Source organism: Xyrauchen texanus, chromosome 13, assembly GCF_025860055.1.
Source record: "Xyrauchen texanus isolate HMW12.3.18 chromosome 13, RBS_HiC_50CHRs, whole genome shotgun sequence".
NCBI classification, from domain to species: Eukaryota; Metazoa; Chordata; class Actinopteri; order Cypriniformes; family Catostomidae; genus Xyrauchen; species Xyrauchen texanus.
This window is the reverse complement of record NC_068288.1, coordinates 34490160-34561206: the sequence shown is the minus strand read 5'-3', so window position 1 is coordinate 34561206 and position 71047 is coordinate 34490160. Positions and strand designations below refer to the sequence as shown.

Genomic DNA, 71047 nt, shown 5'->3' with positions numbered 1-71047 from the left:
TTACCCATAGAAAACAAATATATAAATTAAGCAATATACTCCTAACTATAATGTGCTCAATATTTTAACATCTCCTCTGCTGTTCAAAAATGCCATGGGGTGAATTATTTGTATGTAAAGTAACATGTAGTGGACATACTTGGAAGTACAAAAGTGAAATTAAAGTGAATCTGGAGCGCTTTTAAAATGACGTGCTCAGCACACGGAACTGATTCTAGCACATCTGTTACTCTGAGCACGAGATGGAGTTGTGGAGCACATAACTACTCTGAATACACTGTAATAATGCAAGCGTGTAAGAGCAGCATGCAGAGATTTTGAAGTGAACAGCTTGATTTATCTGTTAATTTAATTAAATAGTCGTAGCCCTTTGCGGTTAAAAAAATCGCACAATGTCATACCAAATTAATTTTTTTGTAATTGTTCAGCTCTAATATATTAAAGTGTGTGTGTGTGTGTGTGTGTGTGTGTTTATATGAATATATACTGTAATGATGACCGCTAAGTACGCTACAGTAATAAAACATTAGAATGTGAATACGCATACACATTAAAAGCCACCACATCACTAAAACCCCATAAGCATGGGATTAGATCCACTACGTCATTGCATGGTAATCTATATCTTCAGAGGCCATATGATAGGTGTGAGTGAGAAACAGATCAATATTTATGTCCTTTTTTACTATAAATTCTCCTCCCTGCCCAGTAGGTGGTGATATGCACAAAGAATGTGAATCGCCAAAAACAAAAAAGAAGGATGTAAAAGTGGAGATTTATTATTAAAAAAAGGACTTAAATATTCATTTGTTTCTCACCGACATCTATCATATTGCTTCTGAAGACATGGATTTAACCACTGGAGTCTTATGGATTACTTTTGAGCTGCATATATGAGCTTTTTTAAAAAAATAAAATTATCCCCTTTTCTCCCAATATGCCCAATTCCCACTAATTAGTAGGTCCTTGTAGTGACACAGTTACGCACATCAATCCGGGTGGTGGAGGACAAGTCTCAGTTGCCTCCGCTTCTGAGACAGTCAATCTGCTCATCTTATCACATGGCTCGCTGTGCATGACACCGCGGAGACTCACAGCATATGGAGGGTCATGCTACTCTACACAATCCATGCACAGCTTATCATGTGCCCCATTGAGAGCGCAAACCCCTAATCGCGACCACAAGGATGTTACCCCATGTGACTCTACCCTACCTAGCAACCAGGCCAATTTGGTTGCTTAGGAGACCTGGCTGGAGTCACTCAGCATGCCCTGGATTGAAACTTGCGACTCCAGGGGTGGTAGACAGCGTAAATACTCGCTGAGCTACCCAGCCCCCCTGTGTGTGTGAGGAACTAAATGTTCTTGTTAAAGTGGGATGTGCAGTACAGACTCCTCACATATGAATCATCATGCTGTATCAGAGATAAGAAGTACAGAATGTGGGAAATCAATTTAAATAAATTTGGTGAACTGTTGTCTAAAATATCTACAATCATATAAATGGGGGGGGGGGAAGGGTTTAAAATACTTACAATTTGGAAATCATATTACCAAATGTAGAAAGTAAACTTTGCCTATATTACAAAGGTAATTAGCATTTACAATCTAAGTAATATAGACTTTACCTGATTTGTTTAGATTGCATGACCCAATAATATGGGGTAATCTTGACTACAATAAACTTAATTACATTTACTCAAAGCAAATGAGTGCAAATTGCTGCCTCAATTTTTGGAGGTAAATTAAATTGTTCAATGTGGTTTTCACAGCCTGAATTTTGAGTTTTGGGTGTGGAATTAATTTAGCTTGTGAATATATTACATCGCCTTTGGAAAATCATGGTACAATGTGAACTGTCTTTATTCACCTGAATCTTCAGATCTGCTCTTGGTGCAGGGTGAGAGAAAAACCAATTATATCCTAAACTTTATACCAGCATCCAATGAAGCTTAAATTATATTGTTAACATCAGGAAAATGTGCAACTTAACAAGAGTGTGCTTCAGTTAGATAGTAACTAAAAACTGCAAGTAGACTTGCATTAACTTGTAAGGCAGAAAAAGATTAGTGTGAACGTTTTCATTAAGTTTAAGGCTGCTCGGTGTTACAGTAAATGAAATACTGAGTCAGCATGACACTCAGCACATGTCTAGTTTTCTATTGGCTGTACACACCAATCAACCAAATTTAATTCAGCTTCTTAAATATATTCAAAGACAAACAAGGCCAGTCACAATTTAGTTTGCAAATATAACATCAACATTCCATTTGAGATTTTTTTTACTTTAACCTTACATTTCAACAAATTATAAAGTTTACAAAAAATAAATAGCCCACTTCAGACTGAAATAATACTTAAAACAAAGTTTGAATGGAGTTGTTTAGGCTGAATTTGGCTTTCATTATAGGGTTAGGTTTTAGAACCTAACATTCAAACCATACATTTCAAACATATTGTAGAACACAGATATTGTAGAACTTATGAGTGTCAGTAAAAAAACAAAACAAAAAAACTCAAATTTTACCTCACCTATAAATATATTTTGATGGTATATGATGTATTAAGTTGCCATTAAATATCTCTCTCTCTCTCTCTCTCTGTCTCGTGTGTGTGTGTGTGTGTGTGTGTGTGTGTGTGTGTGTGTGTGTGTGTGTGTGTGTGTGTGTGTGTGTGTGTGTGTGTGTGTGTGTGTGTGTGTGTGTGTGTGTTCATGGGCGAGGGCGGGTTCATGAAGTCATCAGGAAGTGAAACAGAACATAATGTGCAGTACTAATCTAAGCGAACATTCTGAGTGCTTCTCATTTCTGAAATTGCGCATCCTCTTTTCCTTGCGTTCTAGACACACCCTCTATGAAATGTGGAAAGAAACAAGATCGGAGGAATCAAAGTAAGATGTATTTGTAAAATGTAATGTCCTGCTCTCTCAAGCGTGAGTTCAGAGCACAGTTTTTTGTGAAGCTGCATTACCTCTGAGCGCTTAAAAGATCACAATTCAAATATTCCTATAATAAATCGTAATAAAACTATTGAAGCCTTTGACGTTTATAATTTATTTCAACCGCAAATGTAGCATGTGTATTAAAACTGCTGTGCTATTCCAGATGTGGGGTGTTTGTATATACACTTAAACGCAGAACATAAGCATAAGTGATCATTTATTGTTTGTATGCCATATTTGTTTATAGCTACATCTTATAAGAATGCATATGCATAGAAATGACAAATCCCACAGGCAAACTACGTGCGATATGAGTGAGGTGGATGTAAGCATATGCACACACTACTGACCGCCCAGTGAGACAAAAATAAAGCCTGGCAGCGTAATGCTCTTTATTGGAATATGAGGCATCTGCATTAAGCCTCGCGGTGTTTGTCTAATCCACTCAAGGCAGGGCTGAACTATTGCCCTCAAGTTGTTTAGCGTCTGAGACCCTTTATGACCCGTGTGCTAAACAAAATGATTCACAGATAAGATCAAACCACCAATGTACAACACTTCTAACAAATAACATACAACTCAATTTTTTTTTATTTTAATTATCTTACTTCCAGCTCAGAACATATTACAATAATAATTTGATCAAATAAAATAAATGAACCTTATTCCAGTTTTGAGAAATCTGTTGAGTTTGCCTGAATTGGAAGAGCCTGGGATTAACTGGAAATATTATGCAACAAAAAATATTTATAACTTTGTACGTTTTAGCGCGAGTTTCTTTCTTTTTCGCAGTCAAATAACTACAATTTCTCAGTTATGTGATGGATGTTTAAATAGAAGTCTCTGATATTTAGTCATTTCAGGTGTGAGAACTTTTCTTTTACGTGTGTTGTTGGAGAAACCCAGAAGTCTAGAAGTCCGTTTACCTTTTGTGTGGAACCCTAAAGCTGTCATTTTTGAAAAAAATCAAGTTGTCTTAATTATTACTTGAAATGTCAAGTTTTGGACTCATAACTCAAATATTTGTTAATTCAACTTATTTTTCTTAAAAATACAAAGACTTAAGATTTGAAGTGTTAATAACTCAAACTACTGACTACAAAATAGAGGCAATGGGGAATACCCACAATCCTTTGCTGCTTGAATTATGTTTCCTTGGTCAGAGGGAACAGATTGTGGAATTTAAATAATTGTTATTAAGAATGTATAGATGTTTTATCTCATTTGTTGTATTATTTTTGCTTTGTTGCAAATAGTTGTTTGGTGTAATGTCACCATTATCTGTGTCTCTTTGGTCAAGTTGGACCCTGGTCACACTATGTCAGTTAAGTCTTTTAAGTCTACTTGCATGTAGTTCACTCTACTTGAAAGCCAAGTTAATTTAAATTAAATACTAATAGTTTTGGGAGACCCTACTACTCAATGGAATTGAGGGAACAAGTTTCCTCAATCAAATGAGTGCAATTAACTCAATAGGGTTTTCAATGTAATAGAAAAGAACGTATCAGGAAACTGTATACACTGCGATCAGCTGGAAACAGTCAAGCATGTGCTTCTCTCCTTAAAGCATATGAGGAAAGAATCAAGCTCATACAAAAATTAAAAAACAAGGGCGATCAACCAAGGGTCAGGATTTGGCTGGTTAGCAGGTCCCTGTAAGCCCCTGCTGGTAGATGCTGGAACTACACCACCCGATGGCAAAAAGGATGTTTCTCCATAGGCAGCCATTCAAAAGTAGCTGTGTTTTATGACAAAATAAAAGAAAATCCACGAACCATTTCAATTTAAATTATTTCATTACATTATAAAACATTTTTGACGTGAAATTTGTTTATATATTTCTCAATATTTTACCGATCCTCCACCTAGTCATCTAATTTTAGACGGAGACCTGGAGAGGCCTTCAAGCCACAGTGTCTCACACCCACTGTTAAATTTGGTGGAGGATCAGTGATGATCTGGGGGTGCTTCAGCAAGGCTGGAATCGGGCTGATTTGTCTTTGTGAAGGACGCATGAATCAAGACACGTACAAGGTAATCCTGGAAGAAAACTTGCTTCCTTCTGCTCTGACAATGTTCCTAAACTCTGACGATTGTTTTTTCCAGCAGGACAATGCTCCATGCCACACAGAAAGGTCAATCAATGTGTAGATGGAGGACCACCAGATCAAGGCCCAGTTATAGCTAGCCCAATCTCCAGACCTGAACCCCATTGAAAAGCTCTGGAATGTGATCAAGAGGAAGAAGGATTGCCACGGGCCATCAAACAAACCGAGCTGCTTGAATTTTTGCACCAGGAGGGCATAAAGTCACCCAACAGCAATGTGAAATGACTAGTATAGAGCATGCCAAGACACATGAAAGCTGTAATTGAAAATCAGGATTTTTCCACCAAATATTGATGTCTGAAATCTAAAGTTAAAACATTAGTATTGTGTTGTTTAAAATGAATATGAACTTGTTTTCTTTGCTGAGCCTCAACTGAAACAACAGCAAGAAGTCCAATTTAATTTCTTGAAGTGATAATAAATTACTTTCAGATGTAAAATTAAACGTTGCCCCCAATGTGCAGAGCATACTGAAAAACAACAATAAAAAACTATTTCAAGAACAGTTCACATTGCATTAAAACTATGCAAATATGTGTTTACAGTATGGTGTTGGCCAGATTTAGCATGATCCATGCTCTATCAGTTGAGCAGTTTCAATTATGATGGTAAAAACAATGTTTTGGGTTCCCAGGATGTCAATAGATTGAATGCACTGTAAGCTGTTTTCAGTAAAGCATGTGTCCTTAATCTTTCTTCAAACAAATACTTATAAAAGAACACCAATTATAGGTTTATTTATGTAAAAGACATGATTTCTCTATATTTTCCTCACCCTTATCATGACAACCTCACAGTATGACTGCTGGTGCACTGCAGTCACTATTGCACTGATGGTTGATTGTGCAATTATGACCGCTAGCGTGGGCACTGTTGCACTGGTGGGTGGTTGATTGTGTGTCTCTGACCGCTGGCCTGGGCACTGTTGCACTAGTGGTTGATTGTGTGTCTCTGACTGCTGGCATGGGCACTGTTGCACTGGTGGGTGGTTGATTGTGTGTCTCTGACCGCTGGCCTGGGCACTGTTGCACTAGTGGTTGATTGTGTGTCTCTAACCGCTGGCATGGGCACTATTGTACTGGTGGTTTGTGGCATTTTGGCTGAAGTGGGATGCTATTTATGTTTACAAACATGTTAATGATTTTCAAAATCATATCTCCTTAAAACTGTAGTTGCTTAGTACAGACAGTGGTAATGGAGTGGTGCTCTACAGCCCAAAACACATCTGTGAAAAGTAAATATAAATATTTGTGCTACATATATTGACAAACAACTCAAGATGTTTCTATCTCCATTGACAACTGCCTTGGAGTGACTTTGGAGATGTCATTTTAATTTGAACAGTCTTGTCTGCTTAAACACACTTGCCATGCAAAAAGGGCTAACTTTTTACCTCTCCGAATCATGATATGTCTCTACAAGGGGAAAAATGCACACGCAATGCTCAATTTCAGGAACTTTGACCGATGCAACAAAATACTTACAGCACTCAAGAGTATTAGTAAGCCATAAACTCACAAACCATAGGCCTCAATAAAACAAAACAAAAGGGAACAACCCATATATATTCAGAAATATATAAAAAAAGCTTCAGTGACTTAAAACACAATCCGAAGGGTAATCGAAATGTCCCTAGAAAAATATTTGATTTAATAAAGCATAACAAAAAATTCAAGCTTCAATAAGAATAACAGGAAACACACCTACATTTTCAGTAGTAAACAGATAAAAACTAAGCATTAACCCTTGTGCGACCTTCTGGAAATTTTTGTCTTTTTCATGTAATTTTTTTTAATCATTTTGGCTGTGTTAATGGCATACATTTTGCCAAATGTGTGTATTTTGGGGGGAATTTGATATTTCAACCTCAGTTCCTATAATACATCTATAACACTGTGCACACAAAATAGTTACATTCAGGAACTTCAGGATAAAAATGTTGACATTGAAGCCCATTAAAACTGCAATAATTGATCCCAGTGCCATTAAATCATAAAATCATGAATTATACAATATTATGCTTTCAGTCCAGAGCTCTGGCTTCAAAATAAATATATATATATATTTTCCACCAGATGGCGCCATTTTTCTCGCCAGTATAGCATATGGAGCAAATACATGCTTTTTTCGTATTTTCTGTATTACAGAGCACTGCAGGCCAATTGATGTGTGTGTGTGTGTGTGTGTGTGTGTGTGTGTGTGTGTGTGTGTGTGTGTGTGTGTGTGTGTGTGTGTGTGTGTGTAACATAGTGGCATTATGTAGTTATGATCAGGAATGATGCGGGTTAAAAAAATCTCAGTAAAAGTGGAAAATAATATTAATATATAATATTTTTATGGCAGTTTTAAGATCCTCTGAGTAACTTTTTTTTATTGACGCACAAGGGTTAATATATATATTCATTGTTCACCAAGAAATGATAGATTTAATGAGATATTACAATGACAACAAATGAGTGTTCTCTTCTTCTTAATTTTTTAATACTGTGGTTGCTGTACAACGAAATGCGCATTACCGCCACCTGCTGGTTGGGAGTGTGGGTCGGGATCAATGCGCTGTATACTCCTCCTGACTGACCTATATTCTTTTATTTAACTGTTACTTTCATATATATATATATATATATATATATATATATATATATATATATATATATATATATATATATATATATATATATATATATGTTTTTTTTTGTTTGTTTGTTAATTAATTTTTTTAATTTAATGCTTTTTTCATTTGTAATTTTTTTTATTTGTATTTATTTAATGCTTTTTTCGTTTGGCAATTTATTTTATTTCATACAAATAATTTTGGCGGCATTTTTTCTAAAGTAAAACTAAACAATAATTTAATAGAATTGGGCTGTATGTGATCCAAAAAAAGAAAAAAGCACTGATGCTTTTCTCCTAGTATTGTGTATTTATTTTTATTTAAAACATGTTTGTGTGCAGAAATTATATGTTTTTTTATATTGTGGACTAATTCCGTGAACGCCATCTATTATTTTGAATTGTGCTTGAGATGTTTGTGTTGGCACTCCTGGAAGTGTCATGTTTGCAGCATTGGATCTATATGCCGTAAAGATCAATCCATAATCACGTACAATAGATGGGCTTTCAGTACTGTCGGCATGATTACACAGGCTAACGATTAGGGCAAACTTTGTCATGTGACACTACATTTTTGCGTTAATGCGCATTTTATTGGCAAAAAAGTGTTTCCAAACTAAAAAGTATTTTCAAACATGCGCTAAAACTTTTTTTGCAAACGTAGTTTGTGATAGCATGGTTTAAACTTACGACTAATTGTCGACTTAGAAAATCTTTGGTCTTTGGCAGCCCTAGTAAACTGAGCATGGCTGATGAAACATAGCCTTTGGAACTAAATAATTAAAGGCATGATCGGAGGTTATGAAGGTACGTACGAATGGGAGTTTACATGGAGACAAGAAATACTGCATTGTCACATTCTCGGTAATGAAAGAAGCAGATTTTATTACCGCCTCTTCAATACAACAACACAGCAACAAGTTAATGATTTACTTTTTAACTATAAATGCTGACGTTAAAAGATTATCTGACAATGGCACATAATTCTGCTGTACATTCTGTGGTTGTGTAATAGTTTATAGCCCAGATCACTAACTCTGGTATTATAACCTACTAGTTAATTACACTGCGGTCAATGCAAAAGGAACTTTCTCACATTCGCCGGAAATGCAGCCGGTGCTTACTTCCGCGTTGCTCCACACTCCAGTCCAGATAGTGGCAGTAATGCACCATTAGGTAGTTTGTCAACCGCCAAAAGAAGAAGAAGAAGGCCTTGTTACTATTCACGCGTAAGCAAAGCGTTTAGCAGCAGTAACGTGTTTCCGGCAACGCAAAGCAGGTTTTTGTAAGAAATCCAAACCCCTATAATTGACTAGCCTGTGGTAATTTATTGTATATACAAGAATAAGAATCAAGTTTGTGTATTTATATCGGGTTGGTGTGTTTCTTTTTAAATGATTGCGTTCTTGGATTTATGGTTGTCGTGTGTAGGCCTTGAAACGCTCAAGCGTGTTAGATTAATTGAATTAAATGGTACCTGTCCAAGTTTGTAGTCTGTTTAATTGTAGTAGATTGTGAATGTTAGAAAAGCATTTCGATCAGTTTAATGTATCACTTGCATGTCGGTGACGTTTTAACAAAGTCTGTTTTAGCTAGCTTCATTTTTTTTTTTTTTGAGTAATCCAGTGTTGCATGTTAGCGTAGTCATTGTTTCATTTTTACCTAAAGTTCCAGTCTTTTTAATAACCGTTTGATGCTTATACAATAGTATTTTTTATTTATTTAAATTAGGTACATATTAAATGTTTAAATGCAACAGAATTGGGATATTAGGTTTAACCAATTGTTCACTTCAGTTTGCTGTGCTAAATTTTAATTTGATTCCTTGCAGGGTTTTTTTTAGCTGTGAAGTTTGGATCGGTGTTGAGATGGGAGGCAAGTCCTAATTCCGTTTCTTCCAACAGTCACTTTGTGTTATTGGTCCAGTTTATTCTTTTAGTAATAGTACAATAGATTGTTTAACAATTATAATCCTGAGCTATGAAAATACGCTATTTTCTCCCCATTCCATAGACCCTTCCCTAAGTCGTGACTGCCCACTGGATTGTAAAATATATGTTGGCAATTTGGGCAACAGTGGTAACAAGAATGAGTTGGAGAGAGCATTTGGCTACTATGGACCTTTGAGGAGTGTATGGGTGGCCAGAAATCCTCCTGGCTTTGCTTTTGTGGAGTTTGAGGATCCCAGAGATGCAGCTGATGCGGTGAGGGAGCTGGACGGAAGGTATGCAAATCAATTTAGAATAATTAAAGGAATAGCTCACCCAAAAATTATAAATTTGTCTTCATTAACTCACCTTTATGCTATCTCAAACTCTTATGACTTCTACGGAACACAAATTAAGATATTTTAATGGAAAAATTATGTTGATTATACACGCATTGTATATCCATACAATGCAAGTTAATGGGGACCAACAATTTCATACTCCAAATAGGACATTTAGGCAGCATAAAGGTAATCCATACAACTTAAGTGGTTTAATTCATGTCTTGTGAAGCGATGCGAATGGTTTTGGGTGTATGAGAAAGTGTGATCATACCAAGGAAAATGAACCTGTCAATATTTATAGTGAAAAAGGGGTTACATTTTGGACTCTGTCTCACCCAAAATCGATCGTACAGCTTCAGATGTTATGGATTAAACCGCTTGAGTTGTATGGAATACCTTTATATCCTTTTTGGATATTGAAAGTTTTTGACTCCATTGACATAAAATATACAAACAAAAACCTTAAATCTCTTCATATCAAAATGTCTTTGTGTAGCGCAAAGAAAGTCATAAAAATTTTAAATGGCGTAAAGGTACAATTCTTTTGAGGCCCCTTCAAAGACCATTGTCCTGCAAAAATCTTTTACCACAGATTTCTGCAGATTTGTTGTTAAAGAGAAGCTAAGCATTGCAGAATTCCGTTTTGTGTGTTGAACTTTGGAAAATGTTATGTTCAGTGTAGTCTGCAGTTTCATGTCTGTAGGAATGTGGTTGCTGACTGCCATGCAATTTAAAAAATGTGATGTTCTAACAACAATTAAATGCACATAATTTAATCTTGCTCTGATTGGCCGGTGTATGCTACTGTAAAGACACACACAAAAAACATGCTGTTTCTGCAAAGTAATTTATAACCCGGTTTGTTTTACTGATGCCATTTCAGGACAGTTTGTGGCTGTCGAGTTCGAGTTGAAATGTCTAGTGGTGAAAAACGGTCAAGGTATCGAGGACCACCCCCTTCCTGGAATCGCCGCCCACGTGATGATTCTAGACGTCGCAGCCCACCTCCTAGACGCCGGTACAGCCTCTCTTTCTGTCCTCAAATGGACATTTTAGTGGCATAGATGTCTTGATAATGAGTTTATCTTTGATTAAACCCAATTCATTGCAAGCTAAAAGATGAGCATAGATGTGTGGTTTGACAATCAGTATCTTGTCAAATTTGGCTGACCTTTTCTCTTCCTGCACTCTGTCTGACATGATTTGTTTACAGCCTTTGTTTTAGGGTTGAATAGACAGTGCACTCTTAACCAATGCTTCATTCCCCCTAGCAATGCCTCATGTCCTCTGCTCAAATGGGTGCATTCCATGGTTCGAATTACGTGGGAGCCAGTGGGAGCTGAGCTCCCATAGAGAGAGGATGAGCTCCCATGAAAGCAGTAAAATCATACACCTGTGGGGGTCTCTAAAAATCATCAGCACCATTATTTTAAATTACAAATAAAGCATTTTTTCCTTCAATATATTCCTTCAATGTTTATGTTAACCCTTTTGCACGTATGATCGATCAACACCGGTGTGATTAGAACGGTCAGTGCATCACGTGATCAACTGCTAAATTCAAACGTGCTTTCCCGCTTTGGCTGGCGCTGAGCCAGAGACAGACGCGCTCAGTGCTGCTGTCATGTATCACAACCATAGACAGATCAACTGTTCTGTGTTTTCAACCACATAATGTTTATTTTAGGTTTCAGACATTTAAATACACATAAGTACTAGCAAAAAAATATTTTGAGTTTGTAAAATACACACTGATGTCTAGGGAAGCGGCAATAATAATCCTTTCCATTAACGCTACGCTACAATAAGACACGCTTTCATATCAGATACACATTGTGTAAGTAGCTTTACATTTTACTCTATTCTTCTCCCAGTTCACCGCCACTTACTTTCATGTATTTCGTGAGAAGTTGAGGAATTGACGCGTTGTAAAATAACATGGCGCGTCCATCGCACATACAGCTCAACTAACTTAACGCGATCGTTATAAAGGCGTTTAAACAACAAAACACATCCACTTGCACATATTTGACAATCGGAATATCAGTGTTTCATGTTATAGCTAATACATTTGTGAATATTTTGTATAAAAAGGAAAAATGACATAAAAGCAGATCATCATTCATTCAGCGCTGTGTTGTGGTTGCGCTGTGTAACGTGACAAGCAATGATGCGTCACCATGGAAACATTAAAGTGACAGGTTCTAAATAACGGTCACCTAGAATAACTCACGCTGGGGGATCAGTTAGAATATTTTAGAAATAGTGTAAAGTTCAGAACCAGCAACCATGCCACCAAAAATAAAGACTGCTACCAACATCAGGTACAACTTTGGCAAAATTCGGGTTTATTTAAAAAAAACAAAAAACATCATCAGAGGACAGTCTACTCGTTTCTCTACTCCTGTATTAATAAACATTGAAATCAAAAGAATCAAGTGCAGTGTTAAGCAATTATTTATCACACACACCACGCCTGCTTATAGGCTACTTTTTTTTTTTTTTTTTTAAGAGACCCCCACAAAGATGAAATCATAATTCGAACCCTGGTGCATTCCATATTTGGACAGGAATATTCATAATATTGAATTGTAGCAACAGATTTCCAAAGACATAAATTGGTAGTCTTCGCATTGTTTGGGTTTTGTGTCATTTTTCTATCTATATATTAATGAAGTTGACCACCCCACCCCCCCTTTCAGAGACATCACCAAGCCTCTCCTCATCTACCTCTGAGTCAGTCAACTAGCCCTCTTTCAGCATCATGTGACCAGCGTGCACCAATCAGCTCACATGATCCAAGCATGGCCACCAGCCCATTGGTTCCTGAGCATTCCTCTCTCTCAGGCTCCTTCACCTCCTCCAATGTTAACCTGATCGGCCAAACCAACCGTGCCACACTTACAACCAATCATCGGGTCTTGTGCCCTCCCTACCCCACCCCACTCCCCCAAATGTCTACATGACAACATATCCTCAGCATCCCTCATCTAACTGACAACTTCTCCACCTACTGTATAACTGTCAACAATGTTAACATCTAGCAACCATCTGGCAAAATCTCCCCACAAATTTCGCCCTCCTGACCAGCTTCACTGCATCATAACTAGCTTGTTGAAAACCAAACAAAATAGTAAGTTAATGCCTTTTCCTCCCACTTAATGACATTGAATTTCTTTGTTTATTTGGTGGTTTTGAGGTATCACCTTGTCCGTGATGGTAAACCTTTATTATACAGTATTTAAATAGTGAGATTTTTCTCAACAATTTTGCATCTACGGTTGTGAACTTAAAAACTGGTACTTATTTGGAACTGGCTCCATTTAAAATGATGATAATAATAATAGAACAGTATGATTTTCAAAATGTTCCGTTAATGGTTCTTGAACATTTGTACTACAATACTCAGAGTTTTCTGCAGCACTATTCTATGACAATGCTGCCCATCCTTTTAATCTATAGTGCAAAGCACACTGCGTTCAACCAGTGTTGTTCGATTCTTGAATGAATGACCTTTATGATCCAGGTCATTTGAATCTACAGTGTGAAAAACACCGCACGATCAGTGTAATGCGGTTCTCATGAGTGAAGCAACAGCTTTCATGTGCACCTTGAAGTTACCATTTTACTAAATATTGTACTTAAGGCTCCTGAGACTTAAATCAGTAGTTGCTGACTGGTTGTTCATATGGCAGTATGTAGTTAAAGTCAGGCCTACACATTATGAGTTTGGTTGTAATCAGTGAAGTCCTTTTTATATATATATCTTGTATAATATATATATATTAGTTGAAGTTGAAGTTTACATACATTTTTTTTTACACATCACAATTTTTTAAACTGATTTCATATAAGCAAACTATAATTTTGGCAAGTCTTTTAGGACATCTACTTTGTGCATGACAAGTAATTTTTCCATCAGTTGTTTACAAACAGATTGTTTCACTTTTAATTGACTATCACAATTCCAGTGGGTCAGAAGTTTATATACAGTTAACTGTGCCTTTAAGCAGCTTGGAAATTCTATGAAATGATGTCAAGCCTTTAGGCAATTGAACAATTAGCATCTGATAGTCAATTAGGCTAATTAGAGTCCATTTGAGCCGAGGTGTACATCTGGATGTATTTTAAGGCCTACTTTCAAGTTAAAGCTTATCGCAAATGGGTCTTCCAAATGGCCAATGACCCCAAGCATACCTCCAAAGTTGTCGCAAAATGGCTTAAGGACAACAAAGTCAAGATATTGGAATGGCCATCACAAAGCCCTGACCACATTCCGATAGAACATTTGTGGGCAGAACTGAAAAGGTGAGTGCAAGCAAGGAGGCCTTACTAATCTGACTCCATTACACCAGTTCTGTCTGGAAGAATTGGCAAAAGTCCAGCAACTTAATGTGAGAAGCTTGTGGAAGGCTACCCAAAACGTTTGACCCAAGTTAAACAATTTAAAGGCAATGCTACCAAATACTAACAAAGTGTATGTAAACTTTTGACTCACTGGGAATGTGATGAAAGAAATAAAATCATTCTCTTTACTGTACTATTATTCTGACATTTTACATTCTTAAAATAGAGATCCTAACTGACCTAAGATGGAATGTTTTATACGATTATATGTCATGAATTGTGAGTTTAAATGTATTTGGCTGAGGTGTATCCTTGTAAATATCTGACTTCAACTGATTTCACATTTTTGTTTAAAGGAATAGTCCCCCCCCCCCCCCAAAAAAATGAAATATCTCTTATTTATTCACCCTCATGGCATCAAAAGTGTGTATGACTGTCTTCAGCAGAACACAAATGAAGAGTTTTTTGAAAAATATTTCAGCTCTGTAGGTCCATAAAATGCAATTAATGGGTTCCAAAATTTTGAAGCTCCCAAAAGTTCATATAGCTTTCATAAAATAATCCATACGATTCCAGTGGTCTTATTTAGGTCTACTGAAGCAAAACGCTAGGTGTGTGTTAGAAATGGATCAATATTTAATACTTTTTTTTTTTTTTATTTTACTAAAATTTTTTGCTTCCGGACAGCTTGAGGTTTGTACGATGACGAGGGTGAAGATGAAACTTTCTCACATGTGACGTAAGCCTGTATGCCCTTCTGCATAAACATTTATACGGTAGATCCCTTATTAGCAGCTGTTTCCATGGACTGCAGTACTTTTTCGACACAAAAGAAGTTTATGCATCAGTCTGAGCAAGGAGCTCGGTCTGAGGCATCTCCACGCACTCGCTTGCATTCAAACTAATTCAAACAGGTCTCCTTGTTCACTGTTACAAGATGGTGCCACAGTTGACGTATTCAAACCAGCCGAATGAGTCATCTGTGTATGATTCTCTATGATCCTCTGTTGTAAACAACACAATGTCACGCATCAGTTCTCGAGTGAACTTGCCAACCCGCTTATCCTTGACCCTCAAGACTTTTTAGTAAAAAAGTGAAAACATTTTGTTAATTTCTTACACCTAGCGTTTTGCTTCAGAAGACATTAATTAATCCACTGGGGTCGAACAGATTACTTTTATGATGGCTATATGTGCTTTTTGGAGCTTAAAAAATGTGGCATCCATTTGCATTTTATGGACCTACAGAGCTGAAATATTGTTCTGAAGAAGCAAGTCATACACATCTGGGATGGCATTAGGGTGAGTAAACCTTTAAAATTTCATTTTTGGGTGAACTAATCCTTTAATATATGGTAAAAATGTAGGACCCATTTTTAGATTGTATTTATGCCTCTAAAAATGTGTAAATATGCCTTTTGCAATGCAAATTTTTTTGTCAACAGACTGCTGAGGGCAGTAAATACAATAAAAACTGCACTTATTTCCAAATATTTTGTCTTAAAATAATAAGAATCATTAATGGAACCGTTAAATTCCTTATCATTTCATCCCTATTTTCCTGCTATTGTGTTTCAGTAGGTTTCCTACTGAAACCTTTTTGATCGGTGCATTTACCATGAAAGTTTGATCTAAAACACTATCTCAGATAGTTGGGATGGGCTTATTTCTTAAATACCGTTTTCCAGCATTGATGGTGATAGTACCATTTGATATTTACTCAAACTAAATTCTTAAACTGAGAATTTAGTGTGGGCCTTTTTGCAAATACATGATAATTGACCCATGACATGTCAATCTTTTCTTGCTTCTACACCTAGATCTCCCAGGAGGCAGAGCTTCAGCCGTAGTCGGAGCAGGTGAGTTTCATAGATGGTTTGAGAACCCTTCTACAGAAGCACTATCAATCTCTTAACCCAGACCTCATCTAGAAACTTATCGCCTTAATAGGCTAACAGCACAATTCATGTTGAGACAAAATTGTGTCATTCTTTAATTTGTGTCTAAAAGATTTGTTATTAGTGGTATTTTCTAAGACAGGCATTGCTCTTATTGTTGCTCATATTTGGGGTTTGTTCTAAATTGTCAGTATTAAACTTTGACTTCGTTATTCCCACACCATTTGTGCTACAGACATAATAAAGCCTTTCAAGGTATACTTCATTTGACTGTGTTTAAAGGCGGTTGGTGCATGCATGGCTTTAGGAGTTTAGACCAATAAAAGTCTATAAAAGTCTGTATTCAGTCTCAAGTTATACAATTGCTGGTATGACCTCCTGACCTCTTCACAAACACGTGCTCTTAATGTGCACATCCACTGTTGTTTGGTGGTGATTACATCTAGTGCTTTGTGACAGCAAAGGCTGGATCCACTAATTAGTGCAAATAATTCCAGGCGCATGTGCATTCTGCCAGAAAAATATCTGAAAAATCAGGCTGCATGTGTTCAGTGCTCGAGCAGTCTGCTGATGACAAAATTTGCATCATGCATTCTTTATGCATATACCTAGTGTTCGCATCTGATTGAAGTTTACTTTAGGCTTTACGTAGAAATGGAGATCTGAGCCATATCTAGGGCCCAGGACATCATAGAGACTTGGCATTGGGCCCATTTGACTTTGGCTAGAAACCATCCAGAACGCACTAACAACCAAATAGCAATGCACTAAAACCACTTGGAACACCATAGCAAATCCCTGGCAACAGCCACTCACCTTTTCTTCAGAAAATATAAAAACCGAGTTAATTGAAAGTTTAGTGAGCTTTTGTCTTTTAAGGCATAGACAATTGGACATTTCAATAGAAATCCACTCTGTAGCCCTGCCATTGGACATTAATAAACTCTTTAACATAACTTACTCTAGTCTCTTGATTTCTAAGAGAGATTGATCACTCTCAATAACACATCTACACTCATACCTTTTTACATGGCTTTTATAGGTCCCTTTCCAGAGAGAAAAGAAGAGAGAAGTCTTTATCTCGTGATAGAATCTATAAACCTGCAAGGTCTTTCTCAAGATCACGCAGGTAAGTTTACACTTATTTATAGTTATCTAATGTATTATGGCACAGCTCGGTGTATTTACAGTGATGCTCACATGATTTGTCTTTTGCTCTTTTCAGTCGTTCACGATCAAATGGCCGGAAGTAAGATATGGGCAGCTTTGTTTGAGAAAACATGCCTGTGTGTGTGCCCCCTCTCAACAGACTAGGACGATGGAAAAGAATGATGGATGTATCTTTTTTTCCACCTTTTCTGCCCCCAAAGTCTTTTTAAATTTTTCCCCATTGTACTCTTGAGTACCCTTTTTAATTAAATATCTGTGCTTAATAGGTAGCAAGAGCTTCATTCTGCCAAAATGCCAGGACTGTTATTTTATGATCCATGGGCAGTGAAGTTCTGAATTAAATTACCCATGCCTGACTTTGATCAGTAAAACAATTTTTTGTATGGTTTTTGTTTGTACTTCCATTAAAAAGTTCTTTACTAATTTCGCTGAATGTTTTGTTTTTCTTTTCTCTACAATGCACACAGATTAGATGTTCAAATGTTACTTTCATTAAAAGCAATGTCTTGCTGATTTCACTGTGTGGCTTTTTTGTTTTAGTACCCAGAAGTATAAAAAAAAGTAAGTAACTTATGAAACTTTGTGGTTCATTTTATTGTATCATATAGTAAAGACAATTTTTATTGCAATGTGTACACTGGGGGGATCATGTAATTCAACATAAACCTGAAGCTGCAGTGTGTGTGTAACTTTTTCAGATACTTAAGATGCAGGGACAACTATAATTTAGACATTCATGTTTTTTTTTTTTTTTTTTTCAAACTATAAAAAAAAAATCAGTCCAGTAGAAATTATGCAAAATCTTAAACTGAATAAGACGTACCCTGCATCCACAGACATAGTTTTACTTTTTTATTTTTTTATTTTATTCTTTTCCACTCCCCAACCTAGTACCAAGTTTAAATCTCTTTCCCATATCCTCTAAAGAGCTGTTAAGGTCCCATTATCTAAGACTCTGTATCAACGAGTAATAATACACTGAAGCTTCATTCCCCTTTCCAAAGGCTGTGAGCCAGAGGGGTTACCAGGATATCATGTTTGGGGGGGCATTTGGCTTGTTTGGGGGGGGCAACATAAACAATTGAAAAAATCAGCGCAAAATTAAGCTATACTACACACAATCTGTTTTAGTGCATATCTTTTTCTAAGCCAGGAACCTAGAGATAGGCACAAGGCCCCTATTAGACTATACGGCTTAAACTGGATTTTTGTTGTGTCAGACCTCACTCATCTGCTAGCGATGGAAAAATATGCACAAAACAATCCACTTTTAAATTGTAATTTATCATCAGATGCAGAGGCGTTTCCAGCATTGAAGGACATTAGCCCAGACAATTTTATTTTCACACTAGCAACCACTTCCCTGTAGTCCAAAGCTGGTGAGAGGGTATTCTTTGAGTTTTGCTCTGGCTGGGCCTGTTTCTACAGTTCCTAAATCTTCCACTCTAGTACTATCCTCAACATCCTCTCTCCTCCCTGAATCATCTGTGATGCAAAAGAACAGATACAGCACATAACATATTGCAAATCAGCTTCAAACAACTAATTCATCAAGTGCTACATATGTCAAATTGTGGACCAATACCATTGAAGTAAATGTATTGGGAAGAGCAGATCAGTGGAATTGCCCTAATATCTATCATGATTCTTGAATTTTCATGTACATTAACATAAAGTCATTACAAAAGAGTTATATTATAGTGAGTAAAGTGAGGTAAAAAAAATATTGAATATAAATAATTTATATTTTTTGACATAAATAGTCAAAATGATGTATAAGATCCTAAGTTAAAGCAATACATGAATGACTTTAGTCTTAAGTTCATTGACACACTATGGCATCGAACTGTATATAATTCTCATCATCTCTTTGAGAATAAGTCATCTGTCAAAATCCTTTCATTAGGATCATTGAGATAAACAATGTTTCACTTTTAACTTTCTCTAAAGTAAAGTGACTTATTAATTGTTACCAGTTTCCATGCCTGATTCTAGCACAGCTGCTGTTGCTGCTGCTCCTCAGTCTGTTGCTCATCTTTGCTACACTCTACAAAACCATTTAATCAAATCAAAGTGTATATTTCCTACATACTAATATCACAAAACAAGTCACACATACATTTTATGTTAATGCTTATTGGTTATTCTTAGCGAAAACAACACCTGATAAACAAGAAAAGTACACTCCGAACAGGGCTCGAACCAACGTCTCCGGCGTGAGAGGCGATAATTCGGAGCTACCAAGCTGCGTCAATCTAAACAAGGAGGTTAGAGGCTGCAACTCTTGAGGTTTAGCCTACTGTGGGTGAAAGCCAGCTAGATGATGATCTTAAGACTTTAAGGAAAAAAAATATTGTGAATTCTTACCCACTGACTTCTTTCGGAAAATTCCCCAAAGCCTCATTTGTTTAATTTTGGCTGTCTTTCCTGCTAATTGCCGTTAACTCGCCACTAAATAACGTTAGTTGATGTCAACGACTGTGCAAGCTCCTCCTCTACCTGCTGCATATTCAACAGAGAGGAAGAAACGGAGTCGCCCATAGGCTACCGACAGCAAAGGAACTTATTCTATAGGCTAGATTATGCCTATGTCTATTTTTACAGGCTGTATGCAGTATGTGCAAAGCCAAAACACAATGAAATAAGGCAACTTATGATTTCGGGGGTTTACATAGGCTTTTGTCCGGTTTCATATTTGTCAGTCAACTATTCAAAATACATTCGGGGCTACACTCAAAACATTCGGGGCTGAAGCCCCTGCAAAATCGGCTGCCGCCGCCTCTGATCAGATGGACAGATTATTTCTCAAATTCTCAGGGGAGGCAGAGCTTATCCTAGGGAAGGCACTGCCTCCCCCAGCCTCCCCCTAGACACGCCCCTGCTGTGAGCACCATACAAAGAGTGTCTGCAGCTTTAGGGGGCTGTGTACTAACACCAAAAATAGTACAAACTAAATGGTACAACTGTAAATACCTGAAAAACTGAGACCAAAAATCCCAAATTGCTGTTATATTTTCAAATGATCAAAGCTCCGTTGTCATAAAGATCAACTGAAGCAACACGCCTCTTCATCCATTCTTTCCAACAAAATGGGGACTTAGTAATAAATAATATGAGGTTCAGCCATATGTTTGAGGGAACATTTAGGTAAGTATCAAACTTAATATACTGGAAACCTTTGTCCATACTTAATGTAAGTGTGAAATGATAGGATTTTTTCATGTCTTGAAGCACTAGAATCTATTAAACCGATCACTCAGCAATTGTGAGGATTTTAATCAAATTGTCATCCCTTTAAGCTCATAATTCTAACATCATCTGAGTACCTGAGAAGCATTATCTACAGAACTCAAAAAGTGCTCAATACCTTCCACAGATCTGAAACCAATCCTAAATCAGTATGTAAAAATCAAGTGGCAATCAGAATGGGATCAGTGCTTAAACAAATTATGGGAAATAAATTCTGCTGTTGGGACCACAAGTTTTTTTCTCTTTTAATAACTGCTGGGACCAAGTCACTTATAGACAATGTTGGATAGGCCACTCAAGACATTTTTACCATCAAGGGAAAATCCCCACATATGTGCATTATGTCAGAGCCCACTGTCTAGCAAACATATTTTATTGGATTGTAATATTTCTACTCAAGAAATCAGTTTTATTCCATTAACACCCATGAAAAGTTTTTTATAAAATGTGTCCAAATTTAGTTTTAGAGTTTTTAGAAGAAATGAATCGTAAACATCTTATTTAGATTTACGTTTATTATATTTATATTAAAATAGCCATTGAAGCTGGCATGGCATTAAGAAACAAACAAACAAAAAGTCTTTATCTAGATATATATATAAAAAAAGTTTAAATAACTTGTAAAACCTTGTTGATTTTACTAAAATTTAAGGCAGCAAGTTTTTAAATTGAAGTAGATGGAAAAAATTTCCATTGTAGTTTTTGCTAGACTTAAATACTATTGGGTAGCATTAGTCAGCTTTAAAATGTATAACAAAGGGTTGTGCTCTTCTATTGCTTTTTCTAAAGATAATTGAATTGTGCTCTTCATTTTATACACAGGAAAAACAGTCAGCAGCTCTCTTCATGAAAGATATACTTTGAGTTAACACTTACAATGCAATGTGTCAACATTACAGGAAGTTGATGGTAGCTGTGAAAAGGAAGCTACTTGAGCACCAAAAAAAACAAAAAACACGGACAACCAAATCAGTTGCCCTGCCTATGCTTTGCTGAAACTGCCAAGTGGATGGATTCTTGAAGGGTCTCCAGGAGGTAATACATCAGTTAATCATGGTGCTTACAAAGGGACATGTGTAATATTTACACTGTTACCTATTATAGTGTGCGACATGTCAAGATGTCATGTTTACATGTATAAATTATGTTTGATTGCTCCACAAAAGTTTTTTGAATTTAACTTAGGATTGCAAAGTAATTAATGTTCTGATGTCATTTTTAAATAGTTTGTGTACATAAAACTTTTGAGAGTAAAGAACTGTTGGACTTATGAACACTCTTTTTTTCTTTGATAATGTTGTGACACTCCTAATGCATCCAGTTATTTTTGTTTGTTTGTTATTTACGTGTATGGATACTGTGAGGAATGTTTCTTCTGAAGTCATTTATTTTCTTCTAAGTTTCTTGAGATGCAACAATCTCATTTCCACTTGCATCAGAGGAATCAAAATTTTTATTATGAGGCAAATGTATACAGTTGTGATTATATCAATGTAAAATGTCAAATCATGGAGTTAGAGGGTGTGATGGCGACTGAGAAAAATGATTGCAAATAAGAAGTGTGATGGTGAGTGTTAAGCTTCATGACAATTGTGACTATTTTTGCATAGTTTTTTTTTGGATAGAAATGCATATTAGTTGTAATGACAATGAAATGTATCACTAACTCTTGATATATATGAATATAGCCTAAATAAGAATACATAATCTCAAGCAAAAGGTAATCATTAATATGGAAGCTCATGCGTGAGATTCAGAATGAGTCATATACATGTGACGCATCTCTAATGCTCTCTGGTTTCCTTTTTAATCATGTTCTTATAAAACTGTCAAATATGTTTAGAAATGACTTGTCCCCACTGTTTGTCTCATCATAGCCACATATGAACAGTCATGTCAGGCAAAAGATCCAATAAGAGTCAGAGGCTTGGTTCATCTCGACGAGGCCCTAGAGGTCTTAGAAATAATGGGGAGAAAGACAATGATTATGGATTTCCACAGATTGCAAAAAGTGAAGATGACCAGAAGGAATCTCACTCCACTACCTATAACCAATCAGGTGATACTCCTTTACAAGACCAATTTGATCATCTGCCAAACTCAAGCACTGATCAGCAAATTTCCTCCTTGGAATGTCCTCCACATGCAATGTTACAGAGCCACAGAGATGCAGTCGAGGAGACTAAACTGCCTGAGAGGAAAAGAAAAATGGGATCAACTCGCAAGAAAACTGGAGTCAATCCTGCTTGTATAAGTCATGCTGATTTTGTTTTGTCTGATGTCCTGCTTATACAGGAAACCTCATCAAATGTATACCAAACACAATGTGGTTCACCACAGAATGTTTCTGAGAAGAAACTGGAAACTGAGATGAATGCTGGAGAAGAGAAAGAGAGAGAAACTGAAAAAACTGCAGTTGATGATGTGTCAAAGGAAATATTTACTCTTAAAGAAGTAGCAGGATATTACGTACACCCACAACTCCACAGTATATCTTCTGATAAAGATGGTCAACATTTTATAAAAAAATATAAAGGTGTGTATGAGGAAAGTGAAGATGAAAATATACCACTGATGGTAAAACCAGGATGTGCAGCTGTTGATAGTGAGGATGAGAGAAGTGATAAAGACAATCTAAACTTAAAGATAAAAACAGAAAGATATGAGGAGATAATTGCAGCACATGTCCCAATAAGAGATATGGCAGAATATCTAACCAATGTTAACAATGAAGAAAATTATAGCAAATCAGATTTAAAAACAGAAAATCTAGAGAAAAATAAAGTATTGATAGATGAGCAAAAATATACAGAAGTGGAAAAACAAACACTTAAAAGTGAAAGTATGATGAATGCAGAAGAAGCAATATTCAGTTTGGAGGATCAAACCAGTCCAGTTGAACCTGCATTAAGAACAATGAAGACAGAAGATGGAGATAAAGAGCAAGACGAGGAAGTGCATGTGAAGACTCATGCTGGTCCTGTTGAAGGATTTGCCTCAACTCTTATGCAGTCATTAAGTAATTCAGATTTGTCTATGGAATCAACTGTAGTGAGTATCAGTGATAAAATAGTAACACAGATATTCACAGAATTTCATGAAGAGTCTCTTGAAAGTGAAGGAGATGTTGGAGTGCCAGGGGGAGACACAGAACCACGCTTTGAAATTCACACACAGAACATAACTTTTGAGTCAACAACTTGTGAAGGAGAAAGAACAGAAGGGAACATCCATGATATTAGTATTAAAGAAGTTATTGGAAATAGAGTTGCAAAAAAATATAATCTGAATATTGAATCAGACATTCTTGAAAATGATACTCTTCCTGATCCAAACCAATTGAAAGTATCTGAAAATGTTGAGAATGTTTCTATTGTGACTGATTCTGGTCTTCTCCTGAGAGATGTTGAACCTGTAGGTTCATTAGAAGCAGACACAGTTCCTGAAAATACTGAAATAATCATCAGTCCTGAAGACTCTCACATACAGGAGCTACACTCAAAAGTAAATCCAGTTGCTAACAAGAGAAAAATGGGGTCAACTCGTAGACCTCTTGGAGGGAACAAAGGTCAAAGAAAAGGAAAAGAACATCATGAGGGCAATGTGACTCTTAACACTGAAAGTATTAGAAATAATGAGGTGGAAATCTTAGATGTGGAGGATGAGCACCATCTAGATAATGCTACATTTATAACATCAGAGACAAAAGATGGAACTGCAGAAAAGGAGAGGGAAATACGTGTGGAGAATAATGCTAGCCCTGTTGAGGGGATTGACTCAACTCACATGTCGTCGTCGTGTAGTTCAGATTTTCAGGCATCAACTGCAGAGGGCATCAGTGGCATATTTGAAGAGCAAACCCTCACAGAATTGTGTGCAGAGACCCTGGAAAATGCTGGTGATGTTGAAGAAGTGCCAGTAAGGAGAGACACAGAACCACACTTAGAAATTCAAACACAGAACAAAACTTGTGAATCAACAACCAATGAAGAAGAAACAACAGAAGACAGCATCCATGATGTTAATGTTCTTGACAAAACAATTGAAATTAATGGAGATACAATTACAGTGAAGAGCAATGTGACTAATGAATCAGATTTTCTTCAAAATGATACTCCTAATGATATACACCAGGAAGCATTGACAGTATCTGAAAATGTTGAAAATGTTTCAACCGTGACTGATTCTCATCTTCCCTTGAGAGACGTTGAACCTGTAGATTCATTAGAAGCAGACACAGTTCCTGAAAATACTGAAATAATCATCAGTCCTGAAGACTCTCACATACAGGAGCTACACTCAAAATTAAATCCAGTTGCTAACAAGAGAAAAATGGGGTCAACTCGTAGACCTCTTGGAGGGAACAAAGGTCAAAGAAAAGGAAAAGAACATCATGAGGGCAATGTGACTCTTAACACTGAAAGTATGAGAAATAATGAGGTGGAAATCTTAGATGTGGAGGATGAGCACCATCTAGATAATGCTACATTAAGAACATCAGAGACAAAAGATGGAACTGCAGAAAAGGAGAGGGAAATATGTGTGGAGAATAATGCTAGCCCTGTTGAGGGGATTGACTCAACTCACATGTCGTCGTCGTGTAGTTCAGATTTTCAGGCATCAGCTGCAGAGGGCATCAGTGGCATATTTGAAGAGCAAACCCTCACAGAATTGTGTGCAGAGACCCTGGAAAATCCTGGTGATGTTGAAGAAGTGCCAGTAAGGAGAGACACAGAACCACACTTAGAAATTCAAACACAGAACATAACTTTTGAATCAACAACCAATGAAGAAGAAACAACAGAAGAGAGCATCCATGATGTTAGTGTTCCTGACAAAACAATTGAAATTATTGGAGATACAATTACAGTGAAGAGCAATGTGACTAATGAATCAGATTTTCTTCAAAATGATACTCCTACTGATATACACCAGGAAGCATTGACAGTATCTGAAAATGTTGAAAATGTTTCAACCGTGATTGATTCTCATCTTCTCTTGAGAGACGTTGAACCTGTAGGTTCATTAGAAAAAGACACAGTTCCTGAAAATACTGAAATAATCATCAGTCCTGAAGACTCTCACATACAGGAGCTACACTCAAAATTAAATCCAGTTGCTAACAAGAGAAAAATGGGTTCAACTCGTAGACCTCTTGGAGGGAACAAAGGTCAAAGAAAAGGAAAAGAACATCATGAGGGCAATGTGACTCTTAACACTGAAAGTATAAGAAATAATGAGGTTGAAATCTTAGATGTGGAGGATGAGCACCATCTAGATAATGCTACATTAAGAACATCAGAGACAAAAGATGGAACTGCAGAAAAGGAGAGGGAAATATATGTGGAGAATAATGCTAGCCCTGTTGAGGGGATTGACTCAACTCACATGTCGTCGTCGTGTAGTTCAGATATTCAGGCATCAACTGCAGAGGGCATCAGTGGCATATTTGAAGAGCAAACCCTCACAGAATTGTGTGCAGAGACCCTGGAAAATGCTGGTGATGTTGAAGAACTGCCAGTAAGGAGAGACACAGAACCACACTTAGAAATTCAAACACAGAACATAACTTTTGAATCAACAACCAATGAAGAAGAAACAACGGAAGACAGCATCCATGATGTTAGTGTTCCTGACAAAACAATTGAAATTATTGGAGATACAATTACAGTGAAGAGCAATGTGACTAATGAATCAGATTTTCTTCAAAATGATACTCCTACTGATATACACCAGGAAGCATTGACAGTATCTGAAAATGTTGAAAATGTTTCAACCGTGATTGATTCTCATCTTCTCTTGAGAGACGTTGAACCTGTAGGTTCATTAGAAAAAGACACAGTTCCTGAAAATACTGAAATAATCATCAGTCCTGAAGACTCTCACATACAGGAGCTACACTCAAAATTAAATCCAGTTGCTAACAAGAGAAAAATGGGGTCAACTCGTAGACCTCTTGGAGGGAACAAAGGTCAAAGAAAAGGAAAAGAACATCATGAGGGCAACGTGACTCTTAACACTGAAAGTATAATAAATAATGAGTTGGAAATCTTAGATGTGGAGGATGAGCACCATCTAGATAATTCTACATTAAGAACATCAGAGACAAAAGATGGAACTGCAGAAAAGGAGAGGGAAATATGTGTGGAGAATAATGCTAGCCCTGTTGAGGGATTGACTCAACTCACATGTCGTCGTCGTGTAGTTCAGATTTTCAGGCATCAACTGCAGAGAGCATCAGTGGCATATTTGAAGAGCAAACCCTCACAGAATTGTGTGCAGAGACCCTGGAAAATGCTGGTGATGTTGAAGAACTGCCAGTAAGGAGAGACACAGAACCACACTTAGAAATTCAAACACAGAACATAACTTTTGAATCAACAACCAATGAAGAAGAAACAACAGAAGACAGCATCCATGATGTTAGTGTTCCTGACAAAACAATTGAAATTATTGGAGATACAATTACAGTGAAGAGCAATGTGACTAATGAATCAGATTTTCTTCAAAATGATACTCCTACTGATATAAACCAGGAAGCATTGACAGTATCTGAAAATGTTGAAAATGTTTCAACCGTGATTGATTCTCATCTTCTCTTGAGAGACGTTGAACCTGTAGGTTCATTAGAAAAAGACACAGTTCCTGAAAATACTGAAATAATCATCAGTCCTGAAGACTCTCTCATACAGGAGCTACACTCAAAATTAAATCCAGTTGCTAACAAGAGAAAAATGGGTTCAACTCGTAGACCTCTTGGAGGGAACAAAGGTCAAAGAAAAGGAAAAGAACATCATGAGGGCAATGTGACTCTTAACACTGAAAGTATAAGAAATAATGAGGTTGAAATCTTAGATGTGGAGGATGAGCACCATCTAGATAATGCTACATTAAGAACATCAGAGACAAAAGATGGAACTGCAGAAAAGGAGAGGGAAATATATGTGGAGAATAATGCTAGCCCTGTTGAGGGATTGACTCAACTCACATGTCGTCGTCGTGTAGTTCAGATATTCAGGCATCAACTGCAGAGGGCATCAGTGGCATATTTGAAGAGCAAACCCTCACAGAATTGTGTGCAGAGACCCTGGAAAATGCTGGTGATGTTGAAGAACTGCCAGTAAGGAGAGACACAGAACCACACTTAGAAATTCAAACACAGAACATAACTTTTGAATCAACAACCAATGAAGAAGAAACAACAGAAGACAGCATCCATGATGTTAGTGTTCCTGACAAAACAATTGAAATTATTGGAGATACAATTACAGTGAAGAGCAATGTGACTAATGAATCAGATTTTCTTCAAAATGATACTCCTACTGATATACACCAGGAAGCATTGACAGTATCTGAAAATGTTGAAAATGTTTCAACCGTGACTGATTCTCATCTTCTCTTGAGAGACGTTGAACCTGTAGATTCATTAGAAGCAGACACAGTTCCTGAAAATACTGAAATAATCATCAGTCCTGAAGACTCTCACATACAGGAGCTACACTCAAAATTAAATCCAGTTGCTAACAAGAGAAAAATGGGGTCAACTCGTAGACCTCTTGGAGGGAACAAAGGTCAAAGAAAAGGAAAAGAACATCATGAGGGCAATGTGACTCTTAACACTAAAAGTATTAGAAATAATGAGGTGGAAATCTTAGATGTGGAGGATGAGCACCATCTAGATAATTCTACATTAAGAACATCAGAGACAAAAGATGGAACTGCAGAAAAGGAGAGGGAAATATATGTGGAGAATAATGCTAGCCCTGTTGAGGGGATTGACTCAACTCACATGTCGTCGTCGTGTAGTTCAGATTTTCAGGCATCAACTGCAGAGAGCATCAGTGGCATATTTGAAGAGCAAACCCTCACAGAATTGTGTGCAGAGACCCTGGAAAATGCTGGTGATGTTGAAGAACTGCCAGTAAGGAGAGACACAGAACCACACTTAGAAATTCAAACACAGAACATAACTTTTGAATCAACAACCAATGAAGAAGAAACAACAGAAGAGAGCATCCATGATGTTAGTGTTCCTGACAAAACAATTGAAATTATTGGAGATACAATTACAGTGAAGAGCAATGTGACTAATGAATCAGATTTTCTTCAAAATGATACTCCTACTGATATACACCAGGAAGCATTGACAGTATCTGAAAATGTTGAAAATGTTTCTATCGTGACTGATTCTCATCTTCTCTTGAGAGATGTTGAACCTGTAGGTTCATTAGAAGCAGACACAGTTCCTGAAAATACTGAAATAATCATCAGTCCTGAAGACTCTCACATACAGGAGCTACACTCAAAATTAAATCCAGTTGCTAACAAGAGAAAAATGGGGTCAACTCGTAGACCTCTTGGAGGGAACAAAGGTCAAAGAAAAGGAAAAGAACATCATGAGGGCAATGTGACTCTTAACACTGAAAGTATAAGAAATAATGAGGTTGAAATCTTAGATGTGGAGGATGAGCACCATCTAGATAATGCTACATTAAGAACATCAGAGACAAAAGATGGAACTGCAGAAAAGGAGAGGGAAATATGTGTGGAGAATAATGCTAGCCCTGTTGAGGGGATTGACTCAACTCACATGTCGTCGTCGTGTAGTTCAGATATTCAGGCATCAACTGCAGAGGGCATCAGTGGCATATTTGAAGAGCAAACCCTCACAGAATTGTGTGCAGAGACCCTGGAAAATGCTGGTGATGTTGAAGAAGTGCCAGTAAGGAGAGACACAGAACCACACTTAGAAATTCAAACACAGAACATAACTTTTGAATCAACAACCAATGAAGCAGAAACAACAGAAGAGAGCATCCATGATGTTAGTGTTCCTGACAAAACAATTGAAATTATTGGAGATACAATTACAGTGAAGAGCAATGTGACTAATGAATCAGATTTTCTTCAAAATGATACTCCTACTGATATAAACCAGGAAGCATTGACAGTATCTGAAAATGTTGAAAATGTTTCTATCGTGACTGATTCTCATCTTCTCTTGAGAGATGTTGAACCTGTAGATTCATTAGAAGCAGACACAGTTCCTGAAAATACTGAAATAATCATCAGTCCTGAAGACTCTCACATACAGGAGCTACACTCAAAATTAAATCCAGTTGCTAACAAGAGAAAAATGGGGTCAACTCGTAGACCTCTTGGAGGGAACAAAGGTCAAAGAAAAGGAAAAGAACATCATGAGGGCAACATGACTCTTAACACTGAAAGTATAAGAAATAATGAGGTGGAAATCTTAGATGTGGAGGATGAGCACCATCTAGATAATTCTACATTAAGAACATCAGAGACAAAAGCTGGAACTGCAGAAAAGGAGAGGGAAATATATGTGGAGAATAATGCTAGCCCTGTTGAGGGGATTGACTCAACTCACATGTCGTCGTCGTGTAGTTCAGATATTCAGGCATCAACTGCAGAGGGCATCAGTGGCATATTTGAAGAGCAAACCCTCACAGAATTGTGTGCAGAGACCCTGGAAAATCCTGGTGATGTTGAAGAAGTGCCAGTAAGGAGAGACACAGAACCACACTTAGAAATTCAAACACAGAACATAACTTTTGAATCAACAACCAATGAAGCAGAAACAACAGAAGAGAGCATCCATGATGTTAGTGTTCCTGACAAAACAATTGAAATTATTGGAGATACAATTACAGTGAAGAGCAATGTGACTAATGAATCAGATTTTCTTCAAAATGATACTCCTACTGATATACACCAGGAAGCATTGACAGTATCTGAAAATGTTGAAAATGTTTCAACCGTGACTGATTCTCATCTTCTCTTGAGAGACGTTGAACCTGTAGATTCATTAGAAGCAGACACAGTTCCTGAAAATACTGAAATAATCATCATTCCTGAAGAATCTCACATACAGGAGCTACACTCAAAATTAAATCCAGTTGCTAACAAGAGAAAAATGGGGTCAACTCGTAGACCTCTTGGAGGGAACAAAGGTCAAAGAAAAGGAAAAGAACATCATGAGGGCAACATGACTCTTAACACTGAAAGTATAAGAAATAATGAGGTGGAAATCTTAGATGTGGAGGATGAGCACCATCTAGATAATTCTACATTAAAAACATCAGAGACAAAAGATGGAACTGCAGAAAAGGAGAGGGAAATATGTGTGGAGAATAATGCTAGCCCTGTTGAGGGGATTGACTCAACTCACATGTCGTCGTCGTGTAGTTCAGATATTCAGGCATCAACTGCAGAGGGCATCAGTGGCATATTTGAAGAGCAAACCCTCACAGAATTGTGTGCAGAGACCCTGGAAAACGCTGGTGATGTTGAAGAACTGCCAGTAAGGAGAGACACAGAACCACACTTAGAAATTCAAACACAGAACATAACTTTTGAATCAACAACCAATGAAGAAGAAACAACAGAAGAGAGCATCCATGATGTTAGTGTTCCTGACAAAACAATTGAAATTATTGGAGATACAATTACAGTGAAGAGCAATGTGACTAATGAATCAGATTTTCTTCAAAATGATACTCCTAATGATATAAACCAGGAAGCATTGACAGTATCTGAAAATGTTGAAAATGTTTCAACCGTGACTGATTCTCGTCTTCTCTTGAGAGATGTTGAACCTGTAGGTTCATTAGAAGCAGACACAGTTCCTGAAAATACTGAAATAATCATCAGTCCTGAAGACTCTCACATACAGGAGCTACACTCAAAATTAAATCCAGTTGCTAACAAGAGAAAAATGGGTTCAACTCGTAGACCTCTTGGAGGGAACAAAGGTCAAAGAAAAGGAAAAGAACATCATGAGGGCAATGTGACTCTCAATACTGAAAGTATAAGAAATAATGAGGTTGAAATCTTAGATGTGGAGGATGAGCACCATCTAGATAATTCTACATTAAAAACATCAGAGACAAAAGATGGAACTGCAGAAAAGGAGAGGGAAATATGTGTGGAGAATAATGCTAGCCCTGTTGAGGGGATTGACTCAACTCACATGTCGTCGTCGTGTAGTTCAGATATTCAGGCATCAACTGCAGAGGGCATCAGTGGCATATTTGAAGAGCAAACCCTCACAGAATTGTGTGCAGAGACCCTGGAAAATGCTGGTGATGTTGAAGAACTGCCAGTAAGGAGAGACACAGAACCACACTTAGAAATTCAAACACAGAACATAACTTTTGAATCAACAACCAATGAAGAAGAAACAACAGAAGAGAGCATCCATGATGTTAGTGTTCCTGACAAAACAATTGAAATTATTGGAGATACAATTACAGTGAAGAGCAATGTGACTAATGAATCAGATTTTCTTCAAAATGATACTCCTAATGATATAAACCAGGAAGCATTGACAGTATCTGAAAATGTTGAAAATGTTTCAACCGTGACTGATTCTCATCTTCTCTTGAGAGACGTTGAACCTGTAGGTTCATTAGAAGCAGACACAGTTCCTGAAAATACTGAAATAATCATCAGTCCTGAAGACTCTCACATACAGGAGCTACACTCAAAATTAAATCCAGTTGCTAACAAGAGAAAAATGGGTTCAACTCGTAGACCTCTTGGAGGGAACAAAGGTCAAAGAAAAGGAAAAGAACATCATGAGGGCAATGTGACTCTTAATACTGAAAGTATAAGAAATAATGAGGTTGAAATCTTAGATGTGGAGGATGAGCACCATCTAGATAATTCTACATTAAGAACATCAGAGACAAAAGATGGAACTGCAGAAAAGGAGAGGGAAATATATGTGGAGAATAATGCTAGCCCTGTTGAGGGGATTGACTCAACTCACATGTCGTCGTCGTGTAGTTCAGATATTCAGGCATCAACTGCAGAGGGCATCAGTGGCATATTTGAAGAGCAAACCCTCACAGAATTGTGTGCAGAGACCCTGGAAAATGCTGGTGATGTTGAAGAACTGCCAGTAAGGAGAGACACAGAACCACACTTAGAAATTCAAACACAGAACATAACTTTTGAATCAACAACCAATGAAGAAGAAACAACAGAAGACAGCATCCATGATGTTAGTGTTCCTGACAAAACAATTGAAATTATTGGAGATACAATTACAGTGAAGAGCAATGTGACTAATGAATCAGATTTTCTTCAAAATAATACTCCTAATGATATAAACCAGGAAGCATTGACAGTATCTGAAAATGTTGAAAATGTTTCAACCGTGACTGATTCTCATCTTCTCTTGAGAGACGTTGAACCTGTAGATTTATTAGAAGCAGACACAGTTCCTGAAAATACTGAAATAATCATCAGTCCTGAAGACTCTCACATACAGGAGCTACACTCAAAATTAAATCCAGTTGCTAACAAGAGAAAAATGGGGTCAACTCGTAGACCTCTTGGAGGGAACGAAGGTCAAAGAAAAGGAAAAGAACATCATAAGGGCAATGTAACACTTAACACTGAAAGTATGAGAAATAATGAGGTGGAAATCTTAGATGTGGAGGATGAGCACCATCTAGATAAATCTACATTAAGAACATCAGAGACAAAAGATGGAACTGCAGAAAAGGAGAGGGAAATATATGTGGAGAATAATGCTAGCCCTGTTGAGGGGATTGACTCAACTCACATGTCGTCGTCGTGTAGATCAGATTTTCAGGTATCAACTGCAGAGAGCATCAGTGGCATATTTGAAGAGCAAACCCTCACAGAATTTTGTGCAGAGACCCTGGAAAACGCTGGTGATGTTGAAGAACTGCCAGTAAGGAGTAGACACAGAACCACACTTAGAAATTCAAACACAGAACATAACTTTTGAATCAACAACCAATGAAGAAGAAACAACAGAAGAGAGCATCCATGATGTTAGTGTTCCTGACAAAACAATTGAAATTATTGGAGATACAATTACAGTGAAGAGCAATGTGACTAATGAATCAGATTTTCTTCAAAATAATACTCCTAATGATATAAACCAGGAAGCATTGACAGTATCTGAAAATGTTGAAAATGTTTCAACCGTGACTGATTCTCATCTTCTCTTGAGAGACGTTGAACCTGTAGATTTATTAGAAGCAGACACAGTTCCTGAAAATACTGAAATAATCATCAGTCCTGAAGACTCTCACATACAGGAGCTACACTCAAAATTAAATCCAGTTGCTAACAAGAGAAAAATGGGGTCAACTCGTAGACCTCTTGGAGGGAACAAAGGTCAAAGAAAAGGAAAAGAACATCATGAGGGCAATGTGACTCTTAACACTGAAAGTATGAGAAATAATGAGGTGGAAATCTTAGATGTGGAGGATGAGCACCATCTAGATAAATCTACATTAAGAACATCAGAGACAAAAGATGGAACTGCAGAAAAGGAGAGGGAAATATGTGTAGAGAATAATGCTAGCCCTGTTGAGGGATTGACTCAACTCACATGTCGTCGTTGTGTAGTTCAGATTTTCAGGCATCAACTGCAGAGAGCATCAGTGGCATATTTGAAGAGCAAACCCTCACAGAATTGTGTGCAGAGACCCTGGAAAACGCTGGTGATGTTGAAGAACTGCCAGCAAGGAGTAGACACAGAACCACACTTAGAAATTCAAACACAGAACATAACTTTTGAATCAGCATTCAATGAAGAAGAAACAACAGAAGAGAGCATCCATGATGTTAGTGTTCCTGACAAAACAATTGAAATTATTGGAGATACAATTACAGTGAAGAGCAATGTGACTAATGAATCAGATTTTCTTCAAAATGATACTCCTAATGATATAAACCAGGAAGCATTGACAGTATCTGAAAATGTTGAAAATGTTTCAACCGTGACTGATTCTCATCTTCTCTTGAGAGACGTTGAACCTGTAGGTTCATTAGAAGCAGACACAGTTCCTGAAAATACTGAAATAATCATCATTCCTGAAGACTCTCACATACAGGAGCTACACTCAAAATTAAATCCAGTTGCTAACAAGAGAAAAATGGGTTCAACTCGTAGACCTCTTGGAGGGAACAAAGGTCAAAGAAAAGGAAAAGAACATCATGAGGGCAATGTGACTCTTAATACTGAAAGTATAAGAAATAATGAGGTTGAAATCTTAGATGTGGAGGATGAGCACCATCTAGATAATGCTACATTAAGAACATCAGAGACAAAAGATGGAACTGCAGAAAAGGAGAGGGAAATATATGTGGAGAATAATGCTAGTCCTGTTGAGGGGATTGACTCAACTCACATGTCGTCGTTGTGTAGTTCAGATATTCAGGCATCAACTGCAGAGGGCATCAGTGGCATATTTGAAGAGCAAACCCTCACAGAATTGTGTGCAGAGACCCTGGAAAATGCTGGTGATGTTGAAGAACTGCCAGTAAGGAGAGACACAGAACCACACTTAGAAATTCAAACACAGAACATAACTTTTGAATCAACAACCAATGAAGAAGAAACAACAGAAGACAGCATCCATGATGTTAGTGTTCCTGACAAAACAATTGAAATTATTGGAGATACAATTACAGTGAAGAGCAATGTGACTAATGAATCAGATTTTCTTCAAAATGATACTCCTAATGATATAAACCAGGAAGCATTGACAGTATCTGAAAATGTTGAAAATGTTTCTACCGTGACTGATTCTCGTCTTCTCTTGAGAGACGTTGAACCTGTAGGTTCATTAGAAACAGACACAGTTCCTGAAAATACTGAAATAATCATCAGTCCTGAAGACTCTCACATACAGGAGCTACACTCAAAATTAAATCCAGTTGCTAACAAGAGAAAAATGGGGTCAACTCGTAGACCTCTTGGAGGGAACAAAGGTCAAAGAAAAGGAAAAGAACATCATGAGGGCAATGTGACTCTTAACACTGAAAGTATGAGAAATAATGAGGTGGAAATCTTAGATGTGGAGGATGAGCACCATCTAGATAATTCTACATTAAGAACATCAGAGACAAAAGATGGAACTGCAGAAAAGGAGAGGGAAATATGTGTGGAGAATAATGCTAGCCCTGTTGAGGGGATTGACTCAACTCACATGTCGTCGTCGTGTAGTTCAGATATTCAGGCATCAACTGCAGAGGGCATCAGTGGCATATTTGAAGAGCAAACCCTCACAGAATTGTGTGCAGAGACCCTGGAAAATGCTGGTGATGTTGAAGAACTTCCAGTAAGGAGAGACACAGAACCACACTTAGAAATTCAAACACAGAACATAACTTTTGAATCAACAACCAATGAAGAAGAAACAACAGAAGACAGCATCCATGATGTTAGTGTTCCTGACAAAACAATTGAAATTATTGGAGATACAATTACAGTGAAGAGCAATGTGACTAATGAATCAGATTTTCTTCAAAATGATACTCCTAATGATATAAACCAGGAAGCATTGACAGTATCTGAAAATGTTGAAAATGTTTCTACCGTGACTGATTCTCGTCTTCTCTTGAGAGACGTTGAACCTGTAGGTTCATTAGAAAAGACACAGTTCCTGAAAATACTGAAATAATCATCAGTCCTGAAGACTCTCACATACAGGAGCTACACTCAAAATTAAATCCAGTTGCTAACAAGAGAAAAATGGGGTCAACTCGTAGACCTCTTGGAGGAACAAAGGTCAAAGAAAAGGAAAAGAACATCATGAGGGCAATGTGACTCTTAACACTGAAAGTATAAGAAATAATGAGGTTGGAAATCTTAGATGTGGAGGATGAGCACCATCTAGATAATTCTACATTAAGAACATCAGAGACAAAAGATGGAACTGCAGAAAAGGAGAGGGAAATATGTGTGGAGAATAATGCTAGCCCTGTTGAGGGATTGACTCAACTCACATGTCGTCGTCGTGTAGTTCAGATTTTCAGGCATCAACTGCAGAGGGCATCAGTGGCATATTTGAAGAGCAAACCCTCACAGAATTGTGTGCAGAGACCCTGGAAAACGCTGGTGATGTTGAAGAACTGCCAGTAAGGAGAGACACAGAACCACACTTAGAAATTCAAACACAGAACATAACTTTTGAATCAACAACCAATGAAGAAGAAACAACAGAAGACAGCATCCATGATGTTAGTGTTCCTGACAAAACAATTGAAATTATTGGAGATACAATTACAGTGAAGAGCAATGTGACTAATGAATCAGATTTTCTTCAAAATGATACTCCTAATGATATAAACCAGGAAGCATTGACAGTATCTGAAAATGTTGAAAATGTTTCAACCGTGACTGATTCTCATCTTCTCTTGAGAGACGTTGAACCTGTAGATTTATTAGAAGCAGACACAGTTCCTGAAAATACTGAAATAATCATCAGTCCTGAAGACTCTCACATACAGGAGCTACACTCAAAATTAAATCCAGTTGCTAACAAGAGAAAAATGGGGTCAACTCGTAGACCTCTTGGAGGGAACAAAGGTCAAAGAAAAGGAAAAGAACATCATGAGGGCAATGTGACTCTTAACACTGAAAGTATGAGAAATAATGAGGTGGAAATCTTAGATGTGGAGGATGAGCACCATCTAGATAAATCTACATTAAGAACATCAGAGACAAAAGATGGAACTGCAGAAAAGGAGAGGGAAATATGTGTAGAGAATAATGCTAGCCCTGTTGAGGGGATTGACTCAACTCACATGTCGTCGTTGTGTAGTTCAGATTTTCAGGCATCAACTGCAGAGAGCATCAGTGGCATATTTGAAGAGCAAACCCTCACAGATTTTTGTGCAGAGACCCTGGAAAACGCTGGTGATGTTGAAGAACTGCCAGCAAGGGTAGACACAGAACCACACTTAGAAATTCAAACACAGAACATAACTTTTGAATCAGCATTCAATGAAGAAGAAACAACAGAAGAGAGCATCCATGATGTTAGTGTTCCTGACAAAACAATTGAAATTATTGGAGATACAATTACAGTGAAGAGCAATGTGACTAATGAATCAGATTTTCTTCAAAATGATACTCCTACTGATATACACCAGGAAGCATTGACAGTATCTGAAAATGTTGAAAATGTTTCAACCGTGACTGATTCTCATCTTCTCTTGAGAGATGTTGAACCTGTAGGTTCATTAGAAGCAGACACAGTTCCTGAAAATACTGAAATAATCATCAGTCCTGAAGACTCTCACATACAGGAGCTACACTCAAAATTAAATCCAGTTGCTAACAAGAGAAAAATGGGTTCAACTCGTGAGACCTCTTGGAGGAACAAAGGTCAAAGAAAAGGAAAAGAACATCATGAGGGCAATGTGACTCTTAACACTGAAAGTATAAGAAATAATGAGGTTGAAATCTTACATGTGGAGGATGAGCACCATCTAGATAATGCTACATTTATAACATCAGAGACAAAAGATGGAACTGCAGAAAAGGAGAGGGAAATATATGTGGAGAATAATGCTAGCCCTGTTGAGGGGATTGACTCAACTCACATGTCATCGTCGTGTAGTTCAGATTTTCAGGCATCAACTGCAGAGAGCATCAGTGGCATATTTGAAGAGCAAACCCTCACAGAATTGTGTGCAGAGACCCTGGAAATCGCTGGTGATGTTGAAGAACTGCCAGTAAGGAGAGACACAGAACCACACTTAGAAATTCAAACACAGAACATAACTTGTGAATCAACAACCAATGAAGAAGAAACAACAGAAGACAGCATCCATGATGTTAATGTTCTTGACAAAACAATTGAAAATAATGGAGATACAATTACAGTGAAGAGCAATGTGACTAATGAATCAGATTTTCTTCAAAATGATACTCCTAATGATATAAACCAGGAAGCATTGACAGTATCTGAAAATGTTGAAAATGTTTCTATCGTGACTGATTCTCATCTTCTCTTGAGAGATGTTGAACCTGTAGATTCATTAGAAGCAGACACAGTTCCTGAAAATACTGAAATAATCATCAGTCCTGAAGACTCTCACATACAGGAGCTACACTCAAAATTAAATCCAGTTGCTAACAAGAGAAAAATGGGGTCAACTCGTAGACCTCTTGGAGGGAACAAAGGTCAAAGAAAAGGAAAAGAACATCATGAGGGCAATGTGACTCTTAACACTGAAAGTATTAGAAATAATGAGGTTGAAATCTTAGATGTGGAGGATGAGCACCATCTAGATAATTCTACATTAAGAACATCAGAGACAAAAGATGGAACTGCAGAAAAGGAGAGGGAAATATATGTGGAGAATAATGCTAGCCCTGTTGAGGGGATTGACTCAACTCACATGTCGTCGTCGTGTAGTTCAGATATTCAGGCATCAACTGCAGAGGGCATCAGTGGCATATTTGAAGAGCAAACCCTCACAGATTTGTGTGCAGAGACCCTGGAAAACGCTGGTGATGTTGAAGAACTGCCAGTAAGGAGAGACACAGAACCACACTTAGAAATTCAAACACAGAACATAACTTTTGAATCAGCATTCAATGAAGAAGAAACAACAGAAGAGAGCATCCATGATGTTAGTGTTCCTGACAAAACAATTGAAATTATTGGAGATACAATTACAGTGAAGAGCAATGTGACTAATGAATCAGATTTTCTTCAAAATGATACTCCTAATGATATAAACCAGGAAGCATTGACAGTATCTGAAAATGTTGAAAATGTTTCAACCGTGACTGATTCTCGTCTTCTCTTGAGAGACGTTGAACCTGTAGATTCATTAGAAGCAGACACAGTTCCTGAAAATACTGAAATAATCATCAGTCCTGAAGACTCTCACATACAGGAGCTACACTCAAAATTAAATCCAGTTGCTAACAAGAGAAAAATGGGGTCAACTCGTAGACCTCTTGGAGGGAACAAAGGTCAAAGAAAAGGAAAAGAACATCATGAGGGAAACGTGACTCTTAACACTGAAAGTATAAGAAATAATGAGGTGGAAATCTTAGATGTGGAGGATGAGCACCATCTAGATAAATCTACTTTAAGAACATCAGAGACAAAAGATGGAACAGCAGAAAAGGAGAGGGAAATATGTGTGGAGAATAATGCTAGCCCTGTTGAGGGGATTGACTCAACTCACATGTCGTCGTCGTGTAGTTCAGATTTTCAGGCATCAACTGCAGAGAGCATCAGTGGCATATTTGAAGAGCAAACCCTCACAGATTTTTGTGCAGAGACCCTGGAAAACGCTGGTGATGTTGAAGAACTGCCAGTAAGGAGAGACACAGAACCACACTTAGAAATTCAAACACAGAACATAACTTTTGAATCAGCATCCAATGAAGAAGAAACAACAGAAGAGAGCATCCATGATGTTAGTGTTCCTGACAAAACAATTGAAATTATTGGAGATACAATTACAGTGAAGAGCAATGTGACTAATGAATCAGATTTTCTTCAAAATGATACTCCTAATGATATAAACCAGGAAGCATTGACAGTATCTGAAAATGTTGAAAATGTTTCTACCGTGACTGATTCTCATCTTCTCTTGAGAGACGTTGAACCTGTAGGTTCATTAGAAAAAGACACAGTTCCTGAAAATACTGAAATAATCATCAGTCCTGAAGACTCTCACATACAGGAGCTACACTCAAAATTAAATCCAGTTGCTAACAAGAGAAAAATGGGGTCAACTCGTAGACCTCTTGGAGGGAACAAAGGTCAAAGAAAAGGAAAAGAACATCATGAGGGCAATGTGACTCTTAACACTGAAAGTATGAGAAATAATGAGGTGGAAATCTTAGATGTGGAGGATGAGCACCATCTAGATAATTCTACATTAAGAACATCAGAGACAAAAGATGGAACTGCAGAAAGGAGAGGGAAATATGTGTGGAGAATAATGCTAGCCCTGTTGAGGGATTGACTCAACTCACATGTCGTCAGTCGTGTAGTTCAGATATTCAGGCATCAACTGCAGAGGGCATCAGTGGCATATTTGAAGAGCAAACCCTCACAGAATTGTGTGCAGAGACCCTGGAAAATGCTGGTGATGTTGAAGAACTGCCAGTAAGGAGAGACACAGAACCACACTTAGAAATTCAAACACAGAACATAACTTTTGAATCAACAACCAATGAAGAAGAAACAACAGAAGACAGCATCCATGATGTTAGTGTTCCTGACAAAACAATTGAAATTATTGGAGATACAATTACAGTGAAGAGCAATGTGACTAATGAATCAGATTTTCTTCAAAATGATACTCCTAATGATATAAACCAGGAAGCATTGACAGTATCTGAAAATGTTGAAAATGTTTCTACCGTGACTGATTCTCGTCTTCTCTTGAGAGACGTTGAACCTGTAGGTTCATTAGAAAAAGACACAGTTCCTGAAAATACTGAAATAATCATCAGTCCTGAAGACTCTCACATACAGGAGCTACACTCAAAATTAAATCCAGTTGCTAACAAGAGAAAAATGGGGTCAACTCGTAGACCTCTTGGAGGGAACAAAGGTCAAAGAAAAGGAAAAGAACATCATGAGGGCAATGTGACTCTTAACACTGAAAGTATAAGAAATAATGAGGTTGGAAATCTTAGATGTGGAGGATGAGCACCATCTAGATAATTCTACATTAAGAACATCAGAGACAAAAGATGGAACTGCAGAAAAGGAGAGGAAATATGTGTGGAGAATAATGCTAGCCCTGTTGAGGGGATTGACTCAACTCACATGTCGTCGTCGTGTAGTTCAGATTTTCAGGCATCAACTGCAGAGGGCATCAGTGGCATATTTGAAGAGCAAACCCTCACAGAATTGTGTGCAGAGACCCTGGAAAATGCTGGTGATGTTGAAGAACTGCCAGTAAGGAGAGACACAGAACCACACTTAGAAATTCAAACACAGAACATAACTTTTGAATCAACAACCAATGAAGAAGAAACAACAGAAGACAGCATCCATGATGTTAGTGTTCCTGACAAAACAATTGAAATTATTGGAGATACAATTACAGTGAAGAGCAATGTGACTAATGAATCAGATTTTCTTCAAAATGATACTCCTAATGATATAAACCAGGAAGCATTGACAGTATCTGAAAATGTTGAAAATGTTTCTACCGTGACTGATTCTCATCTTCTCTTGAGAGACGTTGAACCTGTAGGTTCATTAGAAACAGACACAGTTCCTGAAAATACTGAAATAATCATCAGTCCTGAAGACTCTCACATACAGGAGCTACACTCAAAATTAAATCCAGTTGCTAACAAGAGAAAAATGGGGTCAACTCGTAGACCTCTTGGAGGGAACAAAGGTCAAAGAAAAGGAAAAGAACATCATGAGGGCAACGTGACTCTTAACACTGAAAGTATAATAAATAATGAGTTGGAAATCTTAGATGTGGAGGATGAGCACCATCTAGATAATTCTACATTAAGAACATCAGAGACAAAAGATGGAACTGCAGAAAAGGAGAGGGAAATATGTGTGGAGAATAATGCTAGCCCTGTTGAGGGGATTGACTCAACTCACATGTCGTCGTCGTGTAGTTCAGATTTTCAGGCATCAACTGCAGAGGGCATCAGTGGCATATTTGAAGAACAAACCCTCACAGAATTGTGTGCAGAGACCCTGGAAAACGCTGGTGATGTTGAAGAACTGCCAGTAAGGAGAGACACAGAACCACACTTAGAAATTCAAACACAGAACATAACTTTTGAATCAACAACCAATGAAGAAGAAACAACAGAAGACAGCATCCATGATGTTAGTGTTCCTGACAAAACAATTGAAATTATTGGAGATACAATTACAGTGAAGAGCAATGTGACTAATGAATCAGATTTTCTTCAAAATGATACTCCTAATGATATAAACCAGGAAGCATTGACAGTATCTGAAAATGTTGAAAATGTTTCAACCGTGACTGATTCTCATCTTCTCTTGAGAGACGTTGAACCTGTAGATTCATTAGAAGCAGACACAGTTCCTGAAAATACTGAAATAATCATCAGTCCTGAAGACTCTCACATACAGGAGCTACACTCAAAATTAAATCCAGTTGCTAACAAGAGAAAAATGGGGTCAACTCGTAGACCTCTTGGAGGGAACAAAGGTCAAAGAAAAGGAAAAGAACATCATGAGGGCAATGTGACTCTTAACACTGAAAGTATGAGAAATAATGAGGTGGAAATCTTAGATGTGGAGGATGAGCACCATCTAGATAAATCTACATTAAGAACATCAGAGACAAAAGATGGAACTGCAGAAAAGGAGAGGGAAATATGTGTAGAGAATAATGCTAGCCCTGTTGAGGGATTGACTCAACTCACATGTCAGTCGTTGTGTAGTTCAGATTTTCAGGCATCAACTGCAGAGAGCATCAGTGGCATATTTGAAGAGCAAACCCTCACAGATTTTTGTGCAGAGACCCTGGAAAACGCTGGTGATGTTGAAGAACTGCCAGCAAGGGTAGACACAGAACCACACTTAGAAATTCAAACACAGAACATAACTTTTGAATCAGCATTCAATGAAGAAGAAACAACAGAAGAGAGCATCCATGATGTTAGTGTTCCTGACAAAACAATTGAAATTATTGGAGATACAATTACAGTGAAGAGCAATGTGACTAATGAATCAGATTTTCTTCAAAATGATACTCCTACTGATATACACCAGGAAGCATTGACAGTATCTGAAAATGTTGAAAATGTTTCAACCGTGACTGATTCTCATCTTCTCTTGAGAGATGTTGAACCTGTAGGTTCATTAGAAGCAGACACAGTTCCTGAAAATACTGAAATAATCATCAGTCCTGAAGACTCTCACATACAGGAGCTACACTCAAAATTAAATCCAGTTGCTAACAAGAGAAAAATGGGTTCAACTCGTAGACCTCTTGGAGGGAACAAAGGTCAAAGAAAAGGAAAAGAACATCATGAGGGCAATGTGACTCTTAACACTGAAAGTATAAGAAATAATGAGGTTGAAATCTTACATGTGGAGGATGAGCACCATCTAGATAATGCTACATTTATAACATCAGAGACAAAAGATGGAACTGCAGAAAAGGAGAGGGAAATATATGTGGAGAATAATGCTAGCCCTGTTGAGGGGATTGACTCAACTCACATGTCATCGTCGTGTAGTTCAGATTTTCAGGCATCAACTGCAGAGAGCATCAGTGGCATATTTGAAGAGCAAACCCTCACAGAATTGTGTGCAGAGACCCTGGAAAATCCTGGTGATGTTGAAGAACTGCCAGTAAGGAGAGACACAGAACCACACTTAGAAATTCAAACACAGAACATAACTTGTGAATCAACAACCAATGAAGAAGAAACAACAGAAGACAGCATCCATGATGTTAATGTTCTTGACAAAACAATTGAAAATAATGGAGATACAATTACAGTGAAGAGCAATGTGACTAATGAATCAGATTTTCTTCAAAATGATACTCCTAATGATATAAACCAGGAAGCATTGACAGTATCTGAAAATGTTGAAAATGTTTCTATCGTGACTGATTCTCATCTTCTCTTGAGAGATGTTGAACCTGTAGATTCATTAGAAGCAGACACAGTTCCTGAAAATACTGAAATAATCATCAGTCCTGAAGACTCTCACATACAGGAGCTACACTCAAAATTAAATCCAGTTGCTAACAAGAGAAAAATGGGGTCAACTCGTAGACCTCTTGGAGGAACAAAGGTCAAAGAAAAGGAAAAGAACATCATGAGGGCAATGTGACTCTTAACACTGAAAGTATTAGAAATAATGAGGTTGAAATCTTAGATGTGGAGGATGAGCACCATCTAGATAATTCTACATTAAGAACATCAGAGACAAAAGATGGAACTGCAGAAAAGGAGAGGGAAATATATGTGGAGAATAATGCTAGCCCTGTTGAGGGGATTGACTCAACTCACATGTCGTCATCGTGTAGTTCAGATATTCAGGCATCAACTGCAGAGGGCATCAGTGGCATATTTGAAGAGCAAACCCTCACAGATTTTTGTGCAGAGACCCTGGAAAACGCTGGTGATGTTGAAGAACTGCCAGTAAGGGGAGACACAGAACCACACTTAGAAATTCAAACACAGAACATAACTTTTGAATCAACAACCAATGAAGAAGAAACAACAGAAGACAGCATCCATGATGTTAGTGTTCCTGACAAAACAATTGAAATTATTGGAGATACAATTACAGTGAAGAGCAATGTGACTAATGAATCAGATTTTCTTCAAAATGATACTCCTAATGATATAAACCAGGAAGCATTGACAGTATCTGAAAATGTTGAAAATGTTTCTACCATGACTGATTCTTGTCTTCTCTTGAGAGATGTTGAACCTGTAGGTTCATTAGAAGCAGACACAGTTCCTGAAAATACTGAAATAATCATCAGTCCTGAAGACTCTCACATACAGGAGCTACACTCAAAATTAAATCCAGTTGCTAACAAGAGAAAAATGGGTTCAACTCGTAGACCTCTTGGAGGGAACAAAGGTCAAAGAAAAGGAAAAGAACATCATGAGGGCAATGTGACTCTTAACACTGAAAGTATAAGAAATAATGAGGTTGAAATCTTAGATGTGGAGGATGAGCACCATCTAGATAAATCTACTTTAAGAACATCAGAGACAAAAGATGGAACTGCAGAAAAGGAGAGGGAAATATATGTGGAGAATAATGCTAGCCCTGTTGAGGGGATTGACTCAACTCACATGTCGTCGTTGTGTAGTTCAGATTTTCAGGCATCAACTGCAGAGAGCATCAGTGGCATATTTGAAGAGCAAACCCTCACAGAATTGTGTGCAGAGACCCTGGAAAATCCTGGTTTTGTTGAAGTACTGCCAGTAAGGAGAGACACAGAACCACACTTAGAAATTCAAACACAGAACATAACTTTTGAATCAACAACCAATGAAGAAGAAACAACAGAAGAGAACGTTCATGATGTTAGTGTTCTTGTCAAAGCAACTGAAGTTATTGAAGATACAATTACAGTGAAGAGCAATGTGACTAACGACTCAGATTTTCTTCAAAATTATACTCCCCTTGATATAAACCTGGAAGTATTGAAAGTATCTGAAAATATAAATGTTGAGAATGTTTCTGTTCTGACTGATTCTGGTCTTCTCTTGAGATATGTTGACACTGTATGTTCAAGAGAAACAGATACCATTCCTGAGAAAACTGAAATAAGCATAAATTCTGATGATTCTCACAGACAGTATATAATCTTAAAATTGAATCCGATTGCTCACAAGAGAAAAATCGGGTCAACTCGTAGACCTCTCGGAGGGAACAAAGAGAAAAGAAAGGGAGGAGAAGAATCTAAGGAAAGTAGTGGAGATAATGAAGGAGTTGCAGAGGAGAAAGACACAGAATGCTCTGAAAAGCAAGACCAGAATAATGTGGTAGATCACAATATGGCACAAGAAATAATAAATGGAAGCGATAATGAAGAAAGGGTGGGAAATGTTGCACCACATCATGATACTGGCCTACAATTATCAGAGGACCAAGAAGGAATGGTACATTTTGTTAGAGACAATACAGCTTTTATAAGTTGTTCTGATCCTGTTTTCTCTGATGCCGTGCTTATGGAGGGTGCTGAAATGTATGCATCATCTGTTCTTACTACAGTCTTAGTATCTGAGGACATAGCATGTGGAATGAAAATAGTAGGAAATGCAGGAGAACAAACATTTCCTGACAGCCTTGATAAGTCAAATGACTCACTTCTCAGTGAAATAGAGAGAGTGTTGAATAAAACATCTCAAAGTTCATTAAATATTGACTATAATTTGATAATTAATTATCCAAACGACTTGGTAAACACTCTTGTTGAAACATCTCATCCAATCAGAGTACCAGAAAACGCAGAAACACAAGATGACAAAGGCTTATCTCTCCAGAGCTCTAAAACTTGCATTGAACCCAACTCACCAGGAAGACAAAGAAAAATGGGTTCAACTCTGAAGATTGCAGAGAACTTAGAGACAAGTGAACAAGAAATAATTACTCCTAAGAAGGGCCTTGAAGCAGCTGAGGAACCTACAGTGTATAACATCACAGAAAGCAAAGGGAGTAAAGAAAATCTTGGTGTACCCAGTGCACTCACAAGTAGCTGTCAGCTAGAAGAGAGTGGCAAACCTGTTGTCCAAGAAAGGACTTCTCCATCACCCAAAAGGAAATTTGGGTCCAGGCGCGTCAATAAGTGCAACAGAGACCATGGTGGGCTTGCCACTTCTGAAAGAAGGGATGAATTAGAAGAGGAAGATGAACCCATTTTAAACACTCCTGTTGAAACATCTCATCCAATCAGAGTACAAGAAAACGCAGAACCACAAGATGACAAAGACAAAGGCTTATCTCTCCAGAGCTCTAAAACTTGCATTGAACCCAACTCACCAGGAAGACAAATAAAAATGGGTTCAGCTCTGAAGATTGCAGATATCTTAGAGACGAGTGAACAAGAAATAATTTCTCCTAAGAAGGGCCTTGAAGCAGCTGAGGAACCTACAGTGCATAACATCACAGAAAGCAAGGAGAGTAAAGAAAATCTTGGTTTACCCAGTGCACTCACAAGTAGCTGTCAGCTAGAAGAGAGTGGCAACCCTGTTGTCCAAGAAAGGACTTCACCATCACCCAAAAGGAAATTTGGGTCCAGGCGCGTCAATCAGTGCAATAGAGGCCTTGGTGGGCTGGCCGCTTCTGTAAAAAGGAATGAATTAGAAGAGGAAGATGATAAACCATACAGCTCTGAGGTCCAGGACAGTCTGCCCAGAGATGACTTGATGGTAAGTTTATCATATTTTGGTCCTTTGTTATAGAAATCATCTTTAGATTTTATGCATTGGGTCAGTCTTCTATAGAAGTTATAGCATTAATTAATATTTTGTGTTCTTTGCAATATACTGATAATGGAACACAGTAGAGACTATTAGGTTTGACAGGTTTTTTTTTTTTTGCCACACGTATAAGAGACACTTGAGCATTTAGCACTTAAGCAAATATATGACAATAGACATTCTACAGTATACAGGTTGCTACATTTAGACCAAAATACAGGATGCACCTGCTAATACAGGAAGATTGGCAACACTACTATTACCCAATGTCCCACATTACCCTAATTCATCAAATTTGCTTTAATAAATACTGATTAACTTATGTTTTGTTCAGGTTTGTGATCCCTCTCTCAGTTTACGACCAGATCAATCGGATTTCCAATCTGTCTCTGAGTGTAGCAACATGGAAGCCAGGTGGGACAGACATGTGTACAAGAGCTGGTTGTCTATGCCTCTTTTTGCCATAGACAAACATAGCAGGATTACTACATGCCAAAAGACCATACTGAATAGATTTATACTTTCCCTGATTTTGACTTTTTGTAGCTTGAATTTATTGTATCAAACCATTGACACTCTTCAGATTTTTTAGATGAAAATTATTATTACTAAACTAATTATATATCACACAATAATTTAAAATGTTTTGTTTTGGTTTTCGTGCTCCAGAAATGAAGCTGCAAAATCTGTTCCAAAGAACAAGGATGTGTCCACAAAGGAAGGCACTGGTGCTGGTCTAGTTTCTTTAGACCAAATCATAAAAGCAGGACAGCATGATATAAGCCCTGGAAGTAAACAGACGGTAGACAGAATTTTAAAGAAGAGCACTAAGCAAGGTGATAAAACATTGTTTTGTAGATTAATAACTAAGGTCACATTTCTAATACTTACAGTATATCAACATAAACTCTGTTATATGATTTCAGAGACTGAAGCAGTTCAGTTTAATGTGGTCATGTTGGGAAACAGTTGTGTGGGGAAGACTTCCTTTATAAGGCGCTTCCATGAAGGACAGTTCAGTCCAGATTATTGCTCTACCATTGGTGAGTCTTCCGACTGAGAAGAGGCATCTTGTTAACTAAAGAAATTGTTCATAAAGCCAATTGGCAACATACAGTCAGGTCCATAAATATTGGGACATCGACACAATTCTAATCTTTTTGGCTCTATACACCACCACAATGGATTTGAAATGAAATGAACAAGATGTGCTTTAACTGCAGACTTTCAGCTTTAATTTGAGGGTATTTACATCCAAATCAGGTGAACGGTGTAGGAATTACAAGAGTTTGTATATGTGCCTCCCACTTTTTAAGGGACCAAAAGTAATGGGACAATTGGCTGCTCAGCTGTTCCATGGCCAGGTGTGTGTGTTATTCCCTCATTATCCCATTTACAAGGAGCAGATAAAAGGTCCAGAGTTCATTTCAAGTGTGCTATTTGCATTTGGAATCTGTTGCTGTCAACTCTCAATATGAGATCCAAAGAGCTGTCACTATCAGTGAAGCAAGCCATCATTAGGCTGAAAAATCTAAACAAACCCATCAGAGAGATAGCAAAAACATTAGGTGTGGCCAAATCAACTGTTTGGAACATTCTTAAAAAGAAAGAACGCAGCGGTGAGCTCAGCAACACCAAAAGACCCGGAAGACCACGGAAAACAACTGTGGTGGATGACCAAAGAATTCTTTCCCTGGTGAAGAAAACACCCTTCACAACAGTTGGCCAGATCAAGAACACTCTCCAGGAGGTAGGTGTTTGTGTGTCAAAGTCGACAATCAAGAGAAGACTTCACCAGAGTGAATACAGAGGGTTCACCACAAGATGTAAACCATTGGTGAGCCTCAAAAACAGGAAGGCCAGATTAGAGTTTGCCACACAACATCTAAAAAAGCCTTCACAGTTCTGGAACAACATCCTATGGACAGATGAGACAAAGATCAACTTGTACCAGAGTGATGGGAAGAGAAGAGTATGGAGAAGGAAAGGAACTGCTCATGATCCAAAGCATACCACCTCATCAGTGAAGCATGGTGGTGGTAGTGTCATGGCGTGGGCATGTATGGCTGCCAATGGAACTGGTTCTCTTGTATTTATTGATGATATGACTGCTGACAAAAGCAGCAGGATGAATTCTGAAGTGTTTCGGGCAATATTATCTGCTCATATTCAGCCAACTGCTTCAGAACTCATTGGACGGCGCTTCACAGATGGACAATGATCCGAAGCATACTGCGAAAGCAACCAAAGAGTTTTTTAAGGGAAAGAAGTGGAATGTTATGCAACTGACCTGAATCCGATTGAGCATGCATTTCACTTGCTGAAGACAAAACTGAAGGGAAAATGCCCCAAGAACAAGCAGGAACTGAAGACAGTTGCAGTAGAGGCCTGGCAGAACATCACCAGGGATGAAACCCAGCGTCTGGTGATGTCTATGCGTTCCAGACTTCAGGCTGTAATTGACTGCAAAGGATTTTCAACCAAGTATTAAAAAGTGAAAGTTTGATTTATGATTGTTAATCTGTCCCCTTACTTTTGGTCCCTTAAAAAGTGGGAGGCACATATACAAACTATTGTAATTCCTACACGTTCACCTGATTTGGATGTAAATACCCTCAAATTAAAGCTGAAAGTCTGCAGTTAAAGCACGTCTTGTTCGTTTCATTTCAAATCCACTGTGGTGGTGTATAGAGCCAAAAAGATTAGAATTGTGTCGATGTCCCAATATTTATGGACCTGACTGTATATTTTTACTTTCTTTTCTCACTATTCATAAAAAAACTTCTACATATTGAATGCTTGGATTTAAAATGGCAGTCTTGCCATATGTTAATTCAGTACCACAATGGAATTGTAGTAATGTTCAGTGGGAATTTTTAAAGATAGCGGCATCAATTATGTTGATTAAGTTATTTATTTATTTGCAATTGTTTAGAATTAAATAATTCTACTTGTGCTTAAGCAATGCATTTATGATTTGTTTCACGTGTTCAGAAGAAATTAACAAAAAGGCAAGAAAGAGAGTGGAGCATTGGCTCTAACAGTGCAGATGAGCTAGGCTTTTAAGAACAATATTAAAGGATGAATGATAATAACCACTTTATGTTACAGTGCAACATTTCACTGAAATTTACCCCATTTTGATTTATTTTATTTCAGCTATTTATAGCCCATGGGTAAAAGTATTAGGGAGAAACCCTTATATAGAGGATTAATATCACATGTGTTTCCCTCAGGTGTTGACACGTGTGCACAGACTGTTGAGCTGCATGACAGAAGTGTTAAACTGCACATATGGGACACAGCAGGTCAAGAGAGGTAAGATATCATAAAAAAAACAATACAAGGTGAAGAACGAGGTTTGTTGGTGTGTATATCAATCCAAAAAATCTTTTGAAGGTTTCACAGCATCACAACACAAGTGTTCCACAAGGCAGATGGGCTTCTGCTCATGTACGAAATCACATCTTCTAAGAGCTTTATTTCTGTACGAGACTGGATCACCAAAGTTCAGGTATTCATTTCTTCATTTATCCTGACATTTATATGAAATCCTTTATGCTATTTGGTTGCAAAAGCATTTTTACACAATTAAAAACATAATATTGCATTCTTTCTCTAAGTTGTCAATGACTCTATCAAAATCATCTTTTATATCTACTAATAAAATAATGTACTTATCTGTTATCTCTATTCACTTTGGACAACTGTATTGCATTACTTTTGAATAATGACATCACAGGAAAGGGCTGCTGAAGATGTCATCATGATGTTGCTCGGGAACAAGAATGACTGTGTTGAGCGTGAAGTCCAGATTCAGGAAGGGGAGGACCTAGCCAGAGTAAGATTGCATTCTGGCCCCATTCTCTACAAACATTTAAAGTCTCTGGACTAGATCTACCATTCTATTGCGTGAATACTATTGTGTAATTGTTTTGCACAAGACCCTTTCACTTACCTCAAAAAAAATTAAATATTTATAAATAAATAAAAATTGTTGTATTTGTACCTTTATTAGGAGTATAAGATGAATTTCATGGAGTGCAGTGCTTCAACTGGGGATAATGTCTCAGAATCCATGAGGACTCTAGCTCAGTAAGACTCAAAGCAAACAAAACCCATCACAAATGTATACTGTTTTTAGTTGCCCAAAATGTGTTTTTCTGTCATGCATAATGACTCACTTGTCATTACTACTAGGTTGTTAGTGCAGCGGAAAAGACACAAGGAGGAACACACAGCATTGAAAAGAGAGCAACCACAGAAGAAGTCTGGATGCTGTTGAACATTCACACACAGATACACACTTTTGCTCAGCTTTCTAAATGAGGACATACCATAGACATCTGTTGTTTTTATATTAAGCCAATTATATTTACTATACAAATAGTATAGTAACCCCTAACCCCTGAAGAAAACTGTTTGTGTTTATAGTTTATAAATGTATATAAATGGTTTTAACAAATTAGGATGTCCCCAAAAGAGGTTTTGTCAGATTTTGCTTGCTTTTAGGGACAAATTTCCTATTCAAACTATAGTACTTACATACTTACACACACACATACATACATGCATACACAAACACTTCGCACACACACAAAAGCACAAACTAAAGCCTATATATGCCTATGCAATGTTTATAGATAATATGTTTATATGCCTATATCATTGTCTAATGTCTGTATTTTAGATTTTATATTCACTTTTTATTTTTATTCTATTTTGTATTATTATCTCTGTCTTGTTGTATGGTTTGTGCACAGGAAGCTTCTGTCACCAAGACTAATTCCTTGTGTGTGTAAGCATACTTGGCAATAAAGATCATTCTCATTATGTACAAAGCACAATATTGCTTTCACTCTTTAAAATATCACACATTATAATGTAACTATATTTTTATTGTAAGGCTAAATCATAAAGTTGTAACTAGTCAATCTTCAAAACAAAACAAAACAATATATAACTTACTACTTAACCCACGTTTGACCTGTTAACTGTCAAACCCCTTTTTGAGCATAGGCCAAACAATGAAATTCTCAAATTTAAATGGTCATAACTCATGAATGCTTGGGAGTACAGGCCTAAATATGTCTTTTTAAATAAGACACTTGGACATTTATTGTGGAAGTGAAATTAGTAAAAAAAAAAATTATTAAAAAAAAAAAAAGTTATAGCAGTTTAAGTTTAATTCAATAAAAATACACTGCACTACATTTTTTTTTATTTTTTAATAAAATATATTTAAAAAATATGATTCACCTTAGAAAATGCAAGAAAATCAAAGCTATATGGCTAACATAGTTGTGTGCAAAATTCTGAGTTTATAAGTTTTAATATGAACTGTCTGTAACTATTTGTTTGGAAGCAGTACCACAGAACTCCATTGATGGAGTGATCTGAGTAAACAAACATATAAAGTACATACAGTATTTTTTTTTTTTTACAGTATATGATATAAACAAAACTATTTTCAGAAATACCACTAAAAACACATGATTTTTTTTTTTTTTTTTTTTTTGGCAAAACATTACATTATATTGATGTTTAATTTGAAACATTACCTATAGTCTATAAAAACAAATGCCTTTTACCATGAGTATATGAATACAATAAAAAACAACAATAAACCAAAACACAGACTGTTTATACACCTACATAACTCTATACAACTATTTACTTTTCAGAGCTAAAAACAAAAAATTATTCTCATCATGCCAGTGATTGAAGCAGTCTCGCCTAATAAAGGTCACAACTCCACAAAAACTTTTTTGATGCATAATCATGTCACAAATTAATAAACTTCTGTTGCTATATAATACATATCACAAAACAGTTGCCAAATATGGAAATGATATATAGTTTATCAAGATTATAATAGGATTTGATGGTAAAATAGTGCAATAAATTCAAAAACCAAATGACCCACCAGTGGGCCAGTGACAGTTAACTTAATTTTTCACAAATGTCTACAAGTCTACATTGCACAAGAAATGTTACAGTATGGTAGAAAAACAAGAAAAATAAATCTCATGATCTATTCTTCAGAACTAATCTTTGTTTGCTCTTTGTGCAGAGAACATGACGTATCTTCAAAATGATGATCTTCCTGTCTGTTGTCGGAAATGTCATAGATAAATTTTAAAGTAAACATACACACACTCATGAGTCATAAAATACACACCTTAATGCTTTGGATCACAGATAAACAGAATGACTATAAGTAGACTGAGGAAGAGGGCAGAGACGATAAAGAACGTTTGAGCAGCCCATTGACTGTGTGACACCCCTGTTATTGCTCTGGAATGTTCAGAAGGTATCAGATTTGTCAGGTTCAACATGTAGCCCAATGTCCAACCAACAGCTGTGTCTGCAACCTGTAATCATTGTAAGATAATATATCTTGTAATTAATAGTGTCATAGTGATAATTGAGTTATGAAATTAGTCAATGTGAATGTGGTCATGTAATATTTGCTATATTTCTAAGCGTTTTCAAAGCAGCGTGAGGTTTAATTGTTTGGGAAAATACACTATCTTTATATTAATGAATATTTTTTAAAGAGTTGCCAAATTTACCTGAATTCACCCTATACATTGATGAGACCGTGTTACCTGTTTCTCAAAAGAGATTTGATCCCAGGTGTCATTGAACTTGAGTCCTTTCAGAAGAATAGTCATGATATAATGAGCAGAAGCACAATAATCTCTCAGATGTTTTGCCTTAATGCTTGGATTTTGGGCAACAAGCTGCAGAAAGAAATAACAATTATAATCATAGTTTTAAAGATCAGCATTACAAATTAAAATACCAATACCAAATAGCATTATTAAATACGGATTAAAATGTACCCAGTAATTAATATACTAATATCATGATTGACTTGATCACGTTTCTTCTTACCAGGTGTTGTTTGTTAGCTTTTTACAAAAATAAATAAATAAATAGATGAAAAATCTATGATTACATCTGAATTTGTATCTGAATTTCAAGTGTGCAAGTGGACTCACAGTGTTCCAGGATTTGTTGCAGTGCGTGTCAATAGTATTAAGAACCTGGTTTAGTGGAGCTTTTGGGGCAAGACCAAGGAAGTCAAAGGTGTAGAAGTATGCAGAGAAAGCCTGAGATGGGTACAAAAACATACAGGGATTTGTAACCTTGCAAATTTCTAATTAAAATCTTAGTAATGGGTACTGTACAGTGAACTGGTCATTATCGCAAAATTTGGTTGATCGGTTCTTGTATCGCCGTAAAGGGGTTATTTTCTGATCATGGCTGACTGACTACATTATCACACTTATTACATGAATTCATACCAAATAAATGAATAATTGGACAATAAATATGGATTTCAGCTTAAAGTATATTATGTGAGAAAAAGAAACTACAAAGCGATATGACACTTGCCTGGAGCAAGTTGCAGTGTGGTGGACATTATGTAAAAATATTTGACTGCAGAAGGCTATGATCGACCAATCAGAATCAAGTATTCCAGAGAGACGTGGATTAATTACTTATCATAATTCAATATCATAATATTAAATATGACAGTGAAACTTTGTAACACATTTCTATTTTGCAAAACACAGCAATTCCTGTTGTTCTTGTAAATCACAGTAATAGAACAAAAAGTGTTCTCTATATGTTGCGCAAACTGTATATCTTTCAGCGCTAATTGTTTTTTTTGTTTCAAATCTTACATTAAAACTACTGATACAATTGAATACATGTATTTTACCAGTAACTATTCAAGCCAATTTGATAAAGAAAGCAACACTCACAAAGAATTCACCATTTACAGGAGGCTGATAGACCCCATCAATGCCACAGTCTGGAGAAAATGGGCAGTCAGTTAGGTTAACAATGTTCTCCATTAGAGAAAGACAGAGGGAAGAATTACTGGTCCCAAAGAAGGTGATCTTAGCTGTAGGGTTAAAATTGGTTGGTGTGACCACACAAGGAGAGTTGTAAAGGTCAGCCCAAGTAAGAGTTAAGTTATATCCTTGGTGATAGCATGGGTGATTGACAACAGATGATGCTCCAGCAGTCTAGATGAAGTAAAGACATGATACCAGACATTCAATGTGAATATGCATGATAAACTATTCTGCAACAATATCATGTGCAGATTAAAAAATTAATATCATGTTTGAATGTGTATAAGATTACATATGGCTTACACACTGTACAACAAATGTTTTTGGGTACTTATAGACTGCAGCTCATTATGATACTATTACTAAACTATTACTAAACTAAACTACATAACATAGTTGTTCAATAAAGCCATTTATTATATTAATATAAAGTTTTCTTTATCGATTTAATGTGCATATAGTGTGTATGTTGGTATAACCAAAACGAACCTTGTGAAGCCAAGCCTGAAGCTTCTTCAATGCTTGGTCTTTGCCATAGCACTGGTAGCTGTGAGTGTACACCTCATACTTGTAGCCATAGAGCTTGATATTAAAAGATGTTTCTGGGACTCTCACAGGGTATTCGATGGCGAATGAAATCTGTGTTGATGCACCACCCATATCTAGAGCTCCGAGGATCCGTCCTGCTTTAGGGTGGACCCACTTTCCCTCAAAAGTGTGCTGCAAGGAAATCCATTAAGAGTTGCTGTTGATTGATTGACCTGAATGGGTTAACTTAAAAAAAAAAAAAGCTTGAAGATAGCATTACAGGTTCCATTGTTTCCATTCTTCATTGGCCTTTAATTTTCTGTTTAAATTTGGGAAAAATTAAAGGTGCTGTGTGCAAGTTTTTTAATATCTCATAAAAATACCTGGCATATCACTGTAATTTGTGCACTGAGGATTTACCAGAATTTAGCAACAGTATGTTGAAAGTTCTGCAGCTGATATCGCTCTGTACTTTCTGAAATTCAAACCACTGCCCTCATTGGCCTATGCTGGAAGTGTTGCCAAAAGTATGGACATGTGTAAGCTCCGGTGTCTGGGTGAAATGTCAACAGGGTGGCTCCAAAAGCGAGTTGTAATGATGTAATAGTTAATATGAATGCATATGTTTTTAACCATACATCCTAACTCAAACCCCAACCCTAAGCCAAACCATCAGTGGAGAAAAATGGTAATCTTACATTACATTACATGTAAGATTTCCAGTGGACATGATACTGTGTCACTGAGGCCAGTAGCACCACAAGAAAAGGTAAAAACATTTGAATTGATGCAACTCAATACTGCTAAGTAACTCAGCATAATGGGGTTGATGTTCAGGGTACTGTAATATTCGGTCATGTTAAAATTATATCTGGAGTGGTTTATAAGATGGGGGCAGTGTAATTCAGTGGCTGAAGGCCAGCGGAATTAATCAAAATGGTTAGAATTGCATACAAAACCTTTAATAGGCAATCAATCATATTTTCATCAATATTCATTAATCAATAAAGCCTTGTAGTCACCTTGATAAAGCTCTCGAAGAGGTAGTTTATGGTGATCCAGCCATAGGCCCCCTCCTCCATGCCAGTGAGTATTCTGGCCCCTTGGAAATCAAAAGGATAACTTTGGATTGTTTTGGTGACCTCTGCGAGGATAATGTCTGCATGACTCTGGTTCTCTAAGCTGTATAACCAATGTTAATTGTTTTTACAAAATTACCCTTTCATGGTGTTGCAGACAAAGCACTACATAGATCAAGAAAATCTATATAATCCAGCACAAATGGAATCAATACTGTAAATATAGCCAAACATTTGACAAATCAGAGGTTGATGAGTACATTTACCTAAGAAGTCGCATGCCTGCAGTGGCACCTAGATACACAGGTGTGGCCCTTTGCTGTCCTGATGGTATTGCTGCCTTGGCAACATCCAAGCATTTCTTAAGACTTTCTCCTGCACCTGGAGGGTTTTGGACATAGCTGGATATGCCATCACCTAGTTAAACATAAATGTAAAATATCAATTGTATACATGATTAGAAAATGTCAAATGTCATTAGAGAAAAAAGGAAATAAAATACAAATAAAATAATTATAATAATAATAATTCTATAGCCCCCAATGAAAAGAGAGCTGTTAAATTTTACAGTACATTACTCACCATCTACATCACACCTCAGACTCTGTGAGACTATTCCAGTGCTATTCTCTTTGCTACCGAGCCACTGGTACAGGAAGAGAGCCGTGTGAGTGGAGCCGGCATCAAACACAATCCCAAACTGAGGAGGTCAAACAAAGACTTTCATTTGAAATAAAAAAAAACTTGACTTATGGGGTGTAACTGCTTTCCTAGCACTAAACACACACACACACACACACACACTTCAGAAAATATTCCTGAGACACTATCACATTCACATGTTGAATTGTACAATTGTTTTGTGTTTAGAACAAAATCTTTCGTAAATAGAAACACATACCTTAGGCCATTCCTACCATTCAGTTATGGCATTTATCATGTTGCATTTCTAAATTTGACAAAAAAATGCCTATTTATTAAAAATTAAAACTTTGGTATCATGATACAATTGGTTTCTGTACGTTAAATTTACTTAAAGCATTAGGTATCATGATCTAACAATAAATACAAAAAATTATCATTATTATTATAAACATATATGATATTATTCTAAATATACTACTATTCACTCTTTGTTTATGTCAGTTCATAATGCCTTAATGGAATATTCTGGATTCAATACAAGTTAAGCTCAATCGACAGCATTTGTGGCATAATATTGATTACCACAAAAATGTATTTTGACTCATCCCTCATTTTCTTTAAAAAATAATAATAATAATAATAATAATAATAATAATAATAATAATATATAATATATATATATATATATATATATATATATATATATATATATATATATATATATATATATATATATATATATATATATACTTTTTTTTAAAGCAAAAACAAGGTTAAAGTGAAATACTCACTTTTTAAAAGTATAGCCACAAGACATAATCAGTAGGTGTGATAAAATCACTTACTAACCTTTCTGTGTAAAGTTATATTTAGCAAATTTTAGAACTTTGTTGCCATGAGGATGTAATGTCAACAAGTGCTTGAAGTGGGCGGGTTCTCACAGTACGCAGTACCTGCACTTCTCTAAATTAGTGTACAGAGTACAGGCAGTTTTTCTTGCATACCATAATTTCTCAGAGTCTCCCGGTACGGTGATGTATTTATTTAATTTAAGTCAGTGATTCGATGAGGCCCGCCAATTAAAGGTCTGCATTCCCACAGAACTTCTGCAGATTTCCTGCGCCACCAGAGTTCTGTGTTGTGTGCAGGAGCGGGCGGTCAGAGAAGAGCCTAAAAATCAGATGTGGAAATCTATTTTTATATTATTATGAATGCAATACATATATATATGGAAAAAACTGTCCCGTGCAGAGCTATACATCCACTTTTTATCTCACCCACCAAGTGATTTTGATAAAATAGTAGTTCCCTTACAACTCAGTACACTTGACATTGCGTAGCTATGCATTTGGGTAGTGCCTTCATACACGACCTAGTTGAAACCTCTCTACATTAATGGCAATATTCTAATATTGGCTATGATGTTTAAGCCCCTCCTGTTTTGGCGTGAAACTGTTCACTATAAAAACAGGTGCACGGACACCATTTCCACAGAATTTCTTCTTTCAAGACAGCGATCATCTCTTGTCTAGAAGCCCTCTACGTTCTCCGTCGATATACATGAGTCAACGGGCAGAATCTTCACGGGAAAACTTTCCGCTACCCTGCAATGTTCCAGCGAACATCACACCGCTTCGCCGATTGACGCTTCGCTGGTGAACGTGCCTCAGCATCCAGATTCCCCGCAGTGCTTCGGTAGGATTTGTGTATCCTTACAAAACAATTGTATATTGTGTATTGTATACTGCGTGATATAAATAGAAATATATATTCATGTATATATTTATATATCTAAAAGAGTCACTTACGTGTTCGCATCTTTTTAAAGATGTTGTTCCATAAATGTTCCTTGTAAGAGAGGCACATCCCGCCGTCAGATCAGCACGGGAGGTGCATTTACTGTCTGGGCCGCGACTACGCAGAGTCAGCTCTCATGGGGACAGACTGCCCTCACTGTGACGGCATGAGTCTCAAGACGCTTCGCTCGTGAATAACCATCATTCTGAGGGATGATTCAGCCTTGTGCACCCTCCCACCCACCTCTTCAGTGATACCCGAGGATTCACATGAGGAGGCACGCCGGGGCCACGAGGTCGAGCAGGATGACGCCAAAACAGGTGGGGCAAAAAACACCATAGCCAATATTAGAATATTGGCGTTATTGTAGAGAGGTTTCAACGAGGTCTTGTATGAAGGCACTCCCCATATGCGTAGCTATGCAATGTCTCATTCCCTTTGTCTCAGGGAACCAAGGTTACGTAACCAAGACGTAAATATCCGAGTGCTCTCTGCCCAAAACTCAGCTGTGAATTTAACAACACTCTCAACACATGCAACAGCATCAGTGGTCATTAAGGGATCCGTGGTCCAGTTCCGGACCAGAGCAGGTGTGTTTAAACTCGTCTGTGCATAATTCAGTTACACTTCTCTCCAAACCATGAACGACCAAATTTTAGGACAGCACATTTTATCGCATCTTATACCATCTTGTCCAATTATGCAGATTAATTTGCAGTCAAAATAAATTAATATTAATAATAATAATGGAGTTTACTACTAACAAGGAGAGTACGTGCACTTTTTTCTTCCACTTACTTCTTTCAGTTTCCTGTTCCTTGTCAGTTTAATATAATTTTATATAAATCCTTAAGATTGACCAGTATGACTTTCTAAAAATGTAACATGTCCTAGTAATAATTCAACACAAATTATTAAATTTTCAAAACAAGTAAAAATTTGCTGAATTGTAGGAATAGCCAGTCACACAAAAGTGTCATCAACACAAATTGTCGCCAACCTATATGTAATATGATAACATCTGATAAAGCAAACATCAACACACAGACTCTGTAAGTGCCAGCATGTATGAAAGTTAACTTAGCATGACATTGTCTGGTGAATTATTTCTGGTGGGGCTGAATGCAAATATCCCAGATACCAAAATCGATAACTTACTCCTCAGTACTACATGAAACATCAACTGACAATTGAATGTCTTTGCACCTGTGTTGAGTATGGCTGATCCAACGTGTGATGATTAGCAAGAGAGAGAATCAGAGCGATGAATGTTGTACAAGCAACAGCAGCAAACACAGCGCCCAGCAATACAGGCTTCATCTGAACTCCCATGAATTCTGTCCAAAAATAAAACCAAACAGAAGCACCACAGATTCTACAAAGTTGGGACACACACATGCCAAAGAGTGGAGTTCATTTCATGACATAGTCAAATAGTGAAATCCTGGTTCAGACTCATTCATTTTTTTTATTGCTTTGTTTACACTTTACAAGCCCATTTAAGTCTTCAAGGAAATGAAAAAGAGATTTAATGATTTACCCAGAGCTTCCAATGGTCAATGCTAAATAATACAATTTTAATGCTGATTGGAAGATAGAGACATAACATAACAGATCAAGAAAAAGCAAGCGTCTTACCCTCTTCTGTAGAACTCTTATTATTAATTATTATTATTAAACTTTGGCTCCTAGATGCCAGATAATGAAGAGAGGTGAAACTGCAGAATGTAGATGAATCCACACATTTCCTCCAGTCGAAGCTTCTGGGAACTAAGTTATACTCCCATTTCCCCAGTATATATTGAGCCCAAAACACACACCTAACAGCATATACAGACACACATTCACACTCACTCACTTTTCCTCATTCACACACATAGACAGGCACTGGGTACTGATAAACTGATAAACACCCTTATCTTAATACAACCGAAACCATAAACTAACCTTAATGACTAATAATGATTTTAAGTCAATAACTAATCTCTCTGTGACTGAAGTCCTTGGCTTAAAACTGTAGTTAGTGCTTATCACAAATGTAAACATTAATTTCAGTGAAACTTCTCTTTTCTACCATTTGTTTCTACCATTAAAAATTGAATGAACCTATTGGGTGAAACCTCCATTACAATGTTCTGAAATCTAAAAATAAGGATCTGAAAATATATTCAAGTATTTATTTCAAATATAATGAAAGTTTAGCTTGAGTGAACGCCATTAAGTGACGTCAAACCATGAGTCACCAATTTAACAATTACTTTGCGATAATGACATAACTTCTTACAAAATCAACTAAACACCTCTATCGAAAACAAGTAAAATCAGCCTCTAACGTGTTATTTTGTGAACTGCCAAACCAGAAATTGTTATATTGTTGTGACTTACAAAATCTAGAAAATTGTTTTACAACTACTGGTCAACTTATTTTTTGTTTAAGACTGAGAATGTCATTCATTTTTGTCACCATCTCAAACTTTTATAATGTATTTTTTTTACTCAATTATTCATTCATACGAATGCTTGAATTCCTTAATCTTTATCATATTTGAGGGATATTACAGTCCAGACAAACCTTAAGAACATCGTTTACCCTAATCTCATATACTTCAAATGACATGAAAAACATCTAGGTTAGTATGTAACCGCCATTCCCCGATGGAGGGAACGAGACGTTGTGTCGGAGAAGCGACACTAGGGGTCTCTCCTGAGCGCCGAAATATGCCTCTGACTTATGAAAAAAGGCCAATGAGAAGGTGGCAGACAGTATTTGCATACCCTGCCCCCGGACATTTAATCGGGCAAATAAGGTGAGTTCATTCAGGATTTTTCTGAGTAGCCGGAAATGTTTTGGATTCTTAATATAACCAATGGTTTATATTGATATTTATTTATTTATTTATTTATTTATTTTCTCGGGCTTTGAATTTCACTCCCACATGCAACTTTTCTTCCCACGCATTACAGGATTGCTACTGGTGAGTACATTTTTAGTCTTTTTCGATTGAAAATTGTTGAAAATTATTTGCAAACACGTGTAGACCATGATAAATGCATTAATAATATGTTTATGCTATGTATTTATCGTAGTTTGATGTGATTTACGTGATAGCTTGTGTTGTTCACTGCTTGTGTAATGTTGTGGGTATATCATATCTAATGTTGTATCTTGTTCACTTTGATTAAAAGCTGTTGAGTTGGGTATAGTCTAAAGTCTATTCTAATGCTTATATTAGAAATGGGTTGAAATTGAAAGTAGCATGATATGTAATTCATCAGCAATATATTCTAATGCAAAGGAAAAATACACATTTTACAAAATTGAGTTATGACTGAAAGTCTCTGATTATGATTGGGTATACATTATAAAAAACATGTATCTTTGCTGTGAGTTAAAAAAAAATCGATTTTATTTATTGATCTATGCTTTTTATATGCATTTGTTTATATATAATTTTTTTTTATATATAATATATATCTATATATATATATCAATATAATGATGAACAATATAAATATTTTAACTAATACAAGCAACATAACCATAACAGCTACTAAACAGCATTCATAACATTCAATTACATTGCATTTGTGGTAAACAAAAGCCCACAATGCACATTTGCCACCTGGTCCTGCTGCCCTGGGAAGTTTAGTTGGTATGAACTGGCGAAATGCCAGCCTACCCTTGAATTTCATCAAAGACTCATCGACACACAGATCCCTGTAGGGCACAAAGATGTTACGAAATGATGACGTGAAAGCCGTGAAAATGTTTCGGATTTTTTGCAGGGGTCGTTGATGTTTGCCATCGCATTGTTGAAGTGAAGGCAGCGGAGGAGCAGAAGGAAGCAGTCCTGTGAAAACAAAGTCTCCAAAAAAATGGTGTCCGGAGCATGGGATCTGTACTCCAATAATCACGAAGTGAGTTTTTTTTTCACAATTTCCATTAGCAGCACTGCCACCAGGATTGTGTACCTTTTGTGAGCATTTGTTGAAACCCACTTTGCAATCTTGCCTTTCACATCAGGTGGTGTTTTCTCCTGCAGCTCTGAGGCATAGCAGTTTGTTTCGTCAACAATTTCCTCAATTTGCTCCTCAGTAAGGAACATCTTAAAACACTGGACTTTATTGGGTGATTCTGGAGGCTTTTACATGCCGCAAGTCCGGTCATCAAATGCAACCCCAGGTCCAGGATGGGTAAAATTACTAGTAGAACTCCAGCAGGAAGAGCTTACCACCTCCACCTCCCTTGGTGCTGTGTGTACAGGTGTAGGAGCAGTTGCTGAAGCATTTTCATCCTCCGCATCAAGGGCTTGGAGGTTGGGGGGCATCTCCTCATCTGTGTAACTTCCCTCATTGTCAAAACTTACCTCTTCCTCATCAGTATTAAAAAATATTTCTCTGATCTCATCTGTAATTTGTTTTCTTTTTAAAAACATACTGTAGTTTTCTGTGGCAATTGTGTAAATAAAACTGTAAATATATCATATTTGTGTGTTACATGATGAGCTCCGATACGAGTCTGAGGTAAAAGTGACGTGCCGTGATGTCACTGGGACAGGGAAGACTAGTGATAGGCTGTGGTCATAGCCATTATGTTTTTTTTTTTATAATTGTTTTTTAAAGTGCAGGGATGTCTGAATTATATTTACACAGATTCACATTAAAAATAATTAACAGCATATGTTTCATGTGAATGAAACATTGCGTTTGAAATGTAATTATTTTTCACGCTGAGTGTGTAGATATGCGCTGGAAAATTGTATTCCAATACTTCTGTTTATTTTACTAGAATAAAAATGAAAGACTGATAAAATGCTTGTCATTTATGTCTAAAACAGCTGCTCGAACAGTCACTCTTGCTATAACAACGGCAACTACGCGAAAGCAGATTTGGTGAGTTTATCATTAGTTTGATGCTGTAATACGCGGTGTGTGGATATGGACAGTAAACTTAAATGGTAAGTATTCTATGTTTGTTTGAATGCATACAACGTAAAATAAACATTTTCATGTGATTTGAAAAGACTGTTCGAGCAGCTGTTTATACATTATGTGCTATGTTGCAACTAAACCATACGACAGCTGATATGGTGAGTTTCAGTTAGTTTTGCATGGTTATACATTGTGTAAATTTGTAGTCTTGTGTTAGTTTGAATGCCTGTAACAAACATGTAGTTGAAAATATAGTTTAAGCTGCTTTTTTAGGCATGTAAATGTAGCTGTAGCAGTAGCAGTAGCAGCTAAACAGCGGGAATGCAGATTTGAATTAAATTTGCCAGTTTATTACGTCAGACACGAACATTCTAATCAAACCGGTTTGATGGTACTGCCCAGGGACCACTCTGGAATGATCAAACCAGTGTGATGGTACGTGTGAAAGGGTTAAGTACCCATAGTGGATTGGGTCAGCGAGTTCCTCCGTGACCCATGAGGCCTAGAGAGGAATCATCCAGGGATCCGAGAGAAGGGGTCTCCTGGGAGAAATGGGCGCACTGTTTTAACTCTGCTGAGGGAAAGGGCGCAAGCGATTCACCCAGCCAGTTCGTCAGCGTGTTACGGAGTTCTACGGGCTCGGACCTGAGAGAACCTGGGACGATACTGACTCAACCCGGAGATTGTAAAATCTTGTGAAGGTATTAGGTGTTGCCCACCCTGCTGCTCTACAAATGTCTGCCAGGGAGGTGCCCCTGGCCAGTGCCCACGAGGACGCAACATTTCTTGGTTGAGTGTGCTCAAACCCGCAAGGGGGCACGACCTGGGTGTGATAAGCCAATGAAATGGCATCGACAACCCAGTGGGCGAGCCTCTGTTTGGAGACAGCGTTCCCTTTCTGCTGTCCCTCAAAGCAGACAAAGAGCTGCTCAGAACGTCTAGAGCTCCGCGTGCAGTCCAAATAGGTACGCAAAGCACGTACCGGACACAGCAACGAAAGGGCTGTATCTGCCTCCTCCCGGGAAAGCGCTTGCAGGCTCACTACCTGATCTTCTGAAGGGCGTGTTAGGAACCTTGGGCACGTACCCCGGTCGCGGTCTTAGGATCACATATGTGTCTGCCGGACCAAACTCCAGGCAGAGAACGCTTGCAGGTCCCCGACCCTCTTGGAGGTGAGCGCGATCAGCAGGGCCGTTTTGAGAGAGAGGGCCCTGAGTCCAGCTGAATCTAGCGGCTCGAAGGGGGGTCTCTGGAGGCCCGTGAGGACCACTGAGAGATCCCAGGAGGGGAACAGGCTTGGCCAGGAGGGATTTAATCTCTGGGCGCCTCTTAGGAACCTGATAATTAAGTCGTGCTTACCCAGAGACTTGCCGTCTACTGTATCGTGGTGAGCCGCGATGGTGGCGACACACACCTTGAGGGTGGAAGTGGACAGCCTTCCCTCCAGCCTCTCCTGTAGAAACAAAAGCACTGACCTAACTGCGCACCTCTGTGGGTCTTCAGCTCGGGAAGAACACCAATTTGCGAACAGGCGCCACTTTAGAGCGTAAAGATGCCCGGTAGAAGGGGCTCTGGCTTGGTTGATTGCGTCTACGACGGTAGATGGTAGACCGGCTAGATCTTCCGTGTCCCGTCCAAGGGCCAGACGTGGAGGTTCCAGAGGTCTGGGTGCAGATGCCAGAGCATGCCCCGTCTCTGAGAAAGAAGGTCCTTCCTCAGGGGAATTCGCCAGGGAGGGGCTGTCGTGAGAAGCGTGAGTTCCGAAAACCAAGTCTGAGTGGGCCAATAGGGGGCCACTAAGGTGACTTGCTCCTCGTCCTCCCTGGCCTTGCCCAGCACCTGTGCAAGAAGGCTCACTGGGGGAATGCGTACTTGTGCAGCCTCGTGGGCCAGCTGTGTGCCAGTGCGTCTTCCCCGAGGGGAGCCTCTGTTCGGGCGTACCAGAGCGGGCAGTGGGAGGTTTCTCGGGAGGCAAACAGGTCTACCTGGGCCTTGCCGAACCATTCCCAAATCAGCTGGACCGACTGGGGGTGAAGCCTCCACTCTCCACTGGGCAAGCGTTGTCGTGACAGCGTGTCCGCTATCACATTGAGGTTGCTGGGGATGTGAGTGGCACGCAGCGACAGAGGAGACGACGGGCGAGTCGTGACATGTGGTTGGAGCGCACTCCGCCTTGGCGATTTATGTACGCTATCACTGCGGTGCTGTCTGACCTGACTAGGACATGTTTGTTCCGAACTGGGGGGAGAAACTTCCTCAGGGCAAAGAAAACCGTCAGCAACTCTAGGCAGTTGATGTGCCAGCACAGCGGGGCCCCTTTCCAATGGCCCGCAGCTGTGTGCCCGTTGCACCCGCGCCCCAACCCGATCTGGAGGCGTCGGTGGTGATCAGGACACGTCAGGACACCTGCTGCAAGGGTACTCCTGCCCGCAAAAAGCAGAGGTCTGTCCAGAGTTTGAGTGTCTGGCGGCAGGCGGTGTTGATCATCACACGGTGCGTGCCGCGGCGCCATGCTCGTCTCGGGACTCGAGTCTGAAGCCAGTGCTGAAGTCATACAAAGGATTTGCAGCTAACCGTGTACTTGCACACAAAGAAAACTTGAATTGCTCATGGTTACACTCAATTATAAATTAGCAAGAAAAAAAGCCATTGTTTAGTCAGGACGTATCATAAATCGCCACTTAATTTTTGTATGAATACCTTCTGCCTACTACTGCCCTAGCTGTTCCCAATCACACCTGTTGCTCACACTCTCTCACACAAACAAATACACTCAAGCCTGTAGACAATAGTAATAAGTAATAACAGGAATCAGTAAATTCCAAGGTGTTTGATAATCCTGTGGAGACTATGGCAGAGTCTGGGAATGGTTAACAACTACTGAGAATGGATCAAATTTCAGTAATTGCCTAATTAAATCACCATACATTGAATTTAAGTGACTTATATAAATACTAAGCACTGACATTAATGCCAGCAAAAATGAAAAAAATATGACTTTTCTGTTTTTGGCCCTCTAGAATTCATATCATTGTTGAACTGTAAAAATTGCAATTAGGAATTAAGGCTCCACACTCCAGAGTTCTCTGTTTTTTGAGAAATAAAGAAATTAGGTTGAGCGATATGGGTGTATGTGTATTTATATAGTGCTTTTCACAATACAAATTGCTATAAAGCAGAGTAAACTGAAGGCAAGAGTGGCAAGGAAATGCTCCATAATGATTGGAGGCTGAAAAAAAAAATCTTGGAAAATAATGCAGAGGGATGCTTGTGCCGTTTATAAGTGATCAGTATTTGACGCCTTGGCAGAAAGAACAGAATGAAAAAAACATATGCAAAACTCTTTTACTCTTTGGAAACTTTATTGAATTTGTTTGTGTATTTTTCACATGATTTCATGTTTGTTTAGCTGGGTCAGTACATCATCAAATATTCAACCCGTAGCTAGAAGATGACTAACAAAAGCATGAATAGACTTCATGCTTTTGTCGATTTATGTGTAGCCGGTAGGTTGTGAATAAACACAGAATGCAAAAATATCTTTTGGAGTTTTATTCTGATGGAAGGCTCATGATAAATGAAAATACAAACAGGGTATTAGCCTACCCATTTGTTTTACAATCACCTTAATATTTAATTCACAGCATTTTAGTGGTTCAGCACTGTCGCTCAAAGCAAGAATGTCCCAGGTTCGGGTCCTGGGTCAACTGGACATTTCTGTTTGAAGTTAGCATGTTCTCCAGTGTTTGTGTGGGCATCCTCCAGGAGATCCAGTTTCACCCACACAAAAAAAAGTGAATTGGAGACTAAATTAACCCATAGGTGTGAGTTAGTGTCCCCCAGCCACTGGGGGTTGCATGGGTAAGGGCATCCAGCGTAAAACCTGTGCCAAGTGAAATATGTGGATAGTCATGGATGGTCTGCTGTGGCGATACCTAATGGGAGCAGCTGAAAGAAGAAGTACTTGCTTAAATCACACATGCTTACACACACACACACAGTATTTTACTTACTTTTAACCGGACTTTAAGCACATGTATAACTGATTCAACAATACAACTCATATTTTCACGTATTACACTTATTCACTAAACTGGAAAACACTCTGGGCTATAAATAATTAAAGTGAGACATGATTAATACTAAATTTACATACCCAGTCCTCACATGTGCACCAAAACTTGGTTAAACTCCACACATGCAATACATATGCATCCTTCAAACATGATCCATAACAAACACTCAACTTTAACAACTCTTGAACACATACGTATTTAATATAATTTATAAGAATTGTGTAAAACTGTATATTCACCCAAAGAACAATCAACCGATAAACAAAACTGCAAGCTCTCTATCACAATGTATGCTCTCACGTTTCTAACACTAGAGAGTGCCGAAAAGCAGGTGTCGCAAAACTCCGGTTCTTAAAGGGGCTACATCTATTTTATGACGAGTTAAATTACATTAAATGTCTCCACTTGGCTAAATATATCCTATATTTAAATTGGTACATTATATCATTACAAATTTTCCATTTCTTATGTTTTTCTGAACTATTTGCAAATACCGTTAAGTTCATACACATTTCCATTTGTTAAATTAAAATGTTTTTTGCTGATGATATATTCTATATATAGATGGTGATAATCTAAAGCAGACTTTCTCAGTCCATCTTTATCTAACCTCATCATACTTTATCAAACACATCTGATAAGGTATGATGAGGTATGATAAGGTATGATACCTTATCAAACACATCTGATAAGGTATGATGAGGTATGATGAGGTATGATAAGGTATGATACCTTATCAAACACATCTGATTCAACTCATCACTTTATTAGTAGTTTGCCTGTACTTGGTACTAGGAGTGTAAGATTATTGTGAGACATCTAAAATGTGCAAATGTGCAGGCCGAATGGAGAAACGCTGATCGAATTGTTTATAGATAGATAGACGGACAGACAGACAAAAATACACATTGAATTAAGATAACCAGAAATGGAGTTACGTGACACTATGCGAGGGTTGGTCGCTTAGAGGCGAACTCTGCTTAAACTTTGCTGCAATTATACTTTTAGGCAATATTAACTGGTGAGAACTGTTATAGTTTTGTTTGTTAAACTGTGCTTGGAGGGCAGGATGTCGAAAAATTTAAATCATTGGCCTGATCATGGGGACATTAAAAAGCACTTACGTTCTCACATGTCGGATGCCTTTAGGATCAAGTCCAGTCGATAGTGACAGCGAGCTTCATGACGTTGGTCGGGATCTCAAACATTTATGCAGCACTAATGAAAATCTCAACCGACATAGAGGGCCTCATCTATGAGTGACCACATCTATGGAGAACGAAACCTTCCATCCTGATCACAAGAATGGATGATGCTGATAACGTATTGAGTTTCTAGAGTCAGACAAAAGAGAGCTACAGCTTATGCCACCTGCTACCAAGGCTGATGTGGAAAGGGTGTGGGAAAAAATAAAGGATATGGAAAATCTGAGCAGACGTAAAAATGTTTAAGGAAAGGAAGGTCAAGGTATGGTGAAGTTTTTCTGAGGATCTAAATGCAGCTTTTTAATGAAAAAGGTGAACCGGATAACACAAAATAACAAACAAAACATCCACGAGGGGAAAATAAAGTATAAACATGAGAAACATCCACAGAGGGCACGGGCAGGAACACAATCAAGGACAACCATAACATACATTTGACAACTGACAATGAATGAACAAACAACAGGGCTTAAATACAGAAGGATGTATTTAACATCACCTCCAACAGACATTGTCTGAGAGCATTAGAGGATCAGGAATCCTTCATCCAGTTTACATTCTCATTGTACTGCTGAATCACCACTTCTAACACCATGTTGTGTTTGTCGTTAATGTGGGTTTCTTTCTGTGTATGCTGGTATAGTATTTTATTTTTATTAATTTTTTTGCAGTCCAGTGCATTACTTTAAACTAAAGGCAACCAAATAATTCGATTTTATACAAAAGTTGTATTGAAGATAAGTGTTGTTACATTACAATAAGGTATAATTATGGCAAACACTCCAGTGGCAATACTAACATCTAGAAATCCACTGTGTAAAAAACTGATTGATAAAATTTCTAAGAAATGGGAAAGCGGGAAAAAAGAAGGTGAAACTGACCAATGGAAAATGTTTCCAAAACCAAATTCTATTTTGTAACTTGAGTGTGAGAAGCAAACCATAAGTGTGAAAACTTTTAGTTTTATATTCTGTCTGGTCCAGTGTATGAGAATAAAATGAACAATATAAAATTAAACACAATAAAGTCTTGATATTTAAGAATCCATGATTATTTTCTTTGAGTACGTTTTTGAGTATGTTTGGAGAACAAATTTACACATGAGTTGCAGCTTTATAGGTGCCTTCCGAAGCGTATATAAAGTAACACAGTCTGATAAATTCGATAAATAATACTTCGATACAGAAGAAGCAGAAGACTAGGCCGAACTGACAGATGTTTAAGTTTACGAATAACTGTCAGCACTTGTAAATACCTAGAGTGCTGATTGAAGCTGAGCTGTTTATCTAATGTAATGCCAAGATACCTAAAATGTTCCACCCTTTCAACTATCTCTCCATTAATGATAATACTGGAAGGAAGGATCAGTGTTTTATTCTTTGAAATATTAAGGTAAAGAAAGTTATCATCACACCAGGTACTAAACAATGCTATGGAGCGTTGATAGTCAAAAAAGAATCATTGTCCTTATTAAGCAGTGCAAGAATGGCAGTATCATCAGCATATTTAAAGTAATGCGTGGTAGTGACTGGAGTCTGACAATCATTTGTACAGAGAATATAAAGAAATGGGC

At 37.6% G+C, this 71047-nt stretch overlaps 4 protein-coding genes across 10 annotated transcripts; 3 read left to right on the top strand and 1 right to left on the bottom strand.

Annotated features, from left to right (window-relative positions):
* Positions 1 to 8752: 8752 nt before the first annotated feature.
* Positions 8753 to 17883, top strand: srsf3a (serine and arginine rich splicing factor 3a). Of its 5 annotated transcripts, none has more exons than XM_052141532.1 (7): positions 8753 to 8947; positions 9494 to 9537; positions 9676 to 9886; positions 10818 to 10952; positions 16102 to 16140; positions 17222 to 17308; positions 17405 to 17883. In XM_052141532.1, the coding sequence occupies exons 2-7, from the start codon at positions 9531 to 9533 to the stop codon at positions 17430 to 17432; spliced, it is 507 nt and encodes a 168-aa protein (XP_051997492.1). In that variant the 5' UTR covers positions 8753 to 8947; positions 9494 to 9530; the 3' UTR covers positions 17433 to 17883. The 5 variants fall into 5 exon arrangements, with proteins under 5 accessions (XP_051997492.1, XP_051997489.1, XP_051997490.1 ...); XM_052141529.1 differs by having other exon boundaries at positions 8862 to 8891; positions 17405 to 17881; XM_052141530.1 differs by having other exon boundaries at positions 8887 to 8941; positions 17405 to 17881.
* Positions 17884 to 27586: 9703 nt separating this feature from the next.
* LOC127653768 (uncharacterized) lies at positions 27587 to 44846 on the top strand. Its single transcript, XM_052140541.1, has 3 exons — positions 27587 to 28970; positions 44187 to 44764; positions 44838 to 44846. Exons 1-3 carry the CDS (start codon positions 27587 to 27589, stop codon positions 44844 to 44846), a joined length of 1971 nt encoding a protein of 656 aa, XP_051996501.1.
* Positions 44847 to 44922: 76 nt separating this feature from the next.
* Positions 44923 to 52173, top strand: rab44 (RAB44, member RAS oncogene family). The gene is made up of 9 exons (XM_052140353.1): positions 44923 to 47287; positions 47673 to 47752; positions 48008 to 48174; positions 48265 to 48381; positions 50575 to 50656; positions 50738 to 50852; positions 51081 to 51179; positions 51357 to 51433; positions 51539 to 52173. The coding sequence occupies exons 1-9, from the start codon at positions 44951 to 44953 to the stop codon at positions 51621 to 51623; spliced, it is 3159 nt and encodes a 1052-aa protein (XP_051996313.1). The 5' UTR covers positions 44923 to 44950; the 3' UTR covers positions 51624 to 52173.
* A 427-nt stretch (positions 52174 to 52600) lies between these two features.
* On the bottom strand, positions 52601 to 61088 carry LOC127654281 (ectonucleoside triphosphate diphosphohydrolase 8-like). Of its 3 annotated transcripts, none has more exons than XM_052141409.1 (10): positions 60900 to 61088; positions 60468 to 60636; positions 57402 to 57519; positions 57086 to 57236; positions 56763 to 56922; positions 55702 to 55932; positions 55117 to 55383; positions 54346 to 54456; positions 53950 to 54084; positions 52601 to 53712 (listed from the first exon to the last, which is right to left on the bottom strand). In XM_052141409.1, exons 2-10 carry the CDS (start codon positions 60591 to 60593, stop codon positions 53521 to 53523), a joined length of 1491 nt encoding a protein of 496 aa, XP_051997369.1. In that variant the 5' UTR covers positions 60594 to 60636; positions 60900 to 61088; the 3' UTR covers positions 52601 to 53520. The 3 variants fall into 3 exon arrangements, with proteins under 3 accessions (XP_051997369.1, XP_051997368.1, XP_051997367.1); XM_052141408.1 differs by having other exon boundaries at positions 60468 to 60598; XM_052141407.1 differs by having other exon boundaries at positions 60468 to 61088.
* Between the last annotated feature and the right edge of the window lie 9959 nt (positions 61089 to 71047).

What these genes read in the sequence shown, in the direction of transcription:
- srsf3a (XM_052141532.1), top strand. An exon ending in AGCCCACCTCCTAGACGCCG is followed by an intron (nt 10,953 to 16,101) that starts GTACAGCCTCTC and finishes TTCTACACCTAG; the next exon opens with ATCTCCCAGGAGGCAGAGCT. An exon ending in TCTTTCTCAAGATCACGCAG is followed by an intron (nt 17,309 to 17,404) that starts GTAAGTTTACAC and finishes TGCTCTTTTCAG; the next exon opens with TCGTTCACGATCAAATGGCC.
- LOC127653768 (XM_052140541.1), top strand. Translation starts at nt 27,587, where the DNA reads ATGTCGTCGTCGTGTAGTTCAGATATTCAGGCATCAACTGCAGAGGGC. An exon ending in ACCTCTTGGAGGGAACAAAG is followed by an intron (nt 28,971 to 44,186) that starts GTCAAAGAAAAG and finishes GGAGGAACAAAG; the next exon opens with GTCAAAGAAAAGGAAAAGAA.
- rab44 (XM_052140353.1), top strand. Translation starts at nt 44,951, where the DNA reads ATGGGTTCAACTCGTAGACCTCTTGGAGGGAACAAAGGTCAAAGAAAA. An exon ending in AGATTATTGCTCTACCATTG is followed by an intron (nt 48,382 to 50,574) that starts GTGAGTCTTCCG and finishes TGTTTCCCTCAG; the next exon opens with GTGTTGACACGTGTGCACAG. An exon ending in GACACAGCAGGTCAAGAGAG is followed by an intron (nt 50,657 to 50,737) that starts GTAAGATATCAT and finishes AATCTTTTGAAG; the next exon opens with GTTTCACAGCATCACAACAC.
- LOC127654281 (XM_052141407.1), bottom strand. Translation starts at nt 60,659, where the DNA reads ATGTGTGTGTCCCAACTTTGTAGAATCTGTGGTGCTTCTGTTTGGTTT. An exon ending in ATCAGCCATACTCAACACAG is followed by an intron (nt 57,520 to 60,467) that starts GTGCAAAGACAT and finishes TGACCTCCTCAG; the next exon opens with TTTGGGATTGTGTTTGATGC. An exon ending in GCAGGCATGCGACTTCTTAG is followed by an intron (nt 56,923 to 57,085) that starts GTAAATGTACTC and finishes TTGGTTATACAG; the next exon opens with CTTAGAGAACCAGAGTCATG.